The following is a 72,089-nucleotide window of genomic DNA, read 5'->3' as shown; positions in this document are numbered from 1 at the left end:
GCTAACCACTGCATCGAAGCGCCTAGATTGTGAAGGCGCTTTGTTTGTTATTAAAAAAGAAAAACGTTAGTCCTGCGCCATCCCTACCCGGCTCTCTGAGCCTGCCGCACCTAGCCTCACTGTTCGCCCTATGCTCCATGGTGACGTATTCTCCTCCCCGACACCTACGGTCAGTCTCCACCTTTGCTTTCATTCTCTTTTGCTTAACACCACCAGGGCATCTCCAAGGACCTGCATACTCACCTGGGAGAGCATTTTTGAAGATTTTCGAGATTTTTGGATTATCTTGTAGCTAGTATCACCTAATTGATATGTATTCCTAATGGCTTCAAAAAAATAAAAACCATTGATTTGTTTAGAGATTCCAATTTCAGATAAGGGGTGGCAAGCGCATACATCTTCATGTATCATGTTGCCATCCTCATCCGTTTCAAGTGCCGGCCCGTCCTTATCCTAATGAGCTTAGTCTGGCATTTTTATGCGGCGCAAATAGCAGTCATGCATCTTGGCCCATCCCTAGATTTCTATGGCCACCACAAGCACGACCACAAGTCATGCATCACTTTGCTTGCAAGGCACTGGCCTCCCATTGTGAGCGTTAGCACAAACTCCTCACATCGTCATCATCCTTGCCGAAGAAGTCTGAAAAGAGGAAGCTTTTCCACTACAGAAGCTTGCATCACAGTGTATAGACAAACATCTCAAGCATAGAAACAATATACAGTTTACATATCAACATTAATTGAAGAAAGAGTTTGTGGCAAAGCCTTGCTAACTTGAAACAAATTTGGAATCCAGCACTGGCTGGCAGTGGTGAGCGTAGATCTAAAGCCAATGTCTACCAAGTGAGGGATACTAGGAATCTAGATAAGTTAGAAAAGCATCGGTGAAAATTTCACTTAAAGAACCCTGACAACCTTCACTGAGGATAGATCTGAACATTGTTTTCAAACAAGACGATTGCACAGGCTAGCTACATAGTCAAATATAAACAAATTGACAACAAATTCATTATACCAGACATAAATGGAAGTGTAACATCGGAGGAATGGCAATGAAGGCATGACGAAACAACATTTTACAGAATAAAATAGAATAAAGAACGATAGAATGAGATCTTAAAGGCACTCACCTTGAAGGCAGTGGCAATTTTCAGCCTCTTTGCGGACAATGTCATTTCAGTCTCTCTCCAGCTGCACGTCAATGTCGCCGATGTATGACCCCATGGGATCAATGCCGTGCTCTGTGCATACCACCTCCCAGAACTTGGTGCCGATTTGGTTGCCGTATTGGCCCCCTGGCAAAGGCTCCTCCTCAGTCAAAGTGACAACTCTGCCGAATGACAAAGGTACCGAGCACTATCTACATACCCCATGAACAACTGTACAGCTACTTGTAAAAACCACTCCAAACCCTGTGATACATGTTCGCCTCAAGCCTTTACGTGTGCTGAAATCTGAGCCTCAGTAGTTTGTAGTTGAAACATTAAATGAGGGCCAAATACAATATATAGTGTTTCAATTCCTATAACTAATATCTGCTAGACCTATGGAAAAATGTCAGACCACAACTGTTCTTCGTTTGTGCAACCTGGTCCTAAAGAAATTATTAACCACGTAATTTAAACATTGCGAGACCATTTTATTCTATTCGATCCCTCACTGAAAACCTTCACTGAAGAAGGATCTGAACATTGTTTTCAAACCTTCACTGAGGACATATCTGAACATTGGTTTCAAACAAGACGATTGCACAGGCTAGCTACATTGTCAAATATAAACAAAACTGACAACAGAATCATTATACTAGACATAAATGGAACTGTAACATCGGAGAAATGGCAAAGAAGGCATAATGAAACAGCATTTCACAGAATAAAATAGAATAAAGAACGCTAGAATGAGATCTTAAAGGCGCTCACCTTGAAGGCAATCGTAGTTTTCAGCCTCTTTGCAGACAACGTCAAGAACAGAATCAACGAGCTCCGCGCCTTTGGTGTACCTGGATTGAAGCCACCCCTGCGGGATGGGACGTCTTTGCAGAAGATGCCTTTTAACTTTTTAGTCTCCGAGGATTTCTTCATGTTACCGGCCCCTGTTAAAGCCGGACAAGTAGAAGATGCCTTTAACTTTTTAGTCTCCAATGATTTCTTCATGTTACGAGCCTCTGTTAAAGCCGGCCAAGTAGTAGCTCCCATGACAGGTTAAGGCTTAACGTCAATGACCCTTGTCCCAGTTGTTGCCAGCTCCAAACTGGCCAAAGACGAAGTTATCGGGGCAGAAGATCTATCCATAGGGGCCTATTCGAACATTGTCCATAGTACCTGGCTCCAGATCCATGAGCACGGCCAAGGCACATAGCGCCCGCAGCTTGCCTCGTAGTACACATTCACTCTCTCCAGTTGCACGTCAGCGTCGCCGCTGTATGACCCCGTGGGATCAATGCCTTGCTCTGTGCATACCACCTCCCAGAACTTGGCACCGATTTGGTTGCCGCATTGGCCCCCTTGCACGTGCAAGATCTCACGTGTCTTGGCGAGGCTGAGAGGAGAGCAAGAGAGCAGTAGATAAGAAGCTGCACGATACCAAGTTCACCTCTAGAACACACATAGCTTTGCATCAAATCTTGGCAGGACCAAACATTCACTTTTTGTACCTGACACCTCCTCCTGAGGCCTGGACAAAGTTTTAGAAGACAAATCCTTTTCTCGCTCTTCATCCTCATTGCTAATATGAGTAGCTGCTACATGCTCCTTTTGCAAACGATCATGCACCTGTTGCTCCCCAGCTATGGCGACCTAGAGCTCTCCTGCTGTAGAGGTTAGTCTGGATCTGAAAACTGACCGATTTCCCGCCGAGCAGCTCTATTAAAAGGGATGTGTGCAAGTAGGGGGTCCGTCACATATAGGGCAGGTCGGCTGTCACCCATTTGGCACATGAAAGGCTGGTTGGTTACTTTCTTCAATCGATGTAAAGCACACTTTTGAGGAAGGTAGAGGTCTCCAAAGATGAAGACAAATTTGAGAGAGAGAGAGAGAGAGAGAGAGGAAGACCTGCCTGCCTGATTTTCCACCTGCCTGCTTTTCTTTCCCATTCATGTATGTCTGATCCTCCGACTCACCAAAATAGCTGCCATTATTAGACATGCATTCAAGCTCTCCGGCCCCTCCATTGGATCTTGCATTATCTTCCCCATCATCAATAGATTTGAACCTCCCATTCAAATAACCTGCTCCAATATCTGCCACAATGGACTCAAGAGCATGGAAAGTGCCGGAAATTGGATTGTAAGCAGTGGCACTGGTCATCCGATGCGACTCACTGCCCGCATTGCCCTCTTCCATTGCCCACATCTAGCATGCCAAATGTGGTGTCCTCACGATATTATTCTCTAGGAAAAAAAGATGTCGATGTTGACGGTGCACTGGTCGATATGTATGTCCTCTGAGGTGACTGTTTGCACAGATTCCCGACTAAATTCCAACTCATGCGGTAGCTTTAGGTACTTATTGATACTTCAAATACACAGATGTATTTGAAGTATCGTGTACAATAGCATACACGCATACATTGATTGTATCATAGGCCGAGTTTGACCCCTAGAAGACATTAATAAAGCTTTCTTTCTACCTTTCTTTCTCTCTGCACACTTTGCTTATGCTCGAGCTTTGTACACCCAGGATTGAATTCATTGTACTGCGTGTTACGGACAAGATACTGAAGGGGAGGAGTTCACAACCTCCGTTGTCGAGACCTTGAAGGGCTACATCACAACCAAAATGACGCTGCTATGATATCAGGCCTTTGTATCCCTGATCACAATACTCTCACCGCTCCTGACTTCAGCTTAAAACGCCCCTTATCCTCTCACAGAATCTTGAGTGCATAAGGGAAATTCTTTCACAAAAAGCACAATGAAGGTCTGACGATGCAACAGAAGAATGTTTTCTCTCTTGATGCCATACATGAGAGTCCTCTTAGCGAGTTGAGACCAGATGAATGGCCGTCAATGCTGTCATGCACAATCTGGGCAAATAACTGCGGGCAAAAGATTTGGCGCAGAAATTGCAAATCACCAACCCTGCGATGCTTGACTTACCTTAGGATTGAGGCCGTCTGCGTTTCCAAGAGCCCTCATAAATGGTAAATCTCACTTTCCAAAAGGGTCGTCTGTCGTGTGCCTGTGTAGGTGGACGGGAGGGAGGGGGGAAACGAGTGTGTTGCAGTGCTCGAAAAAACACCAAATTACACTAATTTTTTCAAAAATTTTGTTTTCTCACCTTCAAATTTAAAATTTAGAGGTAAATTTCAAAATTTGTAGTGGGATTACACTAAACCTAGGGTTTTTTCGAGCATTGGTGTGTTGAAATGTGGGCGTGCGTGCGACAGCCTGGGTGCAAGAGTGGATCCAAACTGCAGATCCATACAGGCGGGCTTCACATGCAGGGCGGGTTGAGGAATACTCTCATCACCCACCACCTATTGCCCATCTGCCTGCGTAATCCCATGCCCATCTCTTGCCAATGTTCTCGACCCACCTGCGCACTTTGTCTCTGCCTTCTACGTGCTCTTCCCTCTTACCAAAAGTTTGCTACCCAAAATATGAGAGGGAATAAGAGAGCTCAGCCGCCGACGAGTTTTGATCTCCAAACTTAATACTTAAGATGAACACTTATATAGTTCCTACAAAAAAATTCATTGCTTTAAAATACATCCCCCCCCCCCGAAGAAAAAATCAAATGAAAAAAATCGGCCTCACATGTCCTGTGTTTTCTATTAGGGCCCGGTTTAAGCTCTACCGTTTCGCTTCTCGTTCATAGAGGGCGGCAGCAAAAAATGTTTGCACTACAAAAAATCGAACGACATGCGAGGCAAGCCCATTGATCTTTAAGGGGTGTTAGGCCTTCCTTGCTACACACACCTCGACTCCGTATAGATCCTCAATCACTAGAGGGCGAGGCACAGGAGGGAAGCTTCAGGAGGAAGGGATGTTGTCAGCGTGAGGAAGATGGTGTCTTGGGTAGTGGTAGAGATATGGAAGAAGACTTTCTTTCTCTCTCAGAACTTGCGAGGGACCGAACATTTGGGACAAGGAAGTCATAGCACCTATTAGCTAAGGGAGAGGACACGGAGGTACCATATCTTCTCATTGGTATAGCTATTTTAGTTTGCTAGTGGAGTAAATAAACTCTTTGAAATACCAAGAACAACACCCTCATGTGAAAGTTTCTTTAATTGGCTTGTTAGGGCATGTGTCTTATGGCAGAAGCACTTAATATCCCCCCCCCCCACCCACCCTACCCCCCCCATGGGGTAGGTCCCCCCCTCCCTTATGCATATGGTACAAGCATGAAATAATGGGGGGCTACCCCTATTGTATACGCTTATGTTTGACCTCTAAAAACCCCCCTCTTGTACACTCACGTGATACCATACGGAAATACATAGTGAATCCCTCGGGAGGTCAATTCACAAGGAGATGACAATACCCGGCACTCGGATACACTCCCCAAGGATTTGCCTAGCTAAAAGACCGGGGTTAGCACACTATTTACTATATATAATTATTCCCGTCGAGCTTTTTCATTTTCCTGGCGGGCCCGCCGGGCTACTGCATATACCCGGCAGGCCCGTCAAAAAAATGAAAAAGCCCGACGGGTCCCGTAGGGAAAATGAAAAAACTAGGAGGGCTAGCCGGCTCTTTAGGTTTTTGCAGGTCAAAATCAAAATCACGTTAATAATTAACGTGATCAGGTGATTTTTTTGTGTAAATACTAACGTTATTAACGTAATCACCCGATCGTGATTACGTTAATGAAATCCCTGGAGTTGTTTGATGTGTGTGTGTGTGGGGGGGAGGGGGGGGGGGGGGGGGGAGAGAGAGAGAGAGAGAGAGAGAGAGAGAGAGAGAGAGAGAGAGAGAGAGAAACCACATTGAATGTTTAGTAGTGCGGGAGGCAAGTTCGATCACAGGGTGGAGAGAGAGAGAGAGAGAGAGAGAGAGAGAGAGCAAGCAAGAAGGTAGCATTTTGAACAATGCAAAACACACCTCCAATAAAGCCTCTCAAATAGAGCTAACAACAACCACTATTTTTTATTATTACCATAAATTTGGCAAGTTCAATTTTAAAAAATATTTTTCTCTCCACATGGTGACCGCTTTAAAGGTAGAGAAGACATATCTAACATGATAAAAGTTTAGATATAATGCATAAATTGTAGCAAAGATTCATACACATAGGCACCATTGAAATTATAACGTGATATTACGATGTTTGAACTATATAGAAACACATACTTTCACCCTCTCATTATAGTGTGCACAAGTATTGAAAAATACTCTCAATGCTTTGTAATTTCCTAAGTTTTAACTTCCTCTATTTTGCTCGGTTTTTGGGATCGCTCGTAAGAACTTGCTCGAGGTTTGGGATTCTGCAGAAAGACAACACTGACGTAGTGGTTTGTGGAAAATCAAAGGTATCATGAAGCAAATCTTTAATCTACATAGACTTCCCTTCTCAATGGGTTTGGAGTGCACATAGAAAATTATGGACCCACATACAAAAGGGTGACATAATAGGAAGAATGTACACCATTACTCCTATAGTTGGGGAGGTTAATTACCTACGATTGTTGCTTAATGAGTACAATGGATCATAGAGCTTTGAGGACGTTTGAATGTTTAGTTGGAACACTTATTAAGGAAGCTTACAATGCAAGGGCCTACTACAAAATGATGCCAAATGGTCAATGTGTCTACAAAAGGCATCTTGCAATGATTGGGACCACAATTGTGACAATTATTTGTGATAATTTTGGTGTCATGAGCATTTGTGTCGTTCTACTCTATGAAATAATTTCTTCAAAGATCCTTTTGCAATGCAAGGGGCCTACTACAAAATGATGCCAAATGGTTAGTGTGTCTACAAGAGGTATCTTTGTAACGATTGGGACCACAATTGTGACAATTATTTGTGATCATTTTGGTGTCGTGAGCGTTTGTGTCCTTGTACTCTATGGAATAATTTCTTCAAAGATCCTTTTGAGGACTATTTTTATGCTTTTTTTCACATGTATGCTTGTTGAGCATGTTCATCATGAGATAGAAAAGAACCATTCTCTAACCTAGATTATATACTTCAACAATATGGAAAATTAGTTGTTGGTAAATTTTCTAGAATGCATAGCTCAGATTGAGCATATTCAACTCAATGCAGTGGTGGATTGCTAAGTGAAGAGACAATATTCAATGCATAGGAAGAATGGGATTTGTAAGATCAAATGGAGATCTGTCTGAATCAAGGGCAACACATTCCATATAATGAAGTCATGGAGGTAGTTGTCAAAGCCAAAGGAAGTATTTTCTTTCGGTGGAGCTGAAAAAATGTATCTTTATAATGCCTTCCTCTCTCACATTTGTGATCAACAAAAGGTTTCTTTGGAATGTGCATCATCTAGCATTGCATCTTTACTTCTTAGCAAGGGATCATAGACCGCTCACTCAAGGTTTGAAATACCATTAGAGTTGCATTCAAAATCAACATGTAGTATCTATGTGAATAGTAAGCTTGCAGAGCTTTTGAAGAGAGCCGTCTTGATCATATGGGATGAAGCTCCCATGACCCATTGATATGCTTATGAGGGACTAGATCAAATGTTGAGGGATGTGATGCAAAATGATATATATGTTTTGATGGAAAGGTGATTTCAAACAAATCTTGGTTGTTGATTGCAAAGGAAGTCACAAATATATTGTGAGTGCATCTTTCTATCATTCACACATATCAAAATATATAATGGTTTTGTGGCTAACCAAAAATATGCATGTCTTTCAAGGCTCAAATATTCATTTGCAAGAGAATTTTTAGAATGGATACTTCACATTGGTGATGGGAATGTGTGTCATGGAGACGTAAATGGCCATGTGACATTGCCAAACAACATGCTTCTTCTAGAAAATAGTCTTCAAGGACTCATCGACTGTATATATGGAGATAAGAAACACATTCAATATTACAAGAGGTTTTTTTAAAGATAGAGGTATTATTGCTCCTTGCAATAAGGACGTTAATGCCATTAATGACTTGGCCATGGGTAAAATGAGAGGAATATGTGAGTGAAAACTCAATATGTTCATCAAAATGCAGTAGTATCTTTTATACAATTGAATTTTTGAGTTTCTCTTGAGCTTATTTTCATAGAATACCATATTTCTAGTTGAATGAGTGACATATCTTTACTACCCTATGTACATTGTAAATGGATAGCATTTGTACTATATGCTATCAATGTGCTATATAGTACCTGTGTGGTAGTTCTACAATACACTTCGTGTATAATGTGTTGTCTATGCTATGTGCAATGTGCGGTATACAATGTGCTACATAGCACGTAATTTAAGGTGTTTATTTAAAGTCTTGAGGTCATGTCTCTCTCTCTCTATCTCTCTCTCTCTTTATTTTTCTCTCCCATGTGAAAACCCCTTGCAGACATAGGCATAAGATTATATGAGGCCTGGACATATTCTTTTACAAACAAAGAAAAAGCCTATCGGGACACGTGGGTGTTGTTGGGGGAAATCATTGCTTGGAATATCTTACAACACCACTCTCTCACAATGTAGAACTGTCATAATAACTAATATCTAATCTTTCTAAATGATTTTCTCATGTTAAATTGATCATTTAATATGGGGAAGTACTAGGGGAGAAAAAGCTAGAATATTGGTTAAGTTGGCAGGCCGGTCATAATAGGGGTCCAAAAGAGAGAAAATAGGGATCCAAAGGGGGGGCCATCTACAAAAGAGCAATGTGCAACAATGGGCTTCAAAGACCCTAAGGGTTAAGACTTCCAAAATGCTAAGGTTCCAAAATTCAAAGGTTATGTTCAATGGTCAAACTCTAGGTAAATTGGATGCTTGTGGGAAGACTCAAAAATCTTCCCACATGCCTATCTTGGAGGGGGCGAGCCATTTAGTAGGTAATGAGAGAGAAACACACACACACACACACACACACACACACACACACACACACACACACACACACACACACACACATACACACACACACACACACACACACATACACACACTAGCAAGCTCCCTTTACGCAAAGCGAATAGGGGACACATGTCAGCTCCCTAGCCCAGTTCCCCCAAGGTGCATTCAAATCCTATTGGATGGCCATAGAGGTCAATGAGAATTAGTCTAGAGTACATTTAGTTTAATTCATTTAAAAACACTTGATAAAAGAACCAATAGAAATTAAGCTCTTTAGAAGATTATTGGAAAGTCACCCAAGGGATCCAATGAGCATTCAACAGCCCAATGGCTTGCCTGATTCCTATTGGTCGGACGACTAAGGGGTCCAATGAGACTTTAATTGCATTAATTAAATACCTAAAGCTCTTACAAAAGGGGAAAGGGGGACACATGTCACAACGCTATCTCTTACACTTCTTAATTATCGTTAGCTAAGCTTTGCAGGGTCCAATAGGATGCCAACATGAGTAAAAAGCAAGAGGGGACGGCCAAGAGAGAGAGGGGGATGATTTCGGCAAGGCATTATCACACACACACTCACACAATCTGATGTGTGGAGTAAAGAAGACTATCTCCTTCTCAAGCTTTAATGGAAAGCTCATCATCTACTCCAAGCTTGTGAGAAGGGAGGCCTACACCAACAACTCTTGGCTTTGTGATGCAAATCCAACCAAGAGCCAAGCTACAATGCATGATCATCTCCTCTACCATGCTAATTACTATAGAGAACTAAATAGGATCACTATCAAGAATAGGTTTCCCGTTCCACGGGTAGAAGACCTATTTGATAAGCTGCAAGGGTCAACCTACTTCAATAGGATTGACCTAAAAAGTGGCTACCATCAAATAAGGATAGTTGATCAAGACATTGTAAAGACCGCATTTCAAACTATGTTTGATCTTTACAAATACATTGTCATGCCTTTTGGCTTGACCAATGCACCAGCCCCATTTAACCGCTTGATGGAGAAGCTGTTGAGGCCTCACCAAACCTTTACTGGATTGTTCTTTGATGATATAATCATCTACTTTAATTCACTAGATGAACACAAGCAACATCTCTGGGTAATATTTCAAGTCTTACGAGAGAATAAATTCTATATTAATCGAAAAAAGGGGAGTTTTTCTTACCTCCAAGGAATCAACATGATATAAGAAGCTTTATAGGTATGTGTCCATACTATAGACGCTTCATAGAAAAGTTCTCACAAATCACGGGACCATTACATGACCTAAAAAAGAAAAATGTTAGGTATACATGGTCTGCCAAGGAGAACAATGCTTTCTAAAAGCTTATCTCTCAACCTATGCTTACACTGCCGGATCTTTCAAAGCCATTTGAGGTCCAATGTGATGCTTGTGGTGATTGCCTTGGAGCTATTTTGCTCCAAGAAGGACATGCCATAGCCTATGAAAGTCAAAGGCTCGACCCTGTTGAGCAAGCTCTATGCATATATGAAAAGGAACTCATCGTAGTTCTACATGCCTTAGACTTCATTAGGACGAAAAACAACTCAAAAAGGGCTATTTGTTAATCTAAGGATTAAGGAATAGTCCAATAGTTATTTGACACACATACAAAAGTATGGCACTCTTGTCTCCTCTATTTTGGGTTTGGTGGTCCTATTTTGACGGAGAATCGCTAAATGTCTTGATCATACAACTGAAACTTCTATATTTAGGTGCTTTCGGCGAGAGAGCTCATTAAATTTTCCACCCAAAGTAATGAAGTCTCATCTTTTATTCTATTTTATATTTCACAAAAGCATTGTCAACAGATATGAAATCTATGTCAAAAGGCTCTCAAAACAAGGCCATCAATGACAAATCACCTACATTTTTCAAACGTATACCTTTTTCACTCTCTCTCTATTTTGTGAGAGGTTTAAGTCTTTCCGTCCCTATATTTTCTTTCTTCTTCTCTAATCTCTGAGTTTCCATGGTGTCTTTTGCACGTCGCCCTTCACATAACATAACTTCTTGTGACTTTCATAACGTTAGAGAGGATGGTCTTTGGAAGCCCATATCTTTTCGTGTGAATGACTGGGTAACAATGCTTCCTTCATGCAAAGGTGTACACAGAGTGAAGAGAACTAAATGTGATAAAGTAAAAAACCATTGGAAAGGTCGTGTTCTTTCTTTCAAAGTGACTGACAATGGCTGGCTAGCTAAGGTTCAACATGTGTACATGGCCAAGGATATGGTGTTAGAATGGGAAAAACATCCTACACTGCATTCTTACTGTAAGTTTAAAAAAAACTTCTATTTGATACAATGAATTTTTCATTCTCCCATTGTTTTTCTCATTTTTTGATTCCATTCCAGATATATTTCCTTCAACAGCTGTGGAATGGCAGCCTGTGGAGAGTTTAAGTGGGACGTTCAAAGCAATGCATAAAGGGATTGCAGATGCTATGTATGCTGACAAGCCACCTTCCTTTTACAAAACAATGGATTTGTTTGTCTATTTTGCAGAATACAAAGTTCCATCATGAGAAGGTGCATAAGTTCACTTGACTGGGAAGCTCCTGATGCATGTACTATATCAAGCTTCAAATCCAAGATCAAAGAAAACATCCTTAAAGCTATGTCTCCGGGCCGGATATCAAGAAGGATTAAAGTTCAATGGTTCTTGCCTATACATGTCTTTGTGGCATGTTTCAAAACAATGGACTTGCAGAGGACAAAGATGATGTGGCTTAATAGAAGACTTTCTATGACTGAACTGGATAATGTACTTGGAGACGGATGGAGCACCAAAGAAACTTTCCATATTGGTGATAATATTAGTTGTAGAGTAAGCCCAAATTCTATGTCTATCTCATATCAACTATGTCGTCAATCATTAGTTCTGGGCTACGACTATAGGAGATGGAGAAGCAAATTAGGTAGCTGGGTTCCTCTCGACTCTGAGGAAAATTGTCCAGAGTTTGAACTAAAGGTCACAGTCCATCCACACACCGAGTATATAAGCCTTATAGTAACAACAAATTGGAGACTACATGATGTTAGAGAATCTCTTGATTTTCTTGATGAAACATTGCCTGAGTATAGATTCAAAGTGGATGAAATTGTGGTGAGCACAAGGATGGAGAATTCAACCTCTTGCATCACATGCCTTCCCCCAAAAAGAGTTGTATTTGAGACACTTGCAAGGACTTGAAAAAAAAAGTTCAATATTGTAATCATTGCATTTTGCAGATATATTTATCTTTTCTCTACCTTATTGTGATAATTATTTATGTTGTTTTAAACTTACATGACACCATGATATACATTTAAGAATCAATAGTTGGTATTAATTATTTGAAGTACAAAAATATGAATCACCAAAGGGTATATATATGTTCACATGGACAAAATGAACAAAAGTGTACATAGCTTTTGTGGAGTAATCAATCATGAAACTCCACTTTTCTTTTTGCCTGAGAGGATTCTACATTCTTAGAGACCCTTTTTCTTTTGTGTTCAAAAGGGGGTGAAAGTTCAGGAGTGGGTGGTGGTGGTGACTTGGGCTCCTCAAGGCTTGGCACGGGGGACTTGGCAGGGGTTGGTGCTTTGGGCTCCTAAGGAGTGGCTGGCTTGGGTGACTTGGCAACCTTCTTTGGCAACATGACTGGTAGCTTGAAAAGTGAGCTAGGTGCCTCCCCCTTACTGTTCTTAACTGTACGACGCTTTTGAACCTTGAATTTCAATGGTGAGTGGAATGGATGGCCCTTTGTATCTGCTCTTTTTTTTGCAGGGCTCTTCTTCTTGGTGGAACTCTTCTCCTTGGCAGGACTCTTCTTGGCATGGCTCTTCTTTGTAGGACTCTTCTTCTTGTGATCCTTTTTCTTTGTATGGATCTTCTTTGCAGGACTTTTCTGTTGAGATGTTGAGCTCTACATCTTGAGCTGGCATCCACTAAGGGTCTTGGCCGCTTACGACATTTACTCACTGGCGCGTTAGGTGACCGGCATGGAGGATCTCTGCCAGTGATTCTACAACTGGAGTACACTTATAGTGCCAGCCTAGTACGCTTCTAGCGAGTTCACACTTAGTGACCGCATGTACATATGTGCTACTTTTCAATTTTAGCACTTAGTCATTTTGTACTCTCTTTTTTGTACGAAGAAGAAGAAGCTTTCCATCTCTGTGTGCTTTGTGCTTGTCTTGTGTAGCTCTCTTGCATCCTCTTTCTTTACATGGTATCAGAGCCTGGTGCAGGCAAGAGAGGCTAAGAGAGCAAGAGCATCACAATCCCTTCGTTCGCAACAAGGCCAGAGCAAAGTGATGTATTGGCTTTCTATGAGCATCACAGATGGCATGATGGGTTATCTACAGGATGCTGAAACCCTCGCCATTGCATGGAAAAACTTAAGCAGAGTGTTCGAGGTGAACACCAAGGCCAAGAAGCTTCAACTAAAGTCAGAGCTAAATCAGGTTAAGAGGAACAACCTCTCCATCAATGATTATGCTTTGAAGATCAAGAGTATCATCGAGGCTCTTGGATCTATTAAAGTCTCAGTGGAAGATGATGACATTGACCGTGCATGCTTGGATGGTCTAGGAGATGAGTATGTACATTTCAGGTCTTCCATGAATACAAGAGACGACATCCCCGTGTTCCAAGATTTGATTTCTATGCTTATTCTTGAGGAGAAGAACCTTGACACATCTTCTTCTCATGGCAGAAATAATTATGAACAGGCCTTCTATTCTAACTCCAATAGAGGTAGAGATAGAGGTCGTGGTCAAGTACCAAGGGGTTGCAGGGGCCAATTTCAAGAAGGTCAATCAAATCAAAACAATACAGGTGGTAGGGGAAACTAGTCTCAAGGCAGGGGAAGTCAAAGAGGTCGTGGTGCAGGATCAAGCAAGCAACATCATACTGCAGATAGCAGAGAATGTTGGACTTGTGGTGAAAGAGGTCACATGTCACGTGACTGTGCAAAGGGAAAAGCAAGTGGAAAGAGAGAACAGGGCAACTATGCATCTACTAGCAGAGATGCAGATGACAGCAAAAACAAGCGCATGTTTGTTATGCAGCATGTAATGAATACAATGACTGCAGAGAATTCCACCCAAGATGATGTTTGGTATGTGGATTCAGGTGCCTTTAATCACATGACGTCTCGTGGAGAGTGGGTTAGAGATATGCGCAAACCAGATGTGTCAGGCTATGTGCAGACAGGAGATGACACAGCTCACCCCATTGCTCATGTAGGGGACATACCTCTAAATACGAAGAGTGGCCAATCAAAGTACTTAGCAGATGTACTTCATGTCCCAAACATTACAAAGAATCTTGTTTCTGTTGGACAAATGGTTGAGCAGGGTTTGCAGGTTCGCTTCAATCCAAATGGATGTTATGTAGAAGATTTCCAGAATGGCTGTAAGCTGATCACAGAGGGAAAATGTGTGGGCAGAATGTTTACGCTGAATATAGACATGCCTGAGGTAAAAGCTGCATTATTTTCATAGGGCACAGGTGTTGTGGCTAATGTTGACATTTGGCACAAACGCATTGGCCATGTCAATGAGCAAAGATTGTGCAGCATGCAATCAAAACAGATCGTAAAAGGTTTGCCCAAATTCAAGGTGGATGGTATGCATAAAGTGTGTGCAGCATGCCAGTTTGGAAAACAGTCAAAGGGCTCATCTCCACATGAGTGCAATGTATGTAAAAAGCCACTTGAGGTGGTGCACACAGATGTTTGGGGTCCAACCGATACTGCAAGTATACATGGTTGCAGGTATTATGTCTCTTTCATTGAAGACCATACAAGGAAAGTATGGGTCTACTTCATGCGTAACAAAAGTGAAGTGTTTAGTCACTTTCAAGACTTCAAAGTCATGATTGAGAAGGAGACAGATATGCAAATCAAGACATTGAGGTCAGATGGAGGGGGAGAGTACTTCTCCAACGATTTTTCAGATTTTCTGCGAATGCATGGTATACGCAGGCAATTTACATGCAGATATACTCCACAGCAGAATGGGGTCGCAGAAAGGAAAAACAGGCACATTGCAGAGGTTGCACGTGCATTGATGAATGAGAAGAACATGCCTCATCATTTTTGGGCTGAAGCTATAAATACGGCTATGTACATTATGAACAGGACACCTACAGCTGCGGTGCATGATGTAACGCCTGAGGGAAAGTTCACAGGTACAAAGCTTGATTTGGCACACTTGAAAGTGTTTGGCTGCATAGCTTACGTGCATGTACCAGATGAGTTGCATAGGAAATTGGATCCTAAAGCAGAGAAATGTATTCTTGTGGGATATTCCCTTGAACAAAAGGCGTACAGGTGCTACAATCCTACTACACGAGAATTACGAGTGATCAGAGATTTAGTCTTTGATGAGATGAGCAGCTAGTACAGTAATGCACATGGAAATATTGGGGCTGATGTAAAAGATGAGGTGGTTGTACAAAATGTGAGGCCACAGTCACAGGTTTTGAGTGGACCACAAGAGTCATCTTCTCGTGGATCTGTTGAGAAGCCATGGAATGGTAGACTACGTACGCAGGTTACTCCACCACCAGGTACAGGGAATGTATCACAAAAAGGAAAGGAAAAGGTTGATGAACCTCCCTTTATGGCTGATGCATCATCAGGGTTTTCACACATAGACATGGATTCAGATGGTTCTGAACAAAGTCTTGATGAGGAATTTGGAATTCCAGTTGTCAGGACACCTGGTGTAAGGAAAGTACAAGAATATTCTAGAGGGCAAAGGAGTGAACCAGGACCGTGCAGATCTAACAGAGTCAAAAATCCAGTTCCAAAATTGACTTATGATGGGTATCTAGCGCATCAACAAGCCTACATGGCTAAGGTGATACAGGATGAGGAGCCCACATGTTTTGAGGATGCAATTGGAAATGTGCATTGGGATGATGCAATGAATGAAGAGATGGCTGCATTGGAAGCAAATGACACATGAGAGTTGGTGCCATTGCCAAGTGGCAAGAAAGCTATTGGTTGTAAGTGGGTGTATAAAACCAAGCATAAGGCTGATGGTAACATTGAGCATCACAAGGCAAGGCTGGTCGCAAAGGGTTATGCACAGACGTATGGCATAGACTATGAGGAGACCTTTGCTCCAGTGGAAAAGATGACGACTGTGAGAGCTGTCATAGCAGTGGCTGCATCTAGAGGATGGATTATGCATCAAATGGATGTAAAGAATGCCTTCTTGAATGGTGAGTTACAAGAGGAAGTGTATATGGATCAGCCACCTGGTTATGTCGATCCAGGTTACCCAGATTATGTATGCAGACTTCTCAAAGCTTTGTATGGTTTGAAGCAGGGCTCTAGAGCATGGTATGACAGGATTGCCAAGTATCTTGTCAGTATTGGTTTTAGGAGAGCTCATGCTGATCATTTACTCTATGTACGTGAGAGTGATGTGGGGATTGCGGTCATTACCATATATGTAGATGACCTTAATATTGTGGGTGACAATGCTATGGAGATTGACCATGTGAAGGGTCTTCTCAAACAGGAGTTTGAAATGAAAGATTTGGGCGAGTTGCGCTACTTTCTTGGCATTGAGGTGATCAGGACTCTAGAGGGTGTATGGCTGTCACAGAGACAGTATGCTTTGGACATGTTGTCAAAGTATGGTATGGCTGATTGTAAGCCAATTTCTATTCCCTTGGATGTGAATGCAAAGCTGAGTGCAGAGAAGGGTGATGTTGTTGAGGATGTCAATATGTACAGGAAGATTGTGGGTAGTCTAATCTACTTGACTATCACGAGGCCAGACTTGAGCTACATAGTAGGCTTGGAGAGTCAGTTCATGCAGATTCCAAGGAAGCCACATTTGGATGGAGTACGACGCACACTTTGGTATGTGCAAGGGACTCTTGACTACGCATTGTTCTATACAGCAGATGCGCCATTAGCATTGTATGGGTATATAGATGAAGATTGGGCAGGTAGCATTGTTGATAGGAGATCTACGAGTGGCTTCATGTTCTCCTTTGGGAGCGCTGTTGTTACTTGGAGCAGCAAAAAGCAGCCCACGGTTGCTTTATCGAGCACAGAGGCCGAGTACAGAGGTGCAGCAGTTGTGGCGTGCGAGGTAGCTTGGCTACGCACATTACTTGAGGACTTGGGAGTGTAGGAGGACCAGCAGATTGTCATCCATTGTGACAACCTCAGCAACATGCAATTGGCTAGGAACCCAGTGTTCCATGCTAGGACCAAGCACATAGAGGTCCATTACGACTACGTTTGAGAGCGAGTGCTGGCGGGCGACATTGACTTGGTCTACGTCAGCACAGAGGAGCAGATAGCGGATATCTTTACCAAGGCCCTCGGAGCTGAGAAGCTTCGACGTTTCCGGACTATGCTTGGACTCTGCGACATGCAGAGCTCGAGGGGGAGTGTTGAGATGTCGAGCTCTACATCTTGAGCTGGCATCCACTACGGGTCTTGGCCGCTTACGACATTTACTCACTGGCGCGTTAGGTGACCGACACGGAGGATCTCTACCAGTGATTCTACAGCTGGACTACACTTATAGTGCCAGTCTAGTACGCTTCTGGCGAGTTCACACTTAGTGACCGCATGTACATATGTGCTACTTTTTAGTTTTAGCACTTAGTCATTTTGTACTCTCTTTTCTGTACGAAGAAGAAGAAGCTTTCCATCTCTGTGTGCTTTGTGCTTGTCTTGTGTAGCTCTCTTGCATCCTCTTTCTTTACATTTTCTTCTTGTGATCCATTTTCTTTTCATCCAAGCCCTTGGTGGCTCTACCTTTCTTTGGTGGCAAAGGAGATTCTAGATCACCTGGTTTTATTAATCTTTCCAAAACCATAGAAACAGCCTTCTCTCTCACCCATGTGACCCAAGACTCTGGATAGTCATGCAACTGAAATAAATAGAAAAAGGAATTAAAGGACATGAGTACATACATACATAGTTAAGAAATCAAAATAAATCAATGGCACATGAGCCACACAGTTACAGTGAGTGTAGTCATCCTGCACCTTGACTCAAGATATCTCCATGCATTGGCAAGCACCGTCCATCCACAAGATGTTGAGTCTGTTTGTAAAGGCACTTTTTGATTGTAGTACTTGAAACATTCTATATTGTAATCCTTATTTGTGGTACTCAAGTGACCAACAATAAGTTTGGTAGCACTGCAAGAAGCCATCAATTAAAAGCTACTAATAGAAAACAATGGTCCATCAAGCATAGATCATACTTCATACTTACAGTTTACTTCTCCCATGGATACTTGACAATGAATTCATAAATATAATATCTTTCTCCAAAAGATTGAAGATAATAAGACTCCAATGTCGTCTACACAAAATAACAATTAGCTAGGAATACCACAAAATGTTAAAAATAACATGTTAGGAGTTAAGATTTACCCTTCAACATAGGGGTATATTATGTAATTGCAGGTCAGCATGTTAAAATTTCCAAAAAAGCTTGAAAGGCTTCCTTGCTTGTTAAAAAGGCACTGTGTCACTAGAGGGTCAAGTATGGAAATTTGCATAGCTATAGCCTCTGGAAGATCTCTCATAAGACACCTAAAAAAGAAAACACACCCCCCAATAAGGCCCTTGTGCCTGCACATGCACTAATAATTAGCAAAGGGGCAACACATACCTGAGATAGATAAGGAGCACAGTGTCACCAAGCTCAATGTTGGGGTTTACAAGCATACTTGTGTCTTGAGGGAATATGTCCAAGTACACCTCATCATCTCCAAACAAGGAGACATCCACCACCATTTGTCCTGTAACTTTTTCATAAAGGAGAGAGTTGGATGCTCTTAAAATTTCTGCTTGCTCTGTAAGGATAGCATCCTTTGATATCATGTCTTGCTCCCTCTCAACCTCCTTTCCTGCTTTGATATCCTGGGCCTTTCTTGTATCATACTCATGTGTAACATCCTCAATGACAACCCCTGAATCTTTCTGTTGCCTGGAAGGAGGGATATTTAAAATTTGGAAGGCTTTAAGATCCTCACTAGGAATACGCTCAAGAGCCTTATCAAACTTGTACCTCAGCCTTGACACAAGCACAAAATCTTTGCTCATAAGTGTGACCCTGTGAGAAAATGCAACTGCAATGTAGCTATCATTCATAAAGTCTATGAGAAAATCCTCGGCAGCTTCCTGAAGGCACATCAAATCTTGAGATTGCCACCTTACTGAGACAAGAGTTTTGATATTCATCATGCTCACAAGTTTATTTGATATCTCTTTGACAACTCTCATGAAAGGTAGCTTTGGAATCAGTAGACAAGTAGAATTTTGTGCTTTTCTTATTTCTCTTAAAGATTTGACTTAATGATTCAACCTTTTTCTAGCAGTGGGCCTCTGACGAGGTTGTGGAGGTGGTTTCTTTGGATCTTCTTTCTCTAAATGATCTTTCTCTGGATCTTTTGGGGTTTGGTAGTCTATTTTTTCTTCGCCATTTGGGTCAAAAAGTACAAAACACCGCATAACGCGATAGCTGGGTCACCCACAGTCTAGAAGCTGTCCGTATCGCGTTGTATGTGAAGCTAATGATCTTGGCTAGGAATCATGAAAGGACACCTGCACGACGCGATAGCCGGGTCAACCACTGTTAACCCTCACGGCTCACGGACACCCTATTACCTACGACGGACGTTGTAACCTACGGCGTACATTGTATTATTTACTTGGTAGAGTGAGGTACCGGGCTCAGTCCAATAGGAAAAGGGTAAGAGTGAACGCCGATGAGAGGCGCACTCTAACTGGAACATTCAAGGGATTAGTTAGCTAATCATGGGCGCCCAAGTGTGAATGGGGCGAGCTCATATAAAAGTCAACTAAACCTAAAATTCACTCATTCTCTCATTTGAGCAATTGAAGAGTGCTCTTGCTCCATCTCCATCTTCTTCTTCTTCCTCTCCTTGTGTGTGTGTGTATGTATGAGAGAGTGAGAGAGGGAGAGAGAGAGAGGGAGTGTGTATGCGATCGAGCATTATGAAGAAACGATGGCGGCAAAGCGGTTGAGCGCGGTGTAGCGGCATCTCCCTCTTCTTCGCGACGAGGAATCCTCCACGACAGGAAGCGTAGAGCGGTGAGTGACACACCAACGCCATCTTTGAGCTTGCTAGTTTAGGCTTGTTGTGTGCTTGGAGCCATTTGTGGCTCGCACACGGTGTATCGGCAAGTTCCTTGCATTGACATGTGCAACATACGCGCACGTTTTTGGCGCCGTTGCCGGGGATTTCCATACACTAAGCTTGAATGGTACTCTGTGCTTCTTTTGTGGTGCAATTTCTATTGTAGGAAAGGTAAGGAAGGAGGGTGTGTGTGTTGAGAAGAGGGATTTGGTGTTATACTGTGTGTTTTTTTGTTAATGGAGTTTTTAAAGGTACTGTGTTTATTCTCTGTGTATTAAGGTTGTTAGTTTTCTTTGTTAATGGAGTTTTCAAAGGTACTGTGTTTATTCTCTGTGTACTAAGGTTGTTAGTTTTCTGTGTACAGTAAGTAGGAAGTAGATCTGTGAGAGTTAATAGAGTGTGTTAGTGTGTAACAGTATGTGTATTAGTTAGAAGTAGGTAGATAGAGTGTGTGTGCTCTCGCGCAGGCCGCGACGACCTTATCCTTTAAATAAATAAATAAAAATAAATAAATAAATTCTAAAGGTAGGACCGGGATCAGGAATATCTCCCAGACCCAAGCCCAGACCCAAGCCCAAGCTCACGCTGAGGCCTAGGCCTCAGTCGCCTTAAGAAAAAAAGAATTTTAGCTTCACATGTAGCTAAAAATCGATTTTTGAGGACCAACAGAACGTCAGATGCCCGAAAATTGTGTTGTAAAACACACAGCGACCCTCTAAGTGATATGCTCATTTCCAGCTATCACACACTTTAATAAAAAAAATCAGACATTAAAAAACTTAAAAAAAACATTAAAAACGTTAAAAACACGAGTGAAAATGGATGCTTAAAAAGGTAAGCGGTTAACCTTCGAGGTTATTCGCCGACGTTTGTAGGGTGCCAAAGGCACATGCATCTACGCTCTGGTCGTGTGCTAGAGACAGAGCAACTAGAGAGAATTTAGACTTACGCGAGTTCTCAATATCCACCTACTTTAGGTTCTGGACCCTAGGCGGGGACCCAAGGTAGTACAAACCAAGACCCGAACATAGCGGCTAGTGACTCTTCCTCTGACTACGACGTCATGGAGGGTTTCCCAATGCCTAATCCCGATAGTACGAGCCAAGACATGCATGCCATGGGTCCTCGGTCCGGGCCGAGCGTGCTTAGCCGCTTGAAGGAAACCTTTAGAAGAGCCACTCGCTCCGAACATGGAGCTAATGATGTAAATGAGGGGGGTGGGGAAGTAAATTCTCCATTCATGACTAACGTAGACCCTATACCCTTAGAGAATGTGCGGATTTTAGGATCAACAACAAAGAGTTTGTGAGGTCATCCATAGGGTCATTGAGTTAGAGAGACAGAACAAGGGGATCAACATGCCTTCAACGGGTCTCATGAGATTCTTGGATACAGGAAAGGCTAAACAACCGACCTTATCGCAAATGGAGACTCCCTCGGTAAGTCCGATGGATCCTCCATATCTTGTTTTGCCAGGGGTCTCAGTGCAATCTGAGCCCACAAGTGATAGCTTCACCTTTCCAAGTCTAGCTCATCTTTCCCTTGATGACACCATGTCTACCATGCCTACCCCAATGATCGGCATGCTAAGAAACATGCCATGGACCTCATTTGTTAGTAAAGCACCGATACATGGTAGCTCAATGCCTGCAACAGTACCTACAAGTGTGTACCAATAGTATGCACCTATGGGTCATCACACTCATGTAGTCCCTACCCCTCCCATTGTTTCAACTACCTATGCTCCACAACCACAATACACAAGTTCTTATTTCCATGGGACTATAGCGGCTAGCATTAGCATGTCACATCCGACGTCTGCTATGCCTAGGGCCACCCATATGAACTATGGACCACCACATGGCACAACATCGTACCCAACGTGGAACCCAAGGGCTTCCTATGCGCCAAGCCCGATGCCAATACCTACTCCACATGTAGTCTCTGGAGCGCCTTCACCCACGGTGCCTGCTCATTTAGGTGACTTGGCAACATTTGCTCAAGCTATCGGTCGATCTATTGCTGAGAATATGCGTTATGCGCTTGATAGAGAGCCTAGAAGTAAGGCAGTACAAATAGCCAAGCTCACACAAAAATTTAGTGTGGACACGGGGATGTGAGAAAGGATATCGAAGTGTTTGAACAAATATGTGATTCTCTAGGAGAACACAATGACCTACATAAGAGCAATGCTTTAAGCCTAACCTTAAGTGGAAAGGCTGGGGATTGGTATAGAACCCTAAGGGTGGAAGAAAAAACGATTTACCCTACTCTTAGGAGACTGTTCTTCAAAGAATACATACGAGAGGGAGTACTTTGGGGTGTAGCCTCTCATCTCCAGAAAGCCCAACGAGAGGAAGGAGAGTTGGTGAGAGACTTTATAAGTCGCTTGAAGCATCCAAATGAGCGCTTCAACAATAACCAATTGCTTGATAGATTCATTAGGAGATTACGACATGAGGATATCTACAATGGCCTAGTCATTAGAGGTATCACCACTTGGGAATCAGTCACCACCAATGTGATCCAATTGGAGGATAATTTAATGATTCAAGGAGAAAGAGTGTCTGTTGAGCCTAAATCTATTAGCTGGGAAGCATTAGGGCATCAGCCAATGGCCCTAAAGCTTATTGCTAAAGAGCCAAAGATATCTGAGATGACTTTAAAAGATCTCACCAAGGCTATTCAAGAGATTCAGAGACAGTCGTGCTCCGCAAAACAATCATATGTATCCAAGAAGGGAGCAGCAATGGTGCTCAATATGCTATGGACCACATAGTACCACTAAATGCCCTACTTTTAGAGTAAAATTCAATGGGAACTGCAATGCATGTGGAAGGTATGGTCATCAAGCTAATGATTGCATAGTATTTAAGCGCGCCATGGCCAATAGACCAACCTTAACATGGACAGACACACCTCGAGTGCCTACATTGATGCTGGCCCCATCTCTTGAACAAACAGCACAACACATGGTCCCTAGGGCCCAAAATGTTGTTCAAACAACACCCTTACCACCTCCAGTGCTAGGACCGCAACCACCACATCCGAGAATCACTTCTATGAATCAAGTGGGTTGAGTCATCTATTTCTTGTTTGGAAGGCTGTGAGGAAGATATAGATCCTAATATCGCCTATGGGATGGATGTGCTTGAAGAAAGTCCACAATACTACATGGAGGACTATTGGGGACAAGTCAAACCTGTATATCAAGTAGCTGCTCTTGCGGCAAGAGGCCAAAATATCAATTACACTACTAAGAGACCACCTCTTCAATGCAAAAAGAAGAACTACCAAATCACGCGATGGCAACAATGAATCAAGAAATGACATCAAAGGCATGCCCCAGGCCCAAAAGTGATGAACACGCTACACCGACGCACCAGCAAATCCCGCATTCACCGGCATCTCATTCACAATGCATCATATACGAACACACACACTTACCTACATACATATACACACACACACTCACCCTCACACAACCCTATCCATCTATTTCTCTCTCACCATCTCTCTCTCGGTTCAGTAAATGACGTCCCTCTCTCTCTCTTACCATACACAAACACTTACACACACACACTCATGAGCACATGCACATACACACATACATACACTATACGCACTCGCACGAGCCCATCCAAACAAACACACGCACGGCATATGCACGCACAAGAAGAAAAGACCGAAGGCAAAGTAGAGACTTGGTATTTGCCAAAGAGCATGAGTTTGTAGCTTTGTGGATTAGTGAGTGGGAGCCACATCTTTCTTCTTGTTCTTCCTTCGTGAAATGGGAGTTCGGGAGTGGTTTTTGAGATCCATATATATGAGAGGAGGGGGGGTTTAGAGAAGTAGAGGTGTACCCAAGTGTATGGGTGGCTAGACCCTAATCCCTCCTCCCTTTGTCTTTTCCTGAGTGGTTTGCCTTGTGGTAGATGGTAGCATTACGGGAGTGATTCTTATTGTGTGGGTGTGGGTAAAGGTGGTTGATGATTTTTTGTGGTGAAAAAGAAGAGGGGGAACCAAGGGAGATGGGTGTAGGATTGAGGGTTTTAAGAGGGTACATAGGATAGGCGGGGGTGTTGGGGGAAGGAGAAAATTTAGGTTTTTTAGATAAGGGGAATGGTTTTACAAGGGCGGGTTTGGCGGATGGTTGAAGAGGCCATTTATTGGAGGTTACATAGGAGGGTTGGGGACGGGGGTGGCGGTGTGTAAAAGGGCGTGTAGCCGAGTGTCCTATTAGGCTACAAAAGAACGCCACACTAATGCAAACCAATCAAGCAAGCATGTCTACAATGCCGATTCTCATGTGTAATCGATGTGGCATAGATCATTTGATTGCCCAATGTCCAAATAATCCAAATGCACCGAAGATCACACCATTAAACTTGATTGAAGTTACCGAGGAGCCATCACAAGGTACACCTGTGGTACCAATAAACGTACTCACACGATCGATGCTCCAAAAAAAAAATTATATTCTTGAGGAAAGAGACACGGCATCAATTGCCCAATCTCAGAAAAAGAAGAAAACACGAAGGAAGGGATCGCAAAAAGCAGCGAAGTCAGACCCCAGTTCAAAGACCAACATAGGGACCGGTGACGACCCTGTATATATGAATGAAGCTAAAGAAGATTCTGATTCAGGAGAAACCATGGAGACCAAAACGAACACTAACATAGAAACCAACAAGGAAGATCTTCATGAGACACAGTGGCTAGGATCCAAAAAGAAGATAGGAACTTACCCAAACCCTACAGAGAAGATTGAGCGGGTCAAGAAATTAAGGAGTTTGGTAGAAGATACCCAAAGGGATCTAGAACCAGCACCTAGGAAGATCCAGATTACAGACACCGTGTTCCCTACGCAACAACAACCTCACCAAGACCATAGATCCTTAGCCATGCCTAGTGTCATCCAAGAAGAAAGTGACTTAAAGTGATGGGAAAGTGGGCGTACTTACTTCTTGATGGAAAGAATGTTTACAGAGGGACTACTTGATCCTATCGAAGAAATGAAGATCCCATCTTCCCCACGTCAAGGGACTGAGGTCCAAAAGGTGCCGTTAAACATTGCCAAATTGATGGATTTCATGTCTTCAGAAGTTAGAACCACCATCATCTCCAAACTATATAAAGACCCTGAGCTAGTCTTAGCTCTTTGAGCCTTCCTCAATGGAGAACTGAAGTTTGGGCTACCACAATTTGCACAAATGGATGGAGCTGGGGAGATGCCAATAGAGGAGGAATACATAGATCCACAACCCAACCTAGATGAGAACCTTGCTATAGAAATACTTGTTAACAAGTTGGGACAATACTTTGAGGGTGATGAATCCAATGCGACTATACCAATCACTAATAAGGGATTAACTGTGAAGGGAATCCTTGATGGTGGCATTGGGGTTAGCATTGTGACTAAAAATTGCTGGGAAACTATGGGAAGACCTCACCTTGCGACCACAACCATAGTAGTAAAGATGGCCAATGGGCCTATTGTTAAACCTATTGGGATGCTAGAAGATCTCAAGATCAAGGTCTTTACACATAAAATAAGATTTATCTTCAAGCACACTATGGCATCGGAGATGATCTTAGGACACACTATGGCATCGGAGATGATCTTAGGACGTCCTTTCATGAGGGAAGCAAAAATGGTACATGTCTGGTCTAAAAACCATGTCTACTTGCAGTTCCAAGATTCTGTCATTTGAGTGGATCTTGTGACGGGTCGAGCACATCCTCTAGGAAACAGGTTTATAATTGATCATAGATCTGACACCACAGTTCACTCGGCCCCGTTGCAGTATTGTTACACGTGTAAAGCAGACACTCATGTTGGGGAAGATTCTCCTTATATGGATGTACTACCTGGGATGACTAAGTCCAACAATGTGGATTGGGTCCACCTAGCAGCAACCATAGACACTTGAGGAAACAAGGGGATGACCTGGGTAACACTTGAGGGGGATTAAATGCCACCACTCGTACCCTTAAATATGCTAGAAGCAATGCATATAGCTTCTAACAAGACTCATCCTCATATAACGAAGAAAACATACAAGTGGGTCCCTAAAGCTTCTTTAGCGACCATGGTTGATGCTAAAAAACGAAAGCCTTGTAAGAAACGTACCACTCGCTCCAAGAAATGTAAGGAAACGTGGCGTTGGATTCCTAAACGACTATTGGAAGCCCAAGGCTACTATGAAGGAAATGATCAAATCTAGGTGTCAAAACGTAGATTGTGATCTTACTTGTCACCTGACCCATGTGAGCCCAATCCCGTAGCTCCAAAATAAATCAAAGATTGTGGAAAGAAAAAAATCACAGAATGCTACACACCCGCTCCAAAGCTAGTTTGGGTACCGAAGAAAGAACGATTTGTTCGACCTAGCTCAGGAAGGGGGGAGTCCCATGAAGCTTCTAGCTCCTCATGTAATGCATCCATAGAGGTAAAAGCTTCTCCATAGCCTCCACCTATAGTAGTGGACCTCCATGAAGATGCAAAGGAATCCACACCTCCGAGTATTCAAGAATCACCTGATGGACCACTTCAAGTTCCATCCTGGGAGAGTAACTTACCACCCTTGCAACTCGACGAGGCACCTAAGGTAATAGAAAACTACTGGAAAAAATCCTCACCTATTACCAACTGGAACGATTGGTTTCAAGGGGTGACAAGCTCATTTCAAACGGTATGATCTACCCAAGGAAGGGGAGAGTGTTTGCTGACATCCATCATTCACTTGCTTCCCTCTCAACCTTCCTCCCTGACCTCTCAATCTCCCAATCTTAGGGAATGTATATATAAAGTCTTATACTTACAAAAAACAAAAATAATAAAGAGCAAGAGCAATTAGCAAACGAGTATGCACAATAAAAGTCAAAACATTGACCAGACCGACACATTCACATCCGGTACACTGAAACAGAAACCTATGTCATGAAACACCTTTGATCCTCATCACTCAAGTGATGGAGGGTAGGTAGGATTAGTACGATAGGAGTGTTTCTATTTTAGAGTTGAGTTATTAACATAGTTCTTTCTTCCACTGATGTGCCTCCTAGAGGTATTGTTTGTGTTTCCTTGTTGTACAGGAACGTGTTGCTATGGTTAGAATTTGGAGCTTCATGGAATCTTTCTCTCATTTACACTTCAAATCAAGTGCGACCATCAACACAAACAGGTGTTTCTTGTCTATTAGCATTGCCCCTTATCTATTTTGCATCTATGTTTGTCTGCTTTAATTGTGATTGGTTGCATAATATTCAACGCATTTGCTTAGTATCAAATATTAAACTCAATGTAATTTTTTGTCATAATCACTTGTCTAGATTTAAACATCAAGCAAGTCCGACTAAGCTAGTTTGACCAAGTTAGGTGCTAGAGATCTTCTGTTAATACCATGGGAAATGCCTTCCTAATAATCAATGGTTACTTAGGTTCTTAATCCAATTTAGGCAGCATTGTGTGAAATGTACTAGGGCTTTCTAGTGGGCTTGACCCTATTGACCTTTAGCTTAAGTATTATAAAGGGAGTTTACTTGTGTGATGAGACTAGGGAGGTGTATCAGTGTTATATGACCCCCAAAGTTACAAAATTAAAATGATGAAAATGAACAAACAAAAAATCAAAGTGCCACAATGTAAAATCTTAAGCTGACAGAGAAATCTCAGCTTGATTGGGTACTTCACTCACATGTATCGCCTATGGTACTAGAGCCCTAGAGGTTCCTAGTGTGGGCGCTTTTCCTTGAAAAGCAAAAAACCCAAGGCATACAAAATAAGCACACACATCAAAATTGAATCACTGTGAAAAGACTTTGGGGGGTCAAAGAAAAGGTAATTAGTTAGGCGATGATTTCATGAGAAATTCCTTTTATCATAGCTTAACTACAAGGTCTTCTAGGTATATAGCCTCTAGTCAGCCCTCGAACATGAAATACTTGGCTCTCACGATTAAACAACTTAATAGACCAGAGAAAATTAAGAAGCATACCCATGGTATTAATAGTCGATCTCTAGTGCCTTTCGACCGTTAAATTAGCGACCCCAGACTTGTTTTATTTTTTACCTTTACATCTGTTTATGCATTTGATTATATTGAAATTTAATGTTTATTGCTCACAAATTGTTTAAAATTTTGTTACCAATCAATTTGTCTGCCTAAAACTACATATGATTTTTAATCGCTTATGAGAATGCAATTACTGTGCCAATGTTGTTTGATTTTGCAGTGACTGAAGAAGGCTAAGTACATTCATCTCAAATGCTCTTCCACCTCGACGAACGAGCTTCAACTCAATAGCTTCCGAGGACGGAATCTACATCAGAAAGGGGGGCATGTTAACCCTCACGGCTCACCGTCACCCTATCACCTACGACATACATTGTAACCTACGGTGGACATTGTATTATTTACTTGGTAGAGTCAGGTACCGGGCTTGTTGGTCCAATAGGAAAAGGATAAGAGTGATCCGATGAGAGGGGCACTCTAACTGGAACATTCAACGGATTAGTTGGCTAATCATGGGCGCCCAAGTGTGAATGGGGCGAGCTCATATAAAAGTCAACTAAACCTAAAATTCACTCATTCTCTCATTTTTGCAATAGAAGAGTGCTCTTGCTCCATCTCCATCTTCTTCTTCTTCATCTCCTTGTGTGTGTGTGTATGCGTGAGAGAGAGAGAGAGAGAGAGAGAGAGAGAGAGAGAGAGAGAGAGAGAGAGAGAGAGAGAGTGCGATCGAGCATTGCGACGACGGCACGGCGGCGGCGAAGCGAGGTCTCCTTCTTCTTTGCGGGGCGAGGAATCCTCCACGAAGCAAGCGTAGAGCGGTGAGTGACACACCATCGCCTTCTTTGAGCTTACTAGTTTAGGCTTGTTGTGTGCTTGGATCCATTTGTGGCTCGCACACGGTGTATCGGCAAGTTCCTTGCATTGACACGACATACGCGCACACCCACAGTCTAGAACATGTCCGTATCGCGTCGTATGTGAAGCTGTTGATCTTGGCAATGAATCATGGAAGGACACCCGCACGACACAATAGCTGGGTCACCCATAGTCTAGAACTTTTCCATATCGCGTCTTATGTGAACCTATTGACCAAGTGGCAAGGAACCCGCACGACGTGATAGCTTGGTCACCCACAGTCTAGAACTTGTCCGTATCGCATCGTACGGGATAGGAATAAGAAGCACTCCGGAAGTGCAAAGAATGGGCGAGGAGGGGTTGTACGGGTCGATGGAAAGATGCCTGCGGAAAGAGATAAGACAGGCAAAAAGGGGATGTGTGGGTCGTTTAGAAGGTACGACACGACGCAAATGTGTGGTTTGGGGGAAGGTGAAAAATGAGCACGTGAGAGAGCTTTTTATACAACTGAGTGTCCGTACGACGACCATTGGAAGCATGCCATGTGGCACGTGTGAATGGATGACACCTGTCCATAACGGTTATTTTTGGCACCTTATATAAAGCTTGATCTCGACTTTTGTTGGTGTTGTACTTTTACTGGTCCCACACGACGTGAGAAGTGCCTTTGTTTTACTTCTCTATCCACTCTACATGTCGCTTTGGTCTCTCGAGGTCTCTTCGTACCGCACAACGGGAGGGTATCCATTTGCAAACTCTGGGTAAGGCCTCTATCGCTTGGTTCGGGCTTCTCCTCAGCTCCACTAGATAGCTCTCGCACGACGCGACTGGAACACTTTGCACGTCGTGGAACATACCCCTATCGCTTCGTTTGGGCTGCTCTCTCCATCACTTTGGTACATGCTTGTCGACCTTCACCCTGTGCCTAGCTAGCTTCACCGATTTGGTTTTTTTTCAACCATACCATGAACGAAGGTCGGGAGGAGATTTTAGAGGAGAGTCTAAGTGAGAAGCTCTTGGTTGCAGTGGTGGATGGTGGTGACATGGAAGTGTACATGGAAGATGAAATCTTCAACCCTTTGTTTGATCTTGCAGTTTTGCTAGACAATTTGAAGGACTTTTTGTCAGAAGAATTCAAAGAGTTTGAAGAGGCAGTTGAAGGCAAGTGTTTGGTTTTAGATGGCAAGACTTATTGCCATCTAACCGAATTTACTACCAACTCAATTGAGAAAGGCAAAGTAACAAGGAGGTTGGAAGATTTTCTAAGAAGACTTCCTTTGTTTGTCCACCTACCATTTCTTGTCAATTACATTCAAAGCCTTGCAACCTTGTTCCAAAAGAAGTTGCCTTTCTTTTATTTTTGTTCCTTAAAGTTGACATGCAAGGCAAAGCTGATGAAGTGAAAGATACAGATGAAGAGGTAACAAATAAAAATGTTTCCACAATTTTGCAGCTTGAGAAAAGTGAAATTCTAGAAGAGGAGGAAATTGATGTTGCAACTGAAGAGCAGGCGAGTGCAAATTTTGATGCGGCTCAATTTAGAGCTAGTACTGTCATTGATGAGCCAATAGATGAGGTAGAGGTGTCTAAGGCTTCCCTTACTATTCCAAACCTTTCCTACTTCTATATCAATGGAAAAGAGTATATCCCTCTCCATCATATCCAATGTCTGCTTAATATGAGGGAGGTATTGCAACCATTTCTGAAGCTTCTGAGGTGGTCAAAGATTTTATTGACACATAAGAAGAGTCAAAAGAGGAGTTTTTGACACTTGATCTTTAGACATCCAATAAATATTTTCTTCTTGCTCTTGATGCACTTGCTTTATACATGAGAAGAGTGGAAGAGGAGAAACCTTCCCTCAAAGATGAGGATTTTGAGAAGAGACTTGTTGAGCTTGGCATCCAATCTTTTGGCAGAGACTTTAAGCTGAACAAAATTGGAAAGGAAGTTGACATAGGAGAGATGACTGGATCATGCAATCTCCTTCAAGAAAAAGTCATTGCCGAGGGTGAGTTGAAAAAGGTACATTTAGTTTCACCTTGATCTCCCTTCTGAAATCTTTCTTTTTTTTTGAGTTTGTTTTAATTACTCATTATGTCTTGTTTTGCAGATTGAACTCCTTGACAAAGACAATTTTCTTGGGAGAGCTAAAGGCTCGAGAGAGAAAGCAATAGAGGGATCTTCAAGAAGGGAAGCCTCCTCTCTCATGCACTACATGCCTACATTGGATAGTGCCACCTTTTGTGCTTTTCACATGCAGTATTCTGAAGATCCTGAGCTGCCAATATTTGCCCTGAAGATATTGTCACGGTTTTTAGGGTACACTCCCCTTCACATCAATGCAAACAAGATCATGCTACTTGAGAGAGTTGCAACACTTAGAATATTTGGATATGCTGCAGGATTTAATGCCTCAAGAGCAGGATACTTTCTTTGCTACTCTAGATATGAAACAACAGCTGAGGAGACAAATGTCAACCTTCTTGGGGGCTATAAAAGAAGAAACTTTTTGAGATACAGGGGTGAAATGCCTAGAGATATGAAAAAAAAATCAAAAACTGATGTAAATTTGATAATTTTTTGCACCAAAATATCTTTTTTGAATTTGGATCTCTTTAAAAAGATTCGGCACAAAGTTTCAAAGTGAAGCATTAATCTCTATCTGTGGTTGAGCAGCATGGTTGTTTGATCTCATCCGTTGTAATTGCCTCCTATAGAACCAATTGAATAATTCCTTTAGTGCATTGCTCCTTGTTTGTCCCCCTCCCTTTCTCGTACATTTGAAAAAAGAAGTCCTCGCTTGATAGTGAGATTTTTCCATTCCCTGAGTATTCCATGTTGCAAGGGGTCCTTGTTTTGCAAAATATGGTCCATGCAGGTACATAATATGCTAAGAATTAAAAAAAAGTTAGTTGAACTCAATAGGATCAATGTAAAATACTATCCACACTTTAGAAAGTAATTGAATACTCACCAAGTAATATGTGATGTCTTTTGCTCCCAAGCATCTGTAATAGCAGTTATTAAAAGCTTTATTGTCTTTTTAAAGTCATCTGCATAAGTAGCAGAGCTAACTTGTTGTCTCAAAACTTTCAAAAAATTATCGAGCTTCTTCCACACTTCCATGTGTTTGTTGGCTACATCTGGTCTACTTTTGACATTGTTTGTTATTACACAAAGATCCTTCCAGTAGTTTTACATAGCATCAACTTGTTTGTTGTCATGGTTACTCAAAAATCTTCTGGCTTTTTCTCCATCCATTGAAACATCTTGCAAAACATCACCCGTTCCTTTTGAAAGAGTAGGATCTTTTTTTAGATGCACTTGACCACCATGAAAACCCATTTGAGAGAGCAAGGCCCCGCATTTTTCTATCCACTCATCTGCAAGTTGACTTGGCTTAATAGAATATGCATAATCAAGATGGAGTCGAAGAAATTTGTCCAAGATTCTAATCTCGGCATGCATTGTACATACATGTACATATTTTAAATCTATTATTAGAATTGGATCCCAAATCATAGAAGACGATGGGTATTCGATGACGTTCATACTATTTCTTGATGGTGGTTTTCCAACCTCATGTTCTGCAAGCCATCCTTTTGTTCTAGTGCTTGCCATGCAATATAGACATGGATACTTGGTATTGGTACCTCCACATACACCAAATATGCACTTTAATGCTTTTAGGTCGGCACTCAAGTGCCATTCTACAAAAAAGTCACCCATGCCATCTACACAGAGTTTTTCACCTGCATTTTGGTCTTGTATAATAGAAGGGATATCGATATGCAAAAAGAGCCATTTCAATGTATAGTGATTTTCTAGTGGTATTTGAGCTACTCCGATCCACCAAAGCTCCATTTCTGATTGGGTTTTGTGGTATGGGGAATCAAGCTTACCCTGGCTATAGTCCAATACTCTATTCATAAGGGATATGGATACTCTTTCCATTTTTTGACATTTCTAAATTTGAGCTTCATCCAATTTCATAACAAATATAAGTTTTCCTTCTTAATCTACTTCTTGCATATTATAGAATCTCACCATAGCAGATTGAACATTTTTAATACTCCATTAAATGTTATTAAAAACATTATACTCAAAAGAATATTTTTTTTTCTGTTTTTCATATGGCATCGTTCCTTCTATATGATAGTACTCTCCAAAATGGTCGGGTATTTATTCGTTTAACGGAGTCCTAACTTTCCCAACATTGTGAGGCCTAGGCAACCCAAAAGATGTAATCTTGTAATACTTTAAAACCTGAAACCAGGTTTTAGAGATGGCCCTGTAACCCCTTCTACTCACCCCCACTGTGTCACAGACTTCTTGCATTTGAGAAGGTTGGACGAGTAAACCCATATCTTTCAGTAAATTTTGAAATACCAATTTCTTCTGAGTTTGATTTTCGGGAAGTTTCAAAAGTTTCATAATATCACTTTTTTTCATTACCTCATTCAAAAATCTCACCTTTTCTTGAACATTGGACATATCAAATCCTAAAAGATTAGTCACATGTTCTCTAGTAATCTTTAATCTTTTTTTTCTTTGTCCAGAACCTTCTGTTAAGTTTACTACATCTCTCATTCGTTTTACTCGTGCTCTTAATGCTATTGGAGTTTCTTTTAAAGTCTGAAGCTGGCGTTTTTCTTGTTTTAGAGATGCTATTTGGTTTTCAAGTTCTAAAATTCTTGTTGCATTTGAAGACAAAACAGTTTTGAGATATTGAATGTAATGTGTAAATGAGATAGCCTAGAACTATATCCTAGTAAGCCATCAATCCCATCATTAACAAATCTCATCAAATCATGAGAGGTGTGAAAATATGGATACCTTCCAGTGCTAGGATCCGATGGATACAAGCTCCCATCTGTCCATATATCAATGTGTTTCTTTTCCTCGTTGCAAAGTTGTTGTGCTTCATTTGTAGTTGTAACTGGTCTTTGATAGACACTCCGCGTAGTAGCATATTCTTGGCTTAGCTTAATGTTCAAGTGAAACTTGCGGTTATCACTAATGGAAGATGTATTAGTCATTGTAAGTAATGAAGGAGCAGAAAGTATAATGGAAATAACATAGCAACAGAACAAGGTGCATCAGAGAAGAAGAGATAAAGCTCGCGAAAGGTGAGAGAAAAAAGAGAGATTGAGTGATTCAAAAGTGGAAAAACCTATTTACCGCCAAGTGAAGTAAATGAGAACAAATTTCGAGGTGAGCCACAAAGGAATGTGAAGAAAACGATATCTTTTTGAATATTTTGAGATATGTACATAGATACTCTTTAGATTGCATAGATATGCTTTAAATAACCAAAACGGACAAATTGGGAGGCGCTTTGACCATAAACGGCTCTGCTAATTAGTAATTTAACCAATTCCTTACACAGCCCTTTTTGAGTCGTTTTTGGCCCTAATGTTAGAAGACTATTGGACAGTCACCCAAGGGGTCCAATGAGCATTCAACAACCCAATGGCTTGCGTGATTCCTATTGGCCAGAAGAATAAGGGGTCCAATGAGACTTTAATTGCATTAATTAAATACTTAAAGCTCTTACAAAAGGGGAAAGCGGGACACATGTCACAACGCTATCGCTTATGCTTCTTACTTATTGTTAGCAAAGCATTGCAGGGTCCAATAGGATGCAAACATGAGTAAAACGCAAGAGGAGACGACCAAGAGAGAGAGGGGGATGATTTTGGCAAGGCATTATCACACACACACTCACACAATCTGATGTGTGGAGTAAAGAAGACTATCTCCTTCTCAAGCTTTAATGGAAAGCTCATCATCTACTCCAAGCTTGTGAGAAGAGAGGCCTATACCAGCAATTCTTGGCTTTGTGATGCAAATCCAACCAAGAGCCAAGCTACAATGGATGCTCATCTCCTCTACCACGCTAATTACTATAGAGAACTAAATAGGATCACTATCAAGAATAGGTTTCCCATTCCACGGGTAGAAGACCTATTTGATAAGCTGCAAGGGTCGACCTACTTCAATAGGATTGACCTAAAAAGTGGCTACCATCAAATAAGGATAGTTGATCAAGACATTGTAAAGACCGCCTTTCACACTATGTTTGATCTTTACAAATACATTGTCATGCCTTTTGGCTTGACCAATGCACCAGCCCCATGTAACCGCTAGATGCAGAAGCTGTTCAGGCCTCACCGAACCTTTACTGGACTGTTCTTTGATGATATAATCATCTAGTCTAATTCACTAGATGAACACAAGAAACATCTCCGGGTAATATTTCAAGTCTTACGAGAGAATAAACTCTATATTAATAAAAAAAAAGGGGAGTTTTTCTTACCTCCAAGGAATCAACATGAACTAAGAATCTTTATAGGTATGTGTCCATACTATAGATGCTTCATAGAAAAGTTCTCACAAATCACGGGACCATTACATGACCTAAAAAAGAAAAATTTTAGGTATATATGGTCTACCAAGGAGAACAATGCTTTCTAAAAGCTTAAAGAAAATCTTATCTCTCAACCTATGCTTACACAGCCGGATCTCTCAAAGCCATTTGAGGTCCAATGTGATGCTTGTGGTGATTGCCTTAGAGTTATTTTGCTCCAAGAAGGACATGCCATAGCCTATGAGATTCAAAGGCTCGACCCTGTTGAGCAAGCTCTAGGCATATATGAAAAGGAACTCCTTGCAGTTCTACATGCCTTAGACTTGTTGAAGCACTATTTATTGGGGACTCCTTTCATTCTACAGACGGATCACCAAAGCCTTAAGTACTTCATGACGTAGACCAAGCTCTTCGACAAACAAATGAGGTGGGAAAATTTCCTTTTGCAATTTCATTTTCATATTGCTCACATTGCTGGGCAAGCATAATCAAGTAGCCGATGCACTCTCAAGACGGCTGTGAGTGAATGCGGTTTCCATAGTAACTCACAATGATCTATCCTCTATGATAGATGAGTACGCTATTGATCCCGATTTTAGAGATGTGATTTCAGCCCTTGCACTAGGGAAGCAAGAGGAACCATTTACTTGCAAGATGGTTATCTTCTCTATGGCAATAGACTATGCGTTACTAGCTCACTACGTGAGAAAGTAATGTATAAATCCCATGCTCCTTGTTATGCGGGATATAGAGGGATTCAGTCTACCCTAAAATGGATAGAAACATATTTCTATTGGCGTGCCATGAAATAAAACATACAAGAGTATGTTTCTAAATGCATGGTATGCCAAAAGACGAAGTTTGATAGAGGGAAGCAACCTGGATTTATTCAACCTTTGCCAATCCCTAATTCACCATGGGAGAGCATATCCATGGATTTTATCTTTGGATTGCCCAAGTCTATCCATGGGAATATGGGAATATGGATGATAGTAGATAGGTTCAACAAACAAGCTCATTTTATGAAGGGGATCGGGGAGCACCACAGATGCAGAGTGAGAGAGAGAGAAGGAGACACACACACAATGTGGGTGGGGAGACTCAAAGAGTGAGCAGCCCCCTATACACTTATGCTATGTATAAGGTATACAAGTCAGTGGGCGCCCAGACTCTGGGCGGTCGGGCAAGGCACAGACGCCTATACCCCAACAACCTCCCACTTAAAGGCGACTGTGCCTTTAAGCAAGGGAACCTAGTCTAAAGACTACAAAAGGTGAGAGAAAACCGCTCTCAACAGATGCCCATTGGCTGGCTGTGATTGTGTGCATTCGGCTGTCCTGCTCCCGTGTAAGTCCATACACCACCAGACGTACCGCACACGTACTGCAAGTATGTACGCAATACCTGCATATCTCCCTCGTGCACTATGCCATCATCAGTCAACAAACGACTGACAACCCCAACTGCAAATGCTCCCACTGCAGCTGCAATATCCGGTCTCAAGATCAACATCTCATACATGAGACCACCAAATGCCGATGCAATGCTAGCGGGCCTTGCTAGCTCTACGGAGCATGCATCAACATATATATCCCTGGCAATAGGCATCTCTGACTGACAAGGCGTGTCAACCACATGCATCTCCTAACTGTCCACAAAAGACTCATCAACCTGTCGTGAAACCTCAGAGCAAACCAGTTGCTCTAGGTGTTTGCTGGAAGACATATCCTGCACAACTATATCCCCATGCTCACTGTTGAGCATAGAAAGGAATGACTGCATAATCGCTGACATCTCAGTCTCAATCATCCACTGCAAACATGACCACTCAATCTGCTGTGACTCACTAGAGCTCTCATGCTCTAACTCCATATGCATAGACTCTTGCACAACGTCCTCCTGTCGTGACTCACTAGAGCAAGACCGCTCTACCTGTCTATCCTGCATAGAAGTATCTCTCACAACTGACTCTCTGCTTTGCTCAGTCACTAGCAAAGCATGCATGTCTGACTCTATCACCTCTTTGTGTGACTGCTCAAGTTGTGCCCCAACTGTGTGCACAACGAGCTCACTACTCTACACTCCATGCAAAGCATCCTGCAACCCATGAGCAAAAGAGACTCGCCTGCTCTCTCGCTCTCTACCTGGCTGCGTGATCACACAGACAACACCGTCTCTCTCGTGATCCACATGCAATGGGTAACCTGTACCACTCCTGGCACCTCTCGCAATCACTAGCGAACCCAAATGCATCACAAAATCTCACTCTCGTAGCGAAATCTGACATCCACAATCTCTAAGCTGACCAATCGAGATCAAACTCACTGTCAAATCTGGTACATAGCGCACATGTCGTAACAAGTAAGATGCACCACTCGGTAATGACAGTCTCACATCTCCTGCACCTGCTATCGCATGCACCGATCCATCGGTCAAACGTACACTGCCAAGCATCCCGCTAGAATAGCTACAAAACCATGCACGATGCGGCGTGACATGAAACATAGCATCTGCGTCTAGCAACCACTGCGAAGGGAGTGCACTATCCACATGTATAGCATCTCGTGCATAGCTCGAGGTAAAAGTGACATCCCCGTCACTAGTATACTCCGACACTACATGTGCCTCAACTGTCAAAGCAACTGAGTCCATGGCATCACTACATACATCTCTGAGACTGCCATGTCTCCTATGATGTCGCATACGATGAAAACAGTGCCGTCTAACGTGTCCAGAATGATCACAATACCAACATGTCACCTGTCGGCGTGCTCGTGAATGTACATGTCTCACACGAGTCCGTGATGACTCAGATCTATCATACATATCATGTAATCTACGCCAAAGCGCTCTCGAAGTAGTCTCATACATAACAAGAGCATATACAGATTTCGCAAGGTGCAAAGAGAGCGTAGATAGTGTCATCTCCTCTAGCTCCTGCCACTGATCGTCAGACATGTTTGAAGGTCTACCTGCATCACCACTCAATGGTCGATGCAACCCTCGCTGTGTCAATGCATCAAGCATACACTCTCTCCATGCTGCAAAGTCTGACCCATCAAACACGCGCATCTGTGAGAGGTCACAATCTGATCGATCACCTGTCTCTGCCATGAGCACAAGTAGCAAGCTAGATAGCAAAACCACCTCACCAACAACACCTGGAACCTGTTTACCAATATGGCCAGAAACACAATGTAAAACCTGTGAGACACACTCCAAAATAGAGCTCCCGCAATGTCAACCAAATCAGCCCTAAACTGGCTCGAATCGCATCAACAAAAGTCTGCAAATATGGCTCAAAACCTGATGCAAAGTTGCACCAATAACCGTGCAAAACCTTGCACAAAATCACAAGTCAATATGACTCAATCGTGCATTAATATTTGACAAAATTTTGGCAGAGTCTCCTTTATAACTGGAGCAAAATCTCAACAGTAAACCTCAAAGAGACAATAATATATGCCACAATGGCCAATCCGGGAATAAACTCGACCGGAATCACCTCACAAAGTCATACATATGAGCATACCTGCTCTTGCCTGAGTACCACTCAAATAATCTCAGCCATAAACAAATACACAAATCCATGTATGGCATACATAAACCGCCAAGACCATGGCAACATAGCTCACTCTCGCATGAGTGGTTCTCTGGACAAATGCATATCCAAAAACTTGTGTACACCTATGAATTTGCTGGTTGCTGCATAAAATACTCCGTGTGTGTGAGATATACCAAAAACAGTGTTTTTGGGACCCGAAAGTGCACAAATAAACCTGCTGCTATACCTGCTGTAATTCAAAGCATAATTTCAGCAAATAGACATCACCATCGCGTCCGGAGCGGGCCAAAACCCTGACCTAGACTCCTAGATCATGTAGATCTGACTCTGTATGACGGAGCTATGCAAAAAACTGTGTTTTAGAGCCCGAAAATGGCAAAAACGAGCTGCACACAGTCTTGAACCTGCTCCTGCTCCACTCTGCATGATGCAATGTCCTCTCAATGCAAGCTCCAATGCAAGAGCTCTGCCACAACAACATCCAAGCAATCGAATGTCAAGCTCTCCTCCGCCGAGCACTTCTCTAACGAGCTCCACGGAGCTCAAAAGCTCCTCTCACCAAGGAAGCCGCAACCGCCTCCTCGACCAAGCTTGACCACACCAAGCTCCTAAGCTCCAAAGAAAATGCTCCTCAAGCTAAAATCGCTCTCCGTGAAACTCCACGATCGAACTCCACCGTCGAGAGCGAGCGAGCTATCGCGCGAGCTATAGTCTCGAAGCTCTCAAAGCCGTCGTGCTCTCCGCGGTCACCATAGCTCTGATACCAATTGAAGGGGATCGGGGAGCACCACAGACGGAGAGTGAGAGAGAGAGAAGGAGACACACACATGATGTGGGTGGGGAGACTCAAAGAGTGAGCAGCCCCCTATACACTTATGCTATGTATAAGGTATACAAGTCAGTGGGCGCCCAGACTCTGGGCGGTCGGGCAAGGCACAGATGCCTATACCCCAACATTTTATACCTGTCAAAAAGACTATCAAAGCCCATCAAATGGAAACCCTCTTCATATCAGAAATCTTAAAGTACCATGGTTTGCTGATGTCCATAGTTTCAGATAGAGATCCTAGAATGACCAATAATTTTTGGAAGGGTCTCTTTCAGAATTTAGGGACAAGGCTAAACTTCTCGTCGGCCTATCACCCGCAAACGGATGGCCAAAGTGAAATAGCTAGCCTAACAATTCTTGATCTACTAAAATCCTACGTAACGGAAGTAGATCAAATTCCCAATGGGAGAAGTACCCTTAGTGGAGTATGCCTACAATAATACTATACACACCTCCATGAGAAAAGCACCTTTTGAGGTAATTGAGGGGAGATCCAAAAGTCCCCTGCTACTTAAGGTACACGGGAAGATCTTTGTTGCAGATGAGTATAGCCGAGACCTACAAGAATCTTTCCAAAAGATTAAGGATGCTATCTCTATCTCACAGCAAAGGCAAAAGGCTGCTCTGCTGATAAGCACAGAAGAACCCAAGCCTTTAAAGCCTAATGATTGGGTCTTGCTTAAATTTCCCAAGGCTCGATTAAGGCACACGACGGTCAAGAATCCTACGGGACACCAAAAGTACTATGCTAAGTTAGAAAAAAGGTACTATGGTCCCTTGCAGATTCTTAGACCAATTAATGAGATGGCCTATCAACTCAAGTTGCCCAGTCATTGGCTCATACACAATGCTTTTCATGTGAGCCTACTAAAGCCTTACAAAGGAGAGCCACCTCAAGAACCAACTATTGAAGACCCACCGGAGATCAAGGACCAAGAAGAGGTGGTGCAGCCCGAGGCCATTCTTCGACATGAAGACAAGGTATTGAGAGGCGGTAAGATTATTCGATGGTATCTTATTAAGTTTAAGAACTATCCTTTTGAAGATGCTAGATGGATGCAAGGTATACAATTAAAGGATAATCTAAACCTTGTCAATGCTTAGAATGGTTTCCTAGAGTAAGCAAATGTAAAAATGTTTAAAATGAAGAATTTTTTTTCTTATAAGACTCTCTTTTTCTTTATTGTGCACAAATGTTAAGAAGTATGCATGCTTAGGATCAAGTTTGTGGAGACGACGTCTTCCAAACACCAAGTAGAGCTTGTCACTCTACTATGGAAGATTGATAAGACTAATGCGTAGACATGCTTGCAGCAGCTTAGGCTCTTAAGAGCCAAATGGATTAGTCATCCATTCTAGAACGATGTTGTAGGGTAAGATAGGGATCCTCTACCCGCTAGAAAAAGGACACATGAATAGGCTTTATCTTCTCTACCCCATAGTCAAGGACGACTATAATTTCAAGAGAGATGTCATAATAACTAATATCTAATCCTCCTAAATGATTTTTTCATGTTAAACTGATCATTTAATATATGGAAGTACTAGGGGAGAAAAAGTTAGAATATTGGTTAAGCTGGTAGACCGATCATAGTAGGGATCCAAAGGAGGGAAAATAGGGATCCAAAGGGGGGCCCATCTGCAAAAGAGCAATGTGCAACAATGGGATTCAAAGACCCTAAGGTTCATCGCATTAAGACTTCTAAAATGCTAAGGTTCCAAAATTCAAAGGTTATGTTCTATGGTCAAACTCTAGGTAAATTGGATGCTTGTGGGAAGACTCAAAAGTCTTCCCACATCCCTATCTTGGAGGGGGTGAGCCCTTTTAGTAGGGTATGAGAGAGAAACACACACACACACACTCTAGCAAGCTCCATTTACACAAAGGGAATAGGAGACACATGTCAACTCCCTAGCCCAGTTGCCCCCAAGGTGCATTCAAATCTTATTGGATGGCCATAGAGGTGGACCAATGAGAATTAGGCTAGAGTACATTAAGTTTAATTCATTTAAAAACACTTGATAAAAGAACCAATAGAAATTAAGCTCTCTAGAAGACTATTGGGCAGTCTCCCAATGGGTCGAATGAGCATTCAGTAGCCCAATGGTGGCCTGATTCCTATTGGCCAGAAGACTAAGGGGTCCAATGAGAGTTTAATTGCATTAATTAAATACCTAAAGCTCTCACAAATGAGGGAAAGGGGGACACATGTCACAAGGTTACCACTTATGCTTCTTAATTATCATTGGCTAAGATTTGCAGGGTCCAATATGATGCCAGCATGAGTAAAAAGCAAGAGGGGCGACCAAGAGAGAGAGGGGGCTGATTTTGGCAAGGAATTATTACACACACACTCACAAAATCTCCTTATCAAGCTTTAATGGAAAGCTCTTCATCTACTCCAAGCTTGTGAGAAGGGAGGCCTACACCAACAACTCTTGGCTTTGTGATGCAAATCCAACCAAGAGCCAAACTACAATGCATGCTCATCTCCTCTACCATGCTAATTACTAAGCTATGCTAAGCTATCATGAGTGATTATGCGAGGAGACATACTTCTTTCTCGTAAGAATACTCCTTCCTCTCGATCTATTCTCATACCCCGCTAGCTCTCACAATCTTGGAGACCGTGAGGGAATTGATATTGTGTTTTATAAGTGTGAGCTTGGTGCTTGAAACTTCCATCTTCATTGCACCAATAAGTTATTGAAGGAACACAAAATATTGTATTGTAAAATGTCTCCCTTGATGGGGAAACCTATAATAGAAAGCCTTTTGGAGGGGGGACCGGCTCCATGTAAATCCGGTCCTCCACTATTGTCAATAGCCTAATTTCTCTCTCTTATTTGAAGTATTGTTCATGCCTATCTAGCTAGGTGTTATGATTTTTGTTTCTCTCTCCATCCAAGCACTCTTGCTATGCTCATAAGGAATCTATTATAATGAAATGCTCACTATGTCTATGCTATTTTCCGCTACACACAAGTTACTAGACCATTAAATGTTACAAGAACCATTTTGTTCAGCTCTCTCCAAAAAATAACTCACCACTCCCTCTTCTTTTACTATCTATACCTCTTGACAATGAACTCACCTATATAAGGGTGTCTATAAACACTACAAACCTGAGTGAGAAAGAGGAATTTTTTGCATTTCTTGGTGACCTAACTACAAATTATACACTTCATTTCAAGGCCATGGACTCATCTTCACATGTCTAAAATTGTTAACTTGGAGTAGAATTGTATTAGAGTGACCTCAATAACAAGTTTGGATTTCTTATGACACCTCTCTTCCATCATCTTGTTCTAACATGGTGATGGTGACACGTAGCAGGAAATCCTTCTCTCTAATCCAAGCTTTAACCAACCATGTTTCAAAGACTCTGGTGTACCCTCTCCTTTTCTTGGCTTTTAGTTCACTTATTACGACAAAAATAATGAAGGATGTTTGGGTGTTTAAGAATCTATTTTTGTGTACTTATTTTGGGCATACTTTTGAGTGTATTGTTTTGCTAGAAAAAATGCTTAAGAATAAGCATCATAAACTACTCTCTCTCCCCCCCACCCCCCTCCAGGTACATAGGTATGTACTACACATAGGCGCCTTGTACAAGCGTATTATGTGCTATATGATATGTGCTATATAGCACATACCATTGCCATATTTCTATGTATAGAGAGTTAATGTGTAGCATGTGTATAATACACCATGTACAATGTACAATGTGTAGAATATGTGCTATGTAATATGTGACAAATGACACAATAAGTAGCAATTAGTAGGATGTCTTTTATACATACTAAATATATTACAAAAATATGCTATTACACATAGAAAAAAGAAATTTAGCCTACAACTACTTTACAAATTCTACTATAAGACACCAAAACAACATCTCATCATTCCATAAGTTTAGAAGACTCTTCAATTTTTAAAGGTAAATTAGTAGATAGCAAAGGCTATACCAAATTTTAGACAAAAGATTTACATATTGGATTGTTGACCCATGGGTCAACAGTATGACATACTCAACAAAGTCTTATTTTTTGAGAGTTATGAAATGCTGCGGATTATGGTTATAAACATCATTTGTAATGAGGACTATTCTAGTTGCAGAAGCCAGGGTACAATGGCACTTCCAGATTTTAAATACAAAACCATTTTACCCCTTGAACTCTATTTTAGATCTAACCCATGGTAGCCTTAGTATATAAGGTACCTAGGTCATTTTGTAAAGAGAACGTTCATCATAATCAAAGTTTTGAGCTGCCGTTGACTGTGTGAGAGAGAAAGAGAGAGAGAGTGTAAGATTCATCCTGAAACTAGTCCCAGCTCGCTCATCGTATTGGAGATTTGACTACCCATTGCAATAGACTCAGGGAGAGCTACGCAACAACGTCAAGCATTCCATGCAAAATGGAGCATGTGCATAACGCATCTACGAGCTATTTGTGGTCGTAAGTATATCAAACGATTTCTATTTTGTGCATGCAAGTAGTCATTAGAATTGTGGCGACATAAGCTACACATATGTACTCATAGATTTTAGTTTCATACACTTTCAAAAAAATTCTCTGTCTTCATATGTGTTTTTTGTAGATGGGTCTAGAGTGATGGTTTTGAGTGTAGAGGCTTTGTGACATGTGTATCCTAGTGAGGGTATGGTGTTCCTTAAGTTTTGTAAAATTCTAGCATGATTTGGTGAGTTTCCCTTTGTTTGTGTGTATGTGGGTTGGGTGGTGTAGTTGAGAGCAGTGAGATTCTTGATTGTGGTTTAGTTGGCCTTCCAGAGTGTTGTATGCGTGGGATGATCTCATCCTGACAAGCTAAAGAGATTGCATTTGCATGCCTATCATGTCATGTGTGTCCTCGATTGACATTATGTTGATCTAGGTAGTGTTGCATGCACTTTATAGGTGGTGTGATTTTCTCTCGCAACATTCCGCCCCGCTGCCAAGGACACAAGGACTTGAGTAGGTAATCCTACTAACACTTGTGTAATGGTTGCTTGGTTTAGTTTCGACTAAAGAAAGCATTTTTATTAAGTGGATCCAAAAGAGGATATTCCGAGATCAAGTGGACAACCAAGTAGCGTGTGTCTTGCCGAGGGTCTGCGACTAGATAGATTTAGTTAGGATTTGTAGTATAAGTTGTAAATTAGAATAGTTTTTGGTGGTTGAGTGATTTGTGAGGTGATAAAAACGTTTGTTAGTGCGTGTGTGGCAGTGAAGCATTTCTCTACTCATAAATGTAAAACCCCGTACGATGTGTAGGGGTAGCTTTAGGTAAGTGATCTAATTCTGATGTAGAGCTATTCATCATTGATTTATTTGTTGAAGTGCTTGTTTGCATTCACGACATCAAGAAAGTATGATTTTGAGGATAAAAATGCAATAAACATGCTTCTTTTGACATTTTTTCATGAGTTATTGGTGTTGTGCATGTAAGAGAGCATTTGCAAGGGTTCTGTGAAGAAAAACTAAAATTATGAAAACTTGGATATCATACGCGTATGATGTCTCAAGAGGCATCTAGAGACCAAATTGGAAAAATCTGACTACACCAAGTGTTCAAAAAGGGGTGTTTTACCCTAAGTAAACCTTGAGATTAGAGTTTGACCAACTCTTGACACCCAAAAGACAAAAGACGGAGTGTCAAAAACGGAAAAAAGAGAAACTTGTGATTCTGAGCACATTTTTGCACGATAATTGGTAGAAGAGCTTGAAAACAAGTGTTGAAGACTTGGGGATGCTTATGGTTAAATTCTGGCAAAAAATTCAGCAATAGACATTATACGCATATGATGTCTGAAGGGTAATTACTTTGCATGTTGTGCTGAGCACATACACCAAATTTCATATCATTTGGGCATATAGATTGAGTTTTGAGGGGATTTTACTCTTTTGGGATATTTCCCTGTCAAAAAGTGGCGATTTTGTGCAATTTTGATTTTCAAAATTTGCTGTGAGCACATATTCATGTTGTACACATCAAGGGGCACCTAGGGTAGAAACAAAACTTCATTCTGACCACTTAGACATCACATGCATATGATATCCTAGAAGCCAGATTTGAGGTCAAAAGACACTTTGAGTGCACCCTTGTGATCTAGAGCATTTAGGAAGCATATAGACAAAATTCCATTGAATTTGAAGCATTTTTAGGCTTGTAAAGGGCACAAGAAAGATCTAGGAAGATTGAAGACTTGAGTTGATCATATCTAGCACAAAAACTGTTGGATTTGAGCTTTAAAAGTGGGTTATGAGTGTAATGAGGGACATCTGGAGTGAATTTCACTTCATTCTTACCAGCTAGACATCATGTGCATATGATGTCTAAAGGGAAATTTTAGGGAAAAAATTGCACATCAGAGCATACCATGGTGTTTAGCACCACAAGACAAGCTTAGAGACCAAATTTGGGCTAATTATGAGCATATAGACATCATACATGTATGATGTCTGAGGTCAAGGTCTGAAGGTCTAATTGCACTTTTGACCACATAGGAGGTTTGGAAATGATGTGTTAAGCTTGTTTGCAAAATTTCAACTCATTTGGACACATATCTTTGAATCTAAGGAGATTTTTGCAGATCCAAGAAGTTAAAGGTGAAAAAGTAGTGATTTTGAGCAATTTTGACATCTATATTTTTTTGTGAGCACATATTCTTGTTGTACACATCAAGGAGCACCTTGGGTAGAAGAAAAAGTGAAATACGAGCCAAAAGACATCATACACATATGATTTCTTAGAGGCCAAATCTGGGACAAATCAGAAAGAAGCCCCTAGCCAAAATTTCATTGCATTTGGAGTACATTTGGGCTAAAAAGTGCCAAAAAATGAAAATTGGGCAAGGTTAGTGCTTATATTGACCATAACTTGCAAAAAAAGTGTTGAAATTGAATTCTGAAAGTTGTTGAGAGTTTCTTGAGTGATAAAGAGTCTTTGAGATAAAACTCACTTCATTCTGGCACAAAAGACATCATACATGTATAATGTCTCAAGCCCCAAATTTGAAGTGAAAACTTACATCTAAGCTCACAGAAGTGTTTTCCATCACAAAATATGTGCACCCATGCAAACTCCGTCCTTGGGCAATCACCTTGACTTCGTGACTTTTATTGATGATTACTCTAGGTGTGCATGGGTACTTCTCTCTCGTTTATGGGAAGAAGAAGAAGAAGAAGAAGAAGGATATTCTCTCTCTACTTACTATCTCCTCTCTCGTTTCACGATGTACGCGCTCTCCAAAAGCTCTTGTGGTGAATAGGTGATAACTCACAAACCATTATGAATCAGTCGGAACCCTTTGAAGTAGAGATAAAACACATCATTTAAACCATTTTCTCTCCTATGTGTCATGTGAAAATCACGCACGATCTAAGAGATATGGTCAAAAAACAGATTGCTGTCCACTACACAGTCAAAATTTTGGACCCCAGGCTCCTTGGAGAACCACCAAATAAATTCACTGAATGGGGCAACCCACTTAACCAGTTGAAAATCTTGACTAAAATTGATGATAAATTTATTTAGGTCTCGGTTATCACTCGGGTATACGAGTTATTAATCATTCCATAACCGATTTTTACCTACGCGTGTAGGGGTGCTACCGAGGGGGAGTACCATATGACGTTGTGAATTAACCGAGCCGTTTATGTATGATTTGTGGTTTATTTTGGTGAGTTGATTTCAAGTATTAGATGTCCATAAACTCATGTGAGGGTATATAGTTAGTCAACCTAAACCGCATAGACAGATATGAATAAGGTGGTTTTCTTTTGGGTTACCCTTTGTTGTCTGAGTATCATATGGGCAAAGTGATGTGATAGGGTGTTAGTCTATATTATAAGATGAGATTGGTGCATTGAGTTGAGATCAAATAGTTTCATTTGCATCTTATGCATGCTCCCGAAAATGGCAAAAAATTGTTTTTGCATGTGTGCGAAGTTATGGTTTATGATTGACCTAAAGGTTGGAGCTGTTTTGCATCATGTTTATGGTGATGTAATGATATCATATGATGTATGGAACCTTATGGATTAATGTGGATGACTCATGTGTATGGGTATGATTGCTTCCCACCTTTCTAGATCAAAACTAACTCTATGTGCTAGAGAGGTGAAGTGCAGATATGATGCATCAACTTTGCATGATTGGATGTTGTCAAAATTGGAATTTTATAATATGTTTAGTTGGCTGGTCGGACTGATTTTATGCATGAAGAGCTCATGTCTTAAAGAGTCATGTGTGTGGACTCCGATTGACTATAGTAAATATGCCAAACTCCAAGTATCGGAGATGGTTAAGTGTGGATATGATTTATGGTTAAGGGATGAGATTCCATCATGGATTACGGTTGTGATTTTTATGGTGGAAGCCGGTGTGGCTCTTGGTTTTTTGTTTGTGGATATGGTTATGCTGCCAAAGTTTTTGCACCCATGTTATGTTGTAAAGTGGTTATGAAGGATTGGTTGTGCCTCACCTGAGTTGGGTGGAGTGCTCACCCGTGTGAAGTGATTGGATTATGGTTTATGGTTTTGGGATTAAATCATGAAGTGGTTTGGATGGTTTATGGTAAATGTTTAAGGGTAGAGACCCTGTACAGTCTAACTGCTTGGAAAAGATTGTTTGTGCATATAGAAGGTGTTATTGTGATTGGACTCACGTGTTATGTTTCTCATGATAGCGTTGCTACAAGACTAGGATCACCTACATCGCTTTGCCTTAGATAAAGGGGTCATTGACTTGGGGCTTTGCTGTATCGGGGGTGTTGCCTAGGTCTTCTTCTTGTTTTTTTAGGCTCATCTACACGGTTAGTGCATCGGGGGTTGAATGACCTACACGGCTAGTACACCGGGGATTTTGCCTTGGATTTTTCTAAACACCCGATGCTAAGCATTGAAGAGGCATGGTGCCTAAATTGGTATGGTTGGTATAGATACCCTACCATCTAGTGGTACTTGGGATCCTTTCAAAGCTCAGGTTCATGGAGGGAGGCGAAGCGACCTCAGCTTATGTCTGGCTCAGGTAGGTTGTAGGTGTTCGGAGAAGTAAAATTCTCTCTGTTCATAGTAGAGAAGAAGTGGATGGGTGGACCAATCGGTCGCTACACAGGGTCAAGTGCTCTACTAGTTGTTTTGTCATTGCATTAATATATGGTTTTCTGTTCCATTAGATGGACATTTAAAGATTCTGTGTTGTCATTCTGTCATGTCTCTGAGCACTCTATTTCACCCTCCACTATATTCTCTCTCTCTCTCTCTCTCTCTCTCTCTCTTCTCCACAATGTCATGTTTTTCCTTGAGTATGCTTTCATTTGTAACACCCATCTAGGGGTAGCAATAGTTGCTAGGTGCCTCTGGATGCAAACTGGCTCATGGACTAAACTCCATGCTTGGTTGGTCGTTGAGAACTCCTCCCCTATGCAAACACTTTCGTAATTTTGATGTATATTGAAAATTGTGTAAATATGTAAAGTGTATATTTTGTGCATAGACCCTCTCTCTCAAGTTCTATGGGAGGTTGTGTTTGTGGAAGATTCTGTTCAACCCTTTTTGTCATGTACTAGAGACATTAATGTAAGCTTACATGACATTTATGACACTTTGTTGCCTCTTGTCAATGGTGGAAGGTAGAATGTAAATTCCAATGAGGAAAATATACAGCCTATGGGGTTTTCTAAAAATGTTACAGATCAGCCTATTACTAATGCAGATGTACATGATGTACTTGATGAGGAAAGGGATGAAAATGAGGAGCATGCTAGAGGTATGCCAAAATGGTTGGTGCATACATTGCGTGACAATAAATTGGATGCACCTTTGTCTAGTTGCACTCGTTCAGGCTCTCACTATGCATCGTATGCATCCGATTGTTATGCTTTGGATGTGTCTAGATTACATGATGCTGAGGAACCTCTATCTCTTGATGAAGCAAAAAATTAGATGACTGCCATGCAATCAGAATATGATATGCTTATAGAAAATGACACATGGACTTTATGTGATTTGCCTCTTTGCAAAAAGGCCATTGGTATGAAGTGGGTTTACAAGTTGAAACGCAAGTCGGATGGTGAGATTGATCACTATAAGGCTCGACTTGTTGCAAAGGGTTATGCACAACAAAAAGACATAGATTATGAAGAGAATATTTCTCCCACTTGCCGTATGACTACTATGCGTATTCTATGTGCATTGGCAGCTCATTCTGGTTGGGATGTACATCAATTAGACATTGTTATTGCTCTCTTGAATGGTAACATATTTGAGGAAGTTTGTGTAATGCAACCTCGGGGTTTTGTCAAGAAAGGACAAGAGGATAAACTGTGCAAATGTAACAAAGCTTTGTATGGGTTGAAGCAATCTACTCATGCTTGGTATGAGAAGGCCGACACTCATTTGGTCAAAGGAGGCTTTTGTAACAGTCCTACAGAAAGCACATTGTATATAAAGCATGAGGGTGATGTAGTTCTCATTGTGGTTCTCTACGTGGATGATTTGTTGATCATTGTTCGCCAAATGAGACACATATTGCTGAATTTAAGGCTGATTTGAATGCTACTTTCAAGATGAAATATTTGGGACTATTGCATCATTACTTGGGTATACAATTTAAGTAGTGTGATGGTGCTATTGCCTTGCATCATAAAAGTTACATAGAGACATTGCTATGTAAGTTTGGACTTGAGAATTGCAAACCTATTGCCACTCCCATGGAAACAGGTTTGAAATTGAGTTTTCATGATGCTGGTGATCCTGCAGATGTCACTCTTTACCAAAATGTTCTTGGATGCCTCATTTATGTATGCAACACAAGGCTGGATATTCACTTTGCAGTCGCACACGCTGGAGAGGGAGAATGGGGAACACACCCAACACACAAAGGGAGCTGCCTCCTATAGATCAGGGCATACACAACACCCCAATCCACTCACTGAGCACCTTCGACTCACACAATTCCCGATACTTCACACACGATCAACCACCACTCGACGCACCCGTGTCGGAACAGACCATCAATCAACCGGCACAGATAAAACGGCCGCAATTCACCATCTACCCTTGCACACTCACACCACACACACTCTCTCTCTTTGCACACACACTCATTGGGGGGGGTGCACCCGCCATCACACACCCGATACCACACACAACAGAGTAGAGAAGAAGAAGCGGAGAAGGAATAGCACGACAAAAGCAACCATTTTCAATGGGGGGACATCATTCTCTGCTCCAAAAACACCATAGCCGCACTCGGCTTCACAAAATACATAGGGGGAGGTGCCCTCTCGGCCCTCTGTAGACAACCCCTCCTTGTTGGCTCTTTCCCTCAAGGTACCCACCCTCTTGCGGGGAGAAAAAAAGCCCCTGAAATTTAAAAAAAAAACCCCTTTATAGGGAGGGAGCATCCATTTTTGGTAGTTTTTGTCATTTGCCGACACTTGGCATCATGTTTGCATGGTTTCTCTCTCACTACATTGCATGTACCGTGGGAACCCCTCCCATTATGAGCAATCGCCACCTCACTATTGGGGGGGGCACCTCACCCTCAAAAAAACTTTGCCCCACTAGGTGCAGCAAAAAAGCCCCTGAAATGTTAAAAAAAAAACCTCTTTATAGGGAGGGAGCATCCATTTTTGGTACTTTTTGTCATTTGCCAACACTTGGCATCATGTTTGCATGGTTTCCTTCTCACTACACTGCATGTGCTGCGGGAACCCCTCCCCTTATGAGCAATCGCCACCTCACTATTGGGGGGGGCACCTCACCCTCAAAAAAACTTTGCCCCAGTGGGTGCAGCAAAAAAGCCCCTAAGAAGTTAAAAAAAAACCCCTTTATAGGGAGGGAGCATCCATTTTTGGTAGTTTTTGTCATTTGCCGACACTTGGCATCATGTTTGCATGGTTTCTCTCTCACTACACTGCATGTGCCGCGGGAACCCCTCCCCTTATGAGCAATCGCCACCTCACTATTGGGGAGGGCACCTCACCCTCAAAAAAATTTGCCCCAATGGGTGCGGGGCACGGGTGCCTAACAGGCCACCACATTATCAATGCACTACGCTATCTCATAGCCGCTCGCCGCCACTGAGGCGGTCCGGGGCGGGCAACAAGAAGAGCAACCTCTAGACACCCTTCAAGGCTCCCGTGCTGCTCAATGGGGCTGGGGCACGGGCTGGGGCACAACAAAACACAAACCAAAACAACAAACCCATAGCCAAATCCCAACTACACAAGGGGCACCACCTAGTTTAAGAGCGAACTAGGACGCAAAAGAGGAGAATCGTTAGAGCAACCCACAAACAAGCAAGGAATTTACACTAACCCTAACACCAATGGAACACTCTCACACACTAAAACACGAGAGAGAGAGAGAGAGAGAGAGAGAGAGAGAGAGAGAGAGAGAGAGAGAGAGAGAGAGAGAGAGAGAGAGAGAGAGAGAGAGAGATAGTGCTCGGGCTGCTTTGAAACGTATCGACAATGATCAAGCAAACACAACTATATATTTAAGAAAGAGAGAGAAAGGGGGAGGGGGTGCTTGTTGCATTAATACCTTCTTACAAATCTGTCATGACAAATCAAAGTGAAATTAGTATTTGTTCAACATAGCTTGCGTAAATTTCACCACAACACATCACAAGAAAAGCCACCCCAATCACTGTCTTAAAGCCAGGGGAGTCCTCTCCACCCTGTCGCCCTCTTACAGTATGTGGGATTTATGGCTAGGTTGATGACAACACCAGAGAACAAGCTATCAAGAACTTAACAAAAAACACCAAGACACTTACGCATCATTGTTGTCCATTACTTCACGTTGGAAGGGAGACAAAATATCCAAGCTTAGTCCAAATCCACCCTCCTTGATTCAGCAAATGTTGGGCTTACACTAGTAAGAGAAATGATAGATTTCCTACTCTCAATTGAATGATCACTCTCTCTCTTACAATGGCATAGAGTTCCCTTGCTAATCCCCTATTACAACACATGCACATGCATAAGACAATGAGCTTCCACTCAAGAGCTCCTTCTAGAGAGGTTGAGCTTGGCTTCTCAAGCTATAGCATAGTGCTCTTGCTTATGGCTCTCCCTTTTGTGCTAGCTACACCCTCCTTTTATAGCAATTTTGAAGGCTAGGATTACTTCTCTAACCATGGTTGGGTTAGATTTTCAGCAATTTATCTAATTTCTTTTGCTTGGAATTATCAAGAAGTTGGTGGGGAAAGAGAGAGGAGAGAAATGGAGGTGATAGGACTTTTCATAGTGGGTTAGTGTTAGTAGAGTTACTATTAATTTACAAATGGAATTGGATATTTACAATGGGAGTATCCATGTAGGATACAAATAAGGAAGAAAAACTCTTAAGAGGTAAGAAAAGGTGGATTTCTTACAATGTTGATGCTCCAAGTGTCTTGAGTAGGGCCAATTTTGACGCTTGTTGACGGTCCACTAGCTTTGACGGTACAATTTTTCTCCACTCTTGACCTTCCTTCAGACACAAGGTAATTGAAGCTGAGTAATCAACCACCATGATGCTGTCTTTTAAGAGAAGAGGCTGAATTTTGTGGTTTTTTTGATAGATATGGGTAATTTGGAGGAGGAAAAATGAGACTAGGTGGTCAATTTTGGAATGGAATTGTGTGTGGGAGGTATGAGTTCACCATGGTTTCTCTTATTCTTCAAGGTTGAGGAGAAGGTGAGTAGTGTGCAGAGAGGAGGGGTGAGAGAGGTGGGGATGATGAGTGGAGAAGTGTGTGTGAAAGAGGAAAATGATAAAGTGGAAGAGAGAGTGTGGCTGCATAACATGGGAAAACTGGGGTCCACTAATAAAATCATAGCTCACAGCTCGTAGCTCAAAAAAATATGAAAAAATTTGAGGCAAAAGTTCAGCCCACGAGCTACAACTTTTGTTTGTATCACCTTTTCAAATTCGGAGAGCAAGTGAACTTTAAAAATTCAGCAAAACCGACCGTTTTTTTCCACTGCACAAGGTCCTTGTGGGGTCCTTCTTTGGATGATTCTTTTGAATACCTCCAAGAGTGAGCCCTCCATAGTGCATGTATGCATGCCACCTACCCTTGACCTTATTTGGTAGGTCTATAATTGAAGATATTGTTGAGATCATGATATAAGTGAATAGTACAACTAAGAAAATCAAATATTGAGGGGTCTAAAAAATATGTACATGTCAAATATAAATAATATAGGTGGAAAAATATAAAGGGGTCAAAATAAATCTCTCTCATTATAAGTCTACCATAAAAAGATGAATATTTTTGGTGGTCTAATTTATGAGAGTAATAGAGAATATATGTAGGAAGGAAAAAATCACAATAGTGAAAAAAATATACACATAAATAGAACTAGTTTTTTTGGATTTTTGTTGGGATGGAGTTACACCAAAAATAAGAGAAGCTTACATGAAAATATTTCTATATGGAATAAAGAGTATGAAAAATGGTAAGAAAAATTGTGGTAATGGTGAGGCAATGTACAGAGCATAAATAACACACACCTAGGTAGAAATATTTAAATAAATACCAAAATAATTATAAAAAAATATTTTATTTAGGCCCTATATACAAAGAAATATTTACATACGCATGGGCCATAATATACTTATAATTTTTATATTTTTTATTTTTTTGGCTCAACTAGCCCAATGACTAGCTAATTGAGGGTTTTTTATTTCAGTAAGGAGATATGGAAAAAGTCCCCTAACTCACACGCACCTATATACAGTGAAATGGTAGGGATAGCCATAGTGTTTGGGTGAATTTGATAGGGGGGGATAACTCACTATGGCAATCACAGAGAGCCGAAAAACGGCTATCATTAGCCCTCCCCCAGGATGATGGTATATTCATGTACCATCATAGAGCATCTTTTCCAAAGAGAGTGCTTCAGAGTCCTTGACGAGATTTTTATTGTTTGGTGCCTCAGAAGTTTTGCTAGAGTTACACTCATGCTTCATGTAACAATACTTACATGAGACAGTGGCCTTTTGACAGATCTTTGGTAGATCCTTTGGTAGAAGGCGACTCAAATAGGGCTTCAAGCGATACCCGTTTACTTTCTTGGAGTGCTCTTTACCATTCAAGTCCATAAGCTGATAGTAACTTGAATTGAAAGCCTTCTTGACTATGTATGGCCCTTGCCATCTTGTTTCAAATTTGGCATCAAAACGATTATCGAGTCGATTGTCATACCTTAGCACAAGCTCTCCTTCCTTGATGCCTTTGTCCTTCAGTTTCTTGTCGTGCGTTTCTTTCGCTTGTGTGGCTTTCCTCTTGTAGCACTCGTATGCTGCCTCTCTTTTCCACTCAAGCTCAGCTAAGGTAAGAAGTCGATCCATCCATGCTTCTTGATCATCTTGTGCTGATTTGTCATGAAGTCGCATTGTTGGAATGTTTAGTTCAATTGGCTGTAAAGCCTCTTGACCATAGACCAAGTGAAATGGTGTGAACTCCGTGGCTTCCCTATATGTGGTTCGATACGCCCACAAGGCACCATCCAAGAAGTCATCCCACAACTTTGTCTTGTTTTTCACCATCTTTCTAATGATGCCTGCAATGACACCATTAGCTTTTTCTACCAAACCATTTGATTGGGGATAGTAGGGTGTACTGTGACGATGTAGAATGTGAAGTTCTTCACAGACTTCTGTGAGCAATCCCTTTCTAAACCCTGGACCATTATCAGAAACAATCTCCAAAGGTGTGCCAAATCTACAACAAATGTGAGTGTAGACGAATTTGCTCACTGTCCTCTCATTTACCTTTGCCACACTTTGTGCTTCCACCCACCTAGTCATATAGTCTACAGCCACTAGAATGTAGAGTTTACCATTTTTTGTCCTAGGCAGAGGACCCATAGCATCAATGCCCCACTTTTCAAACGGTCCATTTGCAAGCACGATTTTCCTTGGACCATAAACCAATCTTCTATTCCCATTTACCTGACAATTGTGACAACTTTTACACCAATGTTGGACATCCACATGCAGACTTGGCCAAACATACCCCGCAAGCAAAATCTTCTTCACAATTAATTCTTGGGCAAAATGACCACCACATGCTTCTTCATGCAAACCTTTTAGAATGGCTGGAATTTCCTCAATAGTTGGTACTCTTCTGCATACTTGATCCCTCCCTCTTTGATAGAGGGAGCCTTCTAGGAAGAGATATGCGCTTGCCTTCTTCATGAGTCTCCTCTTCTGAGCCTTCGTGAAGTCTTGTGGAAACTCGCCCTCCAAAATGTAGCTAATAATGGGAGTCAATGACTCCAATCCCTGGTATCTCGGTTGCTTGACAGTTGCTGCCACCATGATGACCTGCACTTCTTTCTCAACACATGTAACTACTTGCTGTGCAAGTAAATCGGCATCTTCATTCTGTTTCCTAGGAATATGATATAGTTGCACTTCTTCAAACTGATTAAACATCTTACGAATGGCATGAACTTTTGTCCTTACGCTCTCATTCTTGCATGCCCAAATGCCTAAAATCTGTTTAACAATGAGAAGTGCATCTCCCTTTACCATGAGACGTTTTATCCCTTGGCCAATGCACATCTTCAAACCATGAAGTAGAGTGTCATATTATGCTTCATTGTTGCTAGCTGAACTTGGTAGATTGAACTTCTCTTTCATGACCACCTCTCCACTTGGGTTGAGCAACACTAGCCCTCCCCCTGCTTTTCCTGTGGCTCGACGAAAAGCTCCATCAAAGAACAAGGTAAAAGCATTAGGAATACTTTTTGGTGGTGGCAATGGTAGGGTCTTTACTTCAGGCACCTTAATCTCCTTTTCGTGCACCCTATAAGTGAGAATCCCTGCCAATTGTGCACGCACACTATCTTCTACCTTGAAAGAGTATTGAAACTCTTGCAACTCCATAATCCACTTTGAGATCCTAGTACTAAGATTCATTTGAGATGACACCCAAGGGAACAAATTTTTTGCAGTGAGAATTACAAAAGGTTTTGGTAGCAGGTAGGATCTAAACTTTCTCACCGCAAACATGAGAGAAAGCATCATGAGTTCTGCCACCATGAGTTCTGGCCTTTACCACACTTCAATGGAGCTTCAACAACGCACTCGAACTTGGTAGCACATTCTTTTTCCTTTGGAACCACCTGCACTTCGTCCATAATTGGAACCGCTCTAGCCGACATCCTCGACATAGAAACTACTCTGTCTCTTTGTAGCCAAAGAACCCTTGGTTCTTCTTGTACATGCACTTCTCTTTGTACCACCTGTGGCTCGGCTACCACCGCATTGCATTTCTTTGGCATCACAGTACCTTGAAGACACCGCCTAGCCTCGTGCTTCTTCAAAATCTTTTTGGTCCACCCTTCTGCTAGAGCTACTACCTCTTCATACGACACCGGGCCATCTATCTGCACCTTATCACACACTTCCTCATGTAGGAAATCCATGAATCTACTCCACTTTAAAAAACTGGAATTTTGTGCAGCAGTTACCTTAATCAATTTCCCCCAAAGGGCTTCAAACTCCCGCTCAAACGCTTGAAAATTACCCTCCAAGCTTTGCTTTAGCCCATCCAGCTTCCACTTTACTTCATTTAGGTGCGCATTCGCTACAAATTTTATTCAAAAAGCTACCTCTAGGGCTTCGCAATTTGCATTTTCTTCTTCACCAAGGCTATCAAACTATAGCCTTGATGTACCACGAACGAGGAGCGGGAACACTTGTATCGCACTTTTTTTTCTCGATAAACCGCTTTCTAGCATGAACAATCCATAGTCTTGAAGCTAGGATTTTGCATCTTCAACTCCAGTGAAAGTGGAAATCCCATCCAAGCCATCAATAGCAGCACCTGCTCTTCAAAGGCCGCACCTTTGGCATCACAAAAATCACTGCTTCGACATCAACTAAGAGCATCAGTACGCTCCTCCGTGGGGGCACCAGAAGATGAAGAGGGGGAATGAGGAACACGCCCAACACACAAAGGGAGTTGCCTCCTATAGCTCAGGGCATACACATCACCCCAATCCACTTAGTGAGCACCTTCGACTCACACAATTCTAGATACTGCACACACGACCAACCACAACTCGACGCACTCATGCTCAAACAAACCATCAATCAACCCGCACACATAAAACGGCCACAATTCACCATCTAACCTTGCACACTAACACCACTCTCTCTCTCTCTCTCTCTCTCTCTCTCTCTCTCTCTCTCTCTCTCTCTCTCTCTCTCTCTCTCTCTCTCTCTCTCTCTCTCTCTCTCTCTTTGCACACACACTCATTGGGGGGGCACACCCGCCATCACACACCCGATACCACACGCAACAGAGCAGAGAAGAAGAAGGGGAGAAGGAATAGCATGACAAAAACGACCGTTTTCAATGGGAGGACATCATTCTCTTCTTCGGGGCCTGCAATCCGAGGCGACCAAAATTAATAAAAATCATATGCAAACACTTCCTTTCTAACTACTCTAGGCTTCCCTAGGCTATAGCTCGGCGCTCGAGACTCAGAATCACGGGCCGTGACTTCTTGCTGACTCCTGTCTGCATACTCTATCTACTTGAAGCCTATCAAGGCCTAAAAAATGCCAGATGGCTTAATTTTCCATGCGGTCGACTTGGCCCATAACTGGCCCCCGAAAAAATTTCAATTGCCCCTAACTTGCTAACCAGAGCTCCGATCCACAATCGGAGAAGAAAAGCATGCTCCATAATTTGAGGTCTACACAGCCATCTACTGACATTTTCCTGGGCCATCTCTCCTAAGCGTCAGGGATTTGCACCACCTTTGAACTCTTTGAGTTCTCTGATAGCAAGGTAAACTCAATTGGGTTTGGGGTGTTCCAAAAAGCGCTTACTAAGTATCGTATTGTGTAGTAATTCTCTCATCAATATTCATGCCAAGTGTGGTGCTTTGGATCAAGCCCAAGTGCCCTAGAGAATATCCCTTCTCCTAGCATTCTCTTGTAATTCTATGAAAACAAAGTGTACTCAAGTTGGGCGAGGCTGGCGAGCTCTTAAGTATTTTGAACAGATGTGCCATGAGGACATTCTTGTAATTGAGATGGCCTATGCTTGTATTCTTATACCCTATGTTGGGATTGGGACCATGGAATGGAGAGGCATGTCCATGATGAAACTTCTAGGCAAGGTCATCTTGATGCTCTTTGATGTCAAGGGTAGGCATCCTAGAGAAGCTTCCTTCTTGAAGGGCTATCTTGTATGATGATTTAATATTGAAGCTTCCTTCTTGAAAAGTTTTTCCTTATGATTCTTTTATTGAAAAGTGTACTTCTATTGGGCTAGGCCAACAAGATCTTGACTATTTTGAGAAGATGCACCATGAGAACATCCTTGTAATTGAGATGATGTCTACTTGTATTCTTAGAGACAATGTTGGGATTGGGATTATCAAAGGGGGGAGATCATGATATATCCATGATGAGATTTCCAAGAAAGAATATTTGTTTTGTTGTGGTAATGTGCTCAACAAGACAAGAATGTGGTAATCGAAACTAATTACATATGGTGCATTTTTTTAAAGCTACATTTCAATCTAATAAGAGAGTGCTTAAGGTTACATTCCCTCAAGCATAGACATGCATGTAGGTTGTTTGGTAATTGAGGGAATGTACAATTGAGTGTTGACTTTTCTCATGCCACAATGATATTTTAAGATATTACTAGTGTAATCTGAGTGTTTAAAAGCTCCAAAATAAAGTTTCAATTGCAAAAGATTGAAAATAGAAGCTCACAAATATAAAATCCCCGATTTTGTTTTTTCATGCTACTCAAAAGCACTAATTGTTCTCTTTGGCACAATACATGCAAAAAGGACAATGCATTGGGCTTGACAACATATTCATACTGCATCTTTTGTGGAACCCTTTCAGTGGTGGTGACTACATGGCAATATGGTCTTGCCGCATCAGGCACACATTTTCTTGCTTTCCCTCCGTAGTAAGATACTTTGTACCTCTTTATAAGTAGGCCATTCACATCCAATATAATGCATAATATTTTGTTGGGAGTTGGGGAGAACAACTGCTTCCAATTTGCAATCTTGCTTCCACATCTGCTTGTCACCCTTTCATCATCTCTTCCAATTTTCCAAGTACACACACACACACACACACACACACACACACACACACACACATAGACTATGACATCACACACACAAGCAAGAGAATAGATTTACAAGGAAAGAGTGTAAGAGGGATTGTAAGAGATGTAGACAGTACAGAGAGTAACACAACATAGTATAAGTTAGAGGGAATGGATAATTTAGGGCATCTACACAAGAAAGGCCTAAAGATTGCAGCCCCAAACTCCATAGCACCTCTTGTGGAGTTTGGTATTTGATATTTGATATTATTGTTGGTGCCAAAAATTGGAGGCCCCTCTTTTATACTTTAGTTATGAGTGGAGCACATTACTTATTGCATGAACCTCTTAGGGTGAATTCTCACTGTCCTAAAGCAGCCATAGTGGCTTATTAATAAAAGATCTAAAATATTGTGCAAAAATAAAATGACCAAGAGGATTATTATTACCGACGCCTCTTTCTCAACTCCCAAAATTCCAATCTACAAATCATTATGCACTTACTATTAGTAAAATCAAATAGACATCACATAATTAACCATTAAGCCAGCTATCCCAATTGTAGTTAACCGCGTGAAATAGAAGTGTGCCCACTCTCGTAACATCCCTCCCACCAGGGATAACAACTATCCTCAACTGCTCAGTAGAGAATCAAGTGGACCGTGAGTGATGGAAAGTGTGGAGAAGGTCTGGGAAGTTGCATAATTTTTTTTCAAGCATCCATTTTTGGCATTCTCTCTAGGGTGGACTTTAAAGGTCAAAAGATAGTGGTTATAAAGCATGCCAGTGCATGTGGTGGTGGTCTTCTCATCAAATATTTGTGCATGGCTAATTTTTTCTTCTTGGTCCACTAGTGAAGGTGGATCTACTCATAGATGTAATGTGTAGGTAGGGGTCCTTTGAAAGGAATGCATTGTGAATGTGCCAATGTGAACGTAAGTCTAAATGAAATGAAACATCATTGATCACATCAAAATTTTTGAATGGGTCATAAAAACGAGAAGCAAGTTTAACAAAAATATTAGTATCAACAATTTTGATCCTTCGTTTTTCAATGCAAAGCATACCGGTGGTGCTTGTTAGCATGCTTAGTGTAAATTTCATGTGAGTGTTTAATGGCAAAATTTATACTTGCATAAACATTATGAAAATTAATAGTAAAATGATCAAACAGGCACAACATTAGAAAGACATGAAGCAAGAGTAGGAAGAGAATGACCATACAAAATTTCAAATGGAGATTTACATGTGGCAGTGTGAGTGGTGTTGTTATATACAAATTGTAGAATATGCATCATTCATTTCTTTGGTTGAGAAGAAAGATAAGCTTTTAACAAGTTCATGATAGTGCAATTAGTGACTTTGGTTTGACCATTAGATTTAGAATGGAATGCAAAAGTAAAATCAAATGTTGTTCCAAGATTTTCAAAAACAGTAGTCCAAAAAGCACTACAAAATTTGGAATCTTGATTAGATATTATAACTTTAGACAAACCATGATGTGAAAATATAGCTTTAAGAAATAGAAGTGCATTGTCATAATAATCAATATCTAATTCTCCTAAATGATTTTCTCATGTTAAACTGATCATTTAATATGGGGAAGTGCCAGGGGAGAAAAGGCTATAATATTGGTTAAGCTAGCAGACCGGCCACAGTAGGGATCCAAAGGGGGGGCCATCTGAAAAAGATCCATGTGCAACAATGGGCTAAAAAGACCTTAAGGTTCAGCCCATTAAGGCTTCCAAAATGCTAAGGTTCCAAAATTCAAAGGTTGTGTCCAAAGGTCAACCTTAAGGGAATTAGATGCTTTGTGTGTGTACAAAAAAGTCTTTGCAATCCCTACTTGGGAGGGGGCGAGCCTTGCATGTAGGGTATGGGAGAGAAATACACACACACACACACAAGCTCCCTTTACACAAAGGGAATGAGGGACACATGTCAGCTCCCTAGGCTAGATGCCCACAAGGTGTACCCAATTCCTATTGGATGGCCTTGGAGGTGGACCAATGAGAATTAGGCTAGAGTAAATCTAGTTTAATTAATTAAAAAACACTTAATAAAAGAACCAATGAGAATTAAGTCCTCTAGAAGACTATTGGACAGTCTCCCAAGGGGTCCAATGAGCATTCAGCAGCCCAATGGCTTTCTTGATTCCTATTGGCCAGGAGGCAAAGGGGTCCAATGAGAGTTTAGTTGAATTATTAAATTACCTAAATCTCTCACAAAAGGGGAAAGGGGGACACATGTCAGAAGGCTATCACTTATGCTGCTTAATAGTCATTGGCTAGCCCTGGGGAGGTCCAATGGGAGGATAGCAAGAACAATTAGCAAGAGGGCTCGCCCAAGAGAGAGAGGGGGATGATTTTTGGAAGGAATTATCACACACACACTCTCACACAGTCTATGTGTGAAGCAAGAAAAAGACTATCTCTTCCCAAGCTTTAATGGAGAGCTCATCACCTACTCCAAGCTTGTGAGATAGAAGCCTACATCGACACACTCTTGGCATGTGGATGCAAATCCAACCAAGAGACAAGCTTCAATGCATGCTCATCTCCTCTACCATGCTAATTACTAAGCTAAGCTATGATAATATGATTGATTATGTGAGGAGATGTACATCTTTCTCGTAAGATACTCCTTCTTCCTCTCAATCTACTCTCATACCCTGCTAGCTCTCACCATCTTCGAAGGTGTGTGAGGTCTTGGGTCTGAGAAAGGGGATAATTAATGTTGTGTTTGCTAAGTGTTTTGCTTAGTGCATGAAGCTTTCATCTTCATTGCACTAGCTAGTCTTGAAGGAACACAAAGAATTGTATTGTACAATGTCTCTCTTGATGGGAGAAACCATAATACAAAGCCTTTTGGAGGGGGGACCGGCTCCATGCAAATCCGGTCCTCAGCTGTTGTCAATAGCTTAATTTCTCTCTCTTTTGAAAGTATTGTTCATGCTATCTAGCTAGGTGTTATGATTTTTGTTGCTCTCTCCACCCAAGCACTCTTGTAATTCTCATTAGGAATCTATAGTAATGAAATGCCCACTATGTTCATGATAATTTCCGCTACACACAAGTTTTTAGGCCATTAAATGTTACATTGGTATCAGAGCACAAGGTTTCTCTTTTCTTGCTCAAGATGGGAGGTCCTCAAGCTAGCTATAAATGGTTGGTATTATTAATTGCCTATGAGTAAGTAGAATAGGGATTTTTCAGCCTTACAGTGCGCCTGCCTTCGTGCAGTTAACGGGGCATCACCATCAAGAGCTATGGTCTTAATAGTGGAGTCCTACGGGGCTTGCCTACGGCTTAACCACTATTGAGCTATTAGAAGGTTGATAGGAGCCGGTGCTGTTTTGGTGTTGAAAGACCCTCTCTTCTATTCCTTGCAATTAATGGTATTCGAGCCACAGGTACAGTAGCTTGAATGCTTTTTCTAAAGGGGTAAAGAGGAGTAGCAACTAGGGCTTGAAGTGCCAAAGTACACCTAAAATGTTTACACCTAAAAGTTGTTAGAATGGCTGACAATAGTAAAGAGAGTGAATTTAATGTTGATAACTTTGATTTTGCTAATGAGCAAGCTACTAATGATGCTCCGATGCTTGTTAAATATCTTGTTTCTAGGCTTCAACAAGCCATGGGCAATCCATCTCGCCAAAGTGAAGTGCAACGGCAGCTCCGTGCTCATGGGATTCTCTAAGCTTATCACCATGACGAGAGAACACGTAGCAAGCCTCCTTGTGAGACTCCCAAAAGAGGTCTCTCTCCGATTCGGGAAGAAGAAGAGAATCCATACGAAGGGCTCAAGAATTTACTTGTTGATGATACATCTCCTTCCCAAAGCAGAACTCAAGAGCCTCCACCGAAGGAACGAGAAAGAAGTGAGTCTCCCGCCACCTCGGCGGAGATGGCTCCACGAAGACGGCTGTCTAAACGCTCTCCATCACCACCAAAGTGGAGAAGACCATCACACTCTTCTCCACACCATAATTCAAAGAGGGATGATAAAAAGCAAGAGAAGAAAAAGGCAAGAAAGAAGAAACCCTCTTCTCCATCTTCTTCATCCTCTTCCTCTTATGAAAGTGATGGTGAAGACGGCGAAGATCAAGACAAGAAAAAGGCGAGAAAGAGGTCACCCTCTTCTCCACCTTCTTCAAATTCTTCACCTTCTGAAGAAAGTGATGGTGCAACCTTTGAACCATCAAAAAGAAGAGGCCATAGGAAATCCCATGCCGCATGGAAGAGGTCATCCAAGCTGAAGAAGTTCAAAGAGGGAGGGAAGAGCATCTCTTTCCTTACCTATAATGGCACCTTTGGTGCTACGGACAAAGTCTTGGCCTTTATCCAACAGTTTGATGCGGCGTTTGGAGATGAGGGCTTCACGGAGTCCTCTAAGCTACGTCATGTAGCTATGCACTTTCAAAAGTCTGCCAGGCAATGGTGGTCTAGCCTACTAGCCAACGGTGAAGCTCCGCTAACATGGAAAGATTTAAGAGCTTCCATTATGAAGCAGTTTTTGGCCACTGATGCCAAAGACAAAGTACTCACGAAATGGCGAAGCTTAAAGCTCTCTCCCTATGAATCCATCCACAAATAAGTAGACAAGTTTTGGGACCTACAACTCAAAGCCACTGTCTTCAAAAGGTTGGATTTTGGAGAGCAAAAGCAACAATTTTGTGCGGACTTAACTGAAGAAATGGCGGAGTATGTCAACTCCCAAAGGCCACGTACCATATCGGCGGTAATACACCATACTATGGTGGCCTCTCGCATCAATTTCCAAACGGGGGCTAAAAGAAATAATAAGCCCACAGAAAACAGGGGTTCAACGAGCCTAAGGGGAAGAACAATGTCCAAAAGTCTCCTAAGGGCAACTCCAACAAAGTTAAAGAGAAGGGAGTTTACAAAGGTAAAAACAAACTCTCTCCTGAAGAGCTTGAGCGTTATCGCAAGGATAACCGGTGTTTCAAGTACGGCGGACAAGGGCATGCGTACCGCGCTTGTCGCCAAAAGAACAACTGCCAAGATCCTCCTAGAGCTTCCTTGGTTGAAATCCAAGAGGAGGAGACTCACCAAACTCACCACAAAGGATCTCCTCTATGCCATTCTTGGGGAAAGGTAAGAGAACATGATGATTTTATTCTCTTTGACCCTGGTTCTACTCACAATTTTATATCTATAGAGTTGGCCACCAAGCTAGGCATACAAGCTTAGGAGATGGGAGATTTCCTACCCGCAGACAATGCCTTCAAGGGGCAAGAAGCTTCAGTCACTCCCTTAATCGGGAAATTGAGGCTTCATGTCCAAGGCTATGTGGACAAAGAGGACTTCTTTATCTCTCCTCTCAAGCATGAGGATGTAATCCTAGGGGCACCATGGTTTGACTGCCTGGCTGCCAATGTTAAATTTCTTGAAAGGAGAATCTCCTTTAAGTTCAGGGAAAAAGACATGTATATAGATGCTAAGGAAATGGGTAACACTATCCCCATTGTACATACACCAGCTTTCAACAAGTCAATAAAGAGCTCTATTTCTGTGTACATGATTTTTGTTAAAGATTCTCAAAATGAACCTAATGCTTTAGCAAAAGAAAATAAAAGGAACCAAAAGGAATTAGAGTTATCCAAAAGGAATTAGAGTTATCCAATTTTCTCAAGGGGTTTCAAGATGTTTTTATTGACGACATCCCTTGTGAGCTACCTCCCAAACAAGGTAATGATGACCATGCAATTGAAATTCTTCCAGGAAGTTCACCGCCTAACAAACCTCCTTATAGAGTTTCTCAAGCTCAACAAGAGGAGATTATGCGGCAAGTGCATGAGTTAGTTGAGAAGGGCATGGTTAGGCCTAGCTCATCTCCATTTTTCTCACCTGTGCTATTAGTGCAAAAGAAAGACGGCACATATCGTATGTGTGTCGACTATAGAGCACTAAATAGGATCACTATCAAGAAGAGGTTTCCCGTTCCATGGGTAGAAGACCTATTTGATAAGCTACAAGGATCGACCTGAAAAGTGGCTATCATCAAATAAGGATAGTTGATCAAGACATTGTAAAGACCGCATTTCGCACCACATTTGGTCTTTACGAATACATTGTCATGCCTTGTGGCTTGACCAATGCACCAGCCACATTCAACCGCTTGATGGAGAAGCTATTCAGGCCTCATCAAACCTTCACTAGAGTGTTCTTTGATGATATTATCATCTACTCTAATTCATTAGACGAACACAAGCAACACCTCCAGGTAATATTTCAAGTTTTAAGAGAGAATAAACTTTATGTTAATCGAAAGAAAAGTGAATTTTTCTTGCAAGAGATTCAGTATTTAGGTCACAGTATCTCTCAAGATGGAATCCAAATGGATCCATCAAAGTTATAGGTAATAAAAGGATGGCCTAAACCAAGCAATCTTCATGAACTAAGAAGCTTTATAGGTATGTGTGAATACTATAGACGCTTCATAGAAAAGTTCTCACAAATTGCGGGACCATTACATGACCTAACAAAGAAAAATGTTAGGTATATATGGTGTGCCAAGGAGAACAATGCTTTCTAAAAGCTTAAAGAAAAGCTTATCTCTCAACCTATGCTTACACTTCCGGATCTCTCAAAGCCATTTGAGGTCCAATGTGATGCTTGTGGTGATTTCCTTGGAGCTATTTTGCTCCAAGAAGGACATGCCATAGCCTATGAAAGTCAAAGGCTCGACCCTGTTGAGCAAGCTCTATGCATATATGAAAAGCAACTCCTTGCAGTTCTACATGCCTTAGACTTGTGGAAGCACTATTTATTGGGGACTCCTTTCATTCTACGGACGGATCACCAAAGCCTTAAGTACTTCATGACGTAGACCAAGCTCTTCGACAAACAAATGAGGTGGGAAAATTTCCTTTTGCAATTTCATTTTCATATTGCTCACATTGCTGGGAAAGCATAATCAAGTAGCCGATGCACTCTCAAAACGGCTGTGAGTAAATGCGGTTTCCATAGTAACTCACAATGATCTATCCTCTATGATAGATGAGTACGCTATTGATCCCAATTTTAGAGATGTGATTTCAGCCCTTGAACTAGCGAAGCAAGAGGAACCATTTACTTGCAAGATGGTTATCTTCTCTATGGAAATAGACTATGCGTTACTAGCTCGCTACGTGAGAAAGTAATGTATAAATCCCATGCTCCTTGTTATGCGGGATATAGAGGGATTCAGTCTACCCTAAAATGGATAGAAACATATTTCTATTGGCCTGCCATGAAATAAAACATACAAGAGTATGTTTCTAAATGCATGGTATGCCAAAAGACGAAGTTTGATAGAGGGAAGCAACCTGGATTTATTCAACCTTTGCCAATCCCTAATTCACCATGGGACAGCATATCCATGGATTTTATCTTTGGATTGCCCAAGTCTATCCATGAGAATATGGGAATATGGATGATAGTAGATAGGTTCAACAAACAAGCTCATTTTATACCTGTCAAAAAGACTATCAAAGCCCATCAAATGGCAACCCTCTTCATATCAAAAATCTTCACGTACCATGGTTTGCCGATGTCCATAGTGTCAGATAGAGATCCTAGTATGACCAATAATTTTTGGAAGGGTCTCTTTGAGAATTTAGGGACAAGGCTAAACTTCTCGTCGGCCTATCACCCGCAAACGGATGGCCAAAGTGAAATAGCTAACCTAACAATTCTTGATCTACTAAAAGCCTACGTAACAGAAGTAGATCAAATGTCCCAATGGGAGAATTACTTACCCTTAGTGGAGTATGCTTACAATAACACTGTACATACTTCCACGGGAAAAGTACCTTTCGAGGTAATTGAGGGAAGATCAAAAAGTCCCTTGCTACTTAAGGTACATGGGAAGATCTTCGCTACAGACGAGTATCGCCGAGACCTACAAGAATCATTTCAAAAGATTAAGGATGCTATCTCTATCTCACAACAAAGGCAAAAGGCTGCTTCTGACAAGCACAGAAGAGCCCAAGCCTTTAAAGAATATGATTGTGTCTTATTAAAGTTTCCCAAGGCTCGATTAAGGCATAGGACATGCAAGAATCCTACGGGACATCAAAAGTACTATGCTAAACTAGCAAAAAGGTACTATGGTCCCTTCCAGATTCTTAGGCCAATCAATGAGATGGCCTATCAACTCAAGTTGCCCAATCATTGGCTCATACACAATGCTTTCCATGTGAGCCTATTAAAGCCTTACAAAGGAGAGCCACCTCAAGAACCAACTACTGAAGACCCACCGGAGATCGAGGACCAAGACGAGGTGCTGCAGCCCGAGTCCATTCTCCGACATGAAGACAAGGTACTAAGAGGCGGTAAGACTATCCGATGATATCTTCTTAAGTTTAAGAATTATCCTTTTGAAGATGCTAGATGGATGCAAGGCATACAATTAAAGGATAACCTAAACCTTGTCAATGCTTACAATGCTTCCCAAGAGTAAGCAAATGTACAAAATCTTAAAAACGAACAAAGTTTTTGTCTTATAAGACTCTCTTTTCTTTATTGTGCACAAAAATGATGTAGTATGCATGCTTAGATCAAGTTTGCGGAGACGACATCTCCCAAACACCAAGTAGAGCTTGTCACTCTACTATGGAAGATTGATAGGACTAATGTGCAGACATGCTTGCGGCAGCCTCAGGCTCTCAAGCGCCAAATGGACAAGTCATCTATTGTGGAATGATGTCGTAGGGTAACATAGGGATCCTCTACCCGCTAAGAAAAGGACTCATGAATATGCTTTATCTTCTCTACACCATGGTCGAGGATGACTATGATTTCAAGAGAGAGGTAATGTCATAATAATCAATATCTAATTCTCCTAAATGATTTTCTCATGTTAAACTGATCATTTAATATGGGGAAGTGCCAGGGGAGAAAAAGCTAGAATATTGGTTAAGCTAGCAGACCGGCCACAGTAGGGATCCAAAGGGGGGGCCATCTGCAAAAGAGCCATGTGCAACAATGGGCTAAAAAGACCCTAAGGTTCAGCCCATTAAGACTTCCAAGATGCTAAGGTTCCAAAATTCAAAGGTTGTGTCCAAAGGTCAACCTTAACGGAATTGGATGCTTTGTGTGTGTACAAAAAAGTCTTTGCAATCCCTACTTGGGAGGGGGCGAGCCTTGCATGTAGGGGATGAGACAGAAAACCACACACACACACACACACACACACACACACACACACACACACACACACACACACACAAGCTCCCTTTACACAAAGGGAATGAGGGACACATGTCAGCTCCCTAGGCCAGATGCCCACAAGGTGTACCCAATTCCTATTGGATGGCCTTGGAGGTGGACCAATGAGAATGAGGCTAGAGTAAATCTAGTTTAATTAATTAAAAAACACTTAATAAAAGAACCAATGAGAATTAAGTCCTCTAGAAGACTATTGGATAGTCTCCCAAGGGGTCCAATGAGCATTCAGCAGCCCAATGGCTTTCCTGATTCCTATTGGCCAGGAGGCAAAGGGGTCCAATGAGAGTTTAGTTGAATTATTAAATTACCTAAATCTCTCACAAAAGGGGAAAGGGGGACACATGTCAGAAGGCTATCACTTATGCTGCTTAATAGTCATTGGCTAGCCCTGGGGAGGTCCAATGGGAGGATAGCAAGAGCAATTAGCAAGAGGGCTCGCCCAAGAGAGAGAGGGGGCTGATTTTTGGAATGCATTATCACACACACACACACTCTCACACAGTCTATGTGTGAAGCAAGAAAAAGACTATCTCTTCCCAAGCTTTAATGTAGAGCTCATCACCTACTCCAAGCTTGTGAGATAGAAGCCTACATCGACACACTCTTGGCATGTGGATGCAAATCCAACCAAGAGCCAAGATTCAATGAATGCTCATCTCCTCTACCATGCTAATTACTAAGCTAAGCTATGCTAATATGAGTGATTATGTGAGGAGATGTACATCTTTCTCGGAAGATACTCCTTCTTCCTCTCAACCTACTCTCATACCCTGCTAGCTCTCACCATCTTCGAAGGTGTGTGAGGTCTTGGGTTTGAGAACGGGGATAATTAATATTGTGTTTGCTAAGTTTTTTGCTTAGTGCATGAAGATTTCATCTTCATTGCACTAGCTAGTCTTGAAGGAACACAAATAATTGTATTGTACAATGTCTCTCTTGATGGGAGAAACCATAATACAAAGCCTTTTGGAGGGGGGACCGGCTCCATGCAAATCCGGTCCTCAACTGTTGTCAATAGCTTAATTTCTCTCTCTTTTGAAAGTATTGTTCATGCTATCTAGCTAGGTGTTATGCTTTTTGTTGCTCGCTCCACCCGAGCACTCTTGTAATTCTCATTAGGAATCTATAGTAATGAAATGCCCACTATGTTCATGCTTATTTCCACGGTCTGTGTGTTCTTATCTCCTTTCCTCTCATCTCTCTTGCCGTGCTGACATAGCACTCCCTAGGAGGTGCACCTGCACGTGCTCTCTTAATCTATCTTGCTCTCTATTTGTCTCTGTTCGTGTTGAGCTCAATTATGGATTTATGTGTGTCATCAGGTATGTAGAGTTGTTTGTTTACGCCTTGCTGTGTGCTATTTTGGGTATTTTGCAGGTCTCTCCTCGCTCCCGTTTGTAGAAGTGGTATTAGAGCCGTGGCTACACTCTTGGCTTGGAAAACCATTGAAGCTATGGAGAACTTCATAAACAAGTTCTCACAACTAAGTAATCTCATTATCATGTTGGTAATGTTTTATTTCTATTCTTATTTTGATTTTATATATTCATTTGGATGCATACCGTCTTAATTAGTTCATAGATGAGCACAAAAATTAAACAACATAACATACAAAATGATTAGCTCTTATGATGGGTGAAAGCTAAGCTCTTCTGATGGGTGAAAGCTAGATATCACTACTCAAGTGAATACAAGAATAGACTACATTATTAACCACATGATTGGTTGCATGCACATGATTACTATGTACATGAATAACGATAGTAAAGATGTATACTTTGAGACTTCGTAGGAAAAGAGATAAATAATTAAGATTAAGGAAGTGGAGAGTATTTAGGCTTGGACCTTGAAGAAGAAACCATTATTGTCAATTAAGGTGACTAAACAAAAAGAAAAGAGATTTATTTCTAGTTAGGGAAAGATTTATCTTCATGATTTCAATATTCCCTGACATCTTATCAACTAAAGTTAGACCCATGGTGGACTGCTTGGATAAATGGGCTGAAGCAGTAATTAAGCCGAAAGGAGATTTTAAATGTTATGGGAAGAATGTGAGAAGCAACCCCAACCAAAAAAAAGGGGGAAAAATAATATTTCTATGAATTTTCCGTTTCTTGTCTTCTACTGCTTTTATGCATCCTGAAAGGGGATCTCAACAACACTAGCGCACCTAGTAGTGCCTCTCCTACTACCTCTATGTACCCTCAAAGCCCCACTCATGAGGCCATTGTAGGTTCTAGCAACGCCATCCAACAACATAGCCACCCACCACTGCAGATATCCAACCATCTTTCTTTCTCTGGCCTACTGGTAGGCACATGCAACACATAGTACCTATTTCTCTCTCTCTCTCTCTCTCTCTCTCTCTCTCTCTCTCTCTCTTACTTTCTCTCTCCAACCAACCACCATCTACATGCGGTTCTACTATAAACAGATGTTCACTTTGCATTCAAAAGTTTCTCTCTCTCTCTCTCTCTCTCTCTCTCTCTCTCTCTCTAATAGAAGAGAGGCCTGTAGCTTGCATGCACGTCTCACAGCCTCTCACGTCCGTGAAACTATCAATCCATCAGGGGCTGTTAACCCCTAGTCCACCCACCCAATCACCCGGTCATCTTGCAGTTTTTGGTAACCCTTGTAATGTAGGGTGCCATGGACATCATGACCGCCAACCAATCGTGCAACCACCTTGCATCACTAGAGTTCCCATCAATCTCTCTAGCATAGTATACCTGGGCTACCATAGGTTGTGCATGTAATTCTCTCTCTCTACCCCTCGTTTACTACGCAGTCACACACACACACCCAGCCCTAGATACCAACAAGCCATGCAAAGTTTCAGTCTCTCAACCAGTAGATGTGTGAGCGTCTCTCTCTCTACCCCTTGTTTACACCACATAGTGACACACGCAATCCCTCACAACTTTCTTCCTCTCTTGCATGGGGGGAGATTTCACCTAG

The 72,089-nt window shown here is 41.7% G+C and overlaps 2 protein-coding genes across 5 annotated transcripts in view; both read right to left on the bottom strand.

Annotated features, from left to right (window-relative positions):
* Nucleotides 1–4,234, bottom strand: part of LOC147463013 (uncharacterized) — a 9,978-nt gene extending 5,744 nt beyond the window's left edge. Inside the window, exons 1-6 of one of the 4 annotated variants that reach the window (XM_086486705.1) lie at nt 3,057–4,234; nt 2,844–2,917; nt 2,656–2,668; nt 2,324–2,540; nt 1,922–2,018; nt 1,114–1,297 (exon numbers count right to left, since the gene is read on the bottom strand). In XM_086486705.1, the coding sequence (XP_086342831.1) occupies nt 1,179–1,297; nt 1,922–2,018; nt 2,324–2,540; nt 2,656–2,668; nt 2,844–2,917; nt 3,057–3,352 (816 nt within the window). In that variant the 5' untranslated portion in view covers nt 3,353–4,234 and the 3' untranslated portion in view covers nt 1,114–1,178. Of the gene's footprint in view, nt 1–1,113; nt 1,298–1,921; nt 2,817–2,843; nt 2,918–3,056 lie in introns of those variants that run through there. The other 3 variants (XM_086486697.1, XM_086486700.1, XM_086486703.1) reach the window with 3 other exon arrangements.
* Nucleotides 4,235–32,225: 27,991 nt separating this feature from the next.
* On the bottom strand, nt 32,226–32,894 carry LOC147463012 (uncharacterized). Its single transcript, XM_086495119.1, has one exon. It carries the CDS (start codon nt 32,892–32,894, stop codon nt 32,226–32,228), a length of 669 nt encoding a protein of 222 aa, XP_086351245.1.
* Nucleotides 32,895–72,089: the final 39,195 nt, after the last annotated feature.

This window comes from Adiantum capillus-veneris, chromosome 2 (genome assembly GCF_014529385.1).
Source record: "Adiantum capillus-veneris isolate H3 chromosome 2, ASM1452938v2, whole genome shotgun sequence".
Classification (NCBI taxonomy): Eukaryota; Viridiplantae; Streptophyta; class Polypodiopsida; order Polypodiales; family Pteridaceae; genus Adiantum; species Adiantum capillus-veneris.
The sequence above is the reverse complement of the archived record's forward strand: the minus strand, read 5'-3'. Positions and strand labels throughout refer to the sequence as shown.

Coding starts and splice junctions, on each gene's coding strand:
- LOC147463012 (XM_086495119.1), bottom strand. CDS start 32,894: ATGGAGCTTTGGTGGATCGGAGTAGCTCAAATACCACTAGAAAATCAC.